This window comes from Benincasa hispida, chromosome 11, assembly GCF_009727055.1.
Source record: "Benincasa hispida cultivar B227 chromosome 11, ASM972705v1, whole genome shotgun sequence".
Classification (NCBI taxonomy): domain Eukaryota; kingdom Viridiplantae; phylum Streptophyta; class Magnoliopsida; order Cucurbitales; family Cucurbitaceae; genus Benincasa; species Benincasa hispida.
In genome coordinates, this window is record NC_052359.1 from 6739453 (window position 1) to 6810895 (window position 71443).

General features: G+C 33.7%; 6 protein-coding genes across 13 annotated transcripts; 3 read left to right on the plus strand and 3 right to left on the minus strand.

Moving 5' to 3' along the window:
* The first annotated feature begins 20043 nt into the window (after nucleotides 1-20043).
* LOC120090538 (protein IQ-DOMAIN 31) lies at nucleotides 20044-21103 on the plus strand. Its single transcript, XM_039048264.1, has 2 exons — nucleotides 20044-20322; nucleotides 20924-21103. Exons 1-2 carry the CDS (start codon nucleotides 20044-20046, stop codon nucleotides 21101-21103), a joined length of 459 nt encoding a protein of 152 aa, XP_038904192.1.
* LOC120092172 (serine/threonine-protein kinase STY8-like) lies at nucleotides 20885-29122 on the minus strand. 5 transcript variants are annotated; one of them, XM_039050404.1, is made up of 17 exons: nucleotides 28616-28818; nucleotides 27636-27750; nucleotides 27074-27174; nucleotides 26636-26755; nucleotides 26161-26215; nucleotides 25562-25672; nucleotides 25349-25399; nucleotides 25082-25257; nucleotides 24881-24988; nucleotides 24081-24154; nucleotides 23631-23806; nucleotides 23201-23296; nucleotides 22395-22475; nucleotides 22236-22289; nucleotides 22020-22154; nucleotides 21823-21945; nucleotides 20885-21070 (listed from the first exon to the last, which is right to left on the minus strand). In XM_039050404.1, the coding sequence occupies exons 1-16, from the start codon at nucleotides 28816-28818 to the stop codon at nucleotides 21862-21864; spliced, it is 1740 nt and encodes a 579-aa protein (XP_038906332.1). In that variant the 3' UTR covers nucleotides 20885-21070; nucleotides 21823-21861. The 5 variants fall into 5 exon arrangements, with proteins under 5 accessions (XP_038906332.1, XP_038906330.1, XP_038906333.1 ...); XM_039050402.1 differs by lacking the exon at nucleotides 20885-21070 and adding an exon at nucleotides 21588-21725; XM_039050405.1 differs by lacking the exon at nucleotides 20885-21070 and having other exon boundaries at nucleotides 21616-21945; nucleotides 25082-25251; nucleotides 28616-29122.
* A 6134-nt stretch (nucleotides 29123-35256) lies between these two features.
* On the minus strand, nucleotides 35257-38415 carry LOC120091837 (bifunctional nuclease 2). Of its 4 annotated transcripts, none has more exons than XM_039049978.1 (10): nucleotides 37886-38410; nucleotides 37565-37747; nucleotides 37421-37473; nucleotides 37279-37335; nucleotides 36510-36575; nucleotides 36341-36412; nucleotides 36015-36124; nucleotides 35847-35938; nucleotides 35637-35733; nucleotides 35257-35510 (listed from the first exon to the last, which is right to left on the minus strand). In XM_039049978.1, exons 1-9 carry the CDS (start codon nucleotides 38136-38138, stop codon nucleotides 35681-35683), a joined length of 939 nt encoding a protein of 312 aa, XP_038905906.1. In that variant the 5' UTR covers nucleotides 38139-38410; the 3' UTR covers nucleotides 35257-35510; nucleotides 35637-35680. The 4 variants fall into 4 exon arrangements, 3 of the variants coding, with proteins under 3 accessions (XP_038905906.1, XP_038905905.1, XP_038905904.1); XM_039049977.1 differs by having other exon boundaries at nucleotides 35257-35549; nucleotides 37886-38409; XM_039049976.1 differs by having other exon boundaries at nucleotides 35257-35733; nucleotides 37886-38409.
* Nucleotides 38416-45352: 6937 nt separating this feature from the next.
* On the plus strand, nucleotides 45353-47365 carry LOC120091266 (pentatricopeptide repeat-containing protein At3g46790, chloroplastic-like). Its single transcript, XM_039049218.1, has one exon. The coding sequence runs from the start codon at nucleotides 45579-45581 to the stop codon at nucleotides 47151-47153; it is 1575 nt and encodes a 524-aa protein (XP_038905146.1). The 5' UTR covers nucleotides 45353-45578; the 3' UTR covers nucleotides 47154-47365.
* Nucleotides 47366-48048: 683 nt separating this feature from the next.
* Nucleotides 48049-57391, minus strand: LOC120091027 (DNA-directed RNA polymerase II subunit RPB1). Its single transcript, XM_039048815.1, has 14 exons — nucleotides 57086-57391; nucleotides 56185-56448; nucleotides 55511-55810; nucleotides 55251-55409; nucleotides 54933-55094; nucleotides 54599-54819; nucleotides 54366-54507; nucleotides 53944-54279; nucleotides 53551-53837; nucleotides 49774-53115; nucleotides 49552-49623; nucleotides 49368-49421; nucleotides 49084-49287; nucleotides 48049-48366 (listed from the first exon to the last, which is right to left on the minus strand). The coding sequence occupies exons 1-13, from the start codon at nucleotides 57167-57169 to the stop codon at nucleotides 49167-49169; spliced, it is 5544 nt and encodes a 1847-aa protein (XP_038904743.1). The 5' UTR covers nucleotides 57170-57391; the 3' UTR covers nucleotides 48049-48366; nucleotides 49084-49166.
* Nucleotides 57392-62070: 4679 nt separating this feature from the next.
* Nucleotides 62071-62849, plus strand: LOC120089928. Its single transcript, XM_039047372.1, has one exon. The coding sequence runs from the start codon at nucleotides 62233-62235 to the stop codon at nucleotides 62611-62613; it is 381 nt and encodes a 126-aa protein (XP_038903300.1). The 5' UTR covers nucleotides 62071-62232; the 3' UTR covers nucleotides 62614-62849.
* Nucleotides 62850-71443: the final 8594 nt, after the last annotated feature.

Below are 71443 nucleotides of genomic sequence, written 5' to 3' on the forward strand. Positions count from 1 at the left end.
AGCGAGCACACTACTCTCTAAGCGTAGGTGGTATTGCACTGAACTAGATTACCAAACTCTATGTACTGTTCTTGTTGTATCTTTTGTGTTTATCTTTGATGTTCTTGGAATTGTTGCAATATCATGTGTAACGAATTTTATTGTGGGTTAGATAACCTTTATTTAAGTAATAAAATTTCTTTCTTAAATTAGAGTATAAAAAAATAGTAGAAAAAAAAAACTTAAACATTAACTATTTTAGGGATATTCCAAACACATACTATTATAATTTAAAGATTATTATAACCTACTAACTATAAAAAAATCAATTTAATGCCTAAAATAGCCCCGATAACTTCTATGAGTGAATCTTTTACTTTTAACTAAACTTCATCTCGAAGGAAAAAAAAAAAAAAAATCCAAATTGTTAAAGCAATATCTTGCAAATTTGCAGACAATATTGAAGCTCACAAAATGGCTATAAATGCCACACTATCTACCCATCAAAACACAAATCAAAAGGAGAGAGAGATTAATAATAAGGCACATCCATTGCAATTAGCTAACAAGGCTTCAAGATGTGCGTAATAATCCCACCTTGTATGTTTATCCAATAACTTTAATTTTGTTTAATAACCATTTTATTTTATTATTATTATTATTTTCTTTTAAATTTTCGAAGTTTTATTTTTCTTTTTGAAAGTTAAGTAATACTCTAATGTTTATCTAAGAAGATAATTAAATTTTAAAAACAAAAAAAAAAAATGAAATCATTATAAGTATAATCCCTAAAGTTTTTTACAATAATTTAGTCCATAAACTTTTAAAAGTGTTTAAAAGATCTCGAATAATCAACTTTCTTTAATTAATGTATTAGATGTAAAAATTTGAATTTAATGTGTGTGGAACACTAAAATTAAAAAAAAAAAAAAGAAAAAAAAATGGGCTTAGCAATTTGAGATGTTGATTCTTATGATGGTTAATGAAGACTGAAAATTATAAACGAAGTTGAGTTGATTCTTAAATTCTTTTTTTTTATCATAAATGGAGGATCGAACCTCCAACTTTTAACTTTGAAGGTCATACTAATTATTGTTGAGCTAAGCTCGTTTTGACAAAGTTAAGTTAGTTACAGTAAAGGAAATACCTTAGCCAGACATATTGTGTGGAAAGAAACTTTAATGGTGATAATGGACAATGGAGTCCCAATCTTTTGAGATCGTGTAAGGATCAACAACCTTGATGGTTATGTGGTTGTTAATTGAACTCCTAGATGTGGAGAATAAATAATTCAAAATCTACATTTGTTAGAAACGGCAGGACCCTCATAACGACGAATAGCAAACGGTCAAGACACGACGATCAAGCAAAGAGCAAAAACCTGCAAAACAAAAACTCGTTATAGGCTGAGTTTTAGAGCTCGTTCTCTTTAAGACGTTTTGCAACTCTACCCAAGTGTACAAGCAAGTCTGAAAAATGCCACGTCGTCTCCAAGATAAAATAGCCAAAGAAACCTGATCGGAAATGCACCGTTACCAACCGGAACATACACCCTTTCTAACCCACTGCTCGAAAAACTAAAATGGAAGAGTTAGGAGAGAAAATGAGAACATTGGAATGGAGTGAATGAAAAGAATTGTGTTTTCAAACTGCTGAAGGCCACGCCTTTTATAGGCTTTTAGCGTGGAACGATAGGGAGCGAAATAGGAGGTAAGCCTCAAAACGTGCACGGACGAATCGCACTTGTGCAGATGAAGCAGACTTGTGCGAACGGGGAAGACTTTTTCTTTTGTTTTTTTTTTTCGATTTAAAAAAATAAAAAATAAAATAATATTTTTATTAAAATTAATAATCACACACACATACCTGTCTCTTATACACATCTAGATGTGTATAAGAGACAGCAACATCTCCATCCAAATGTCCAAAACTTCAATCTTATATATGAAAATTAACGATTATGATATGAAATAGGAATAAAATAACATATTATGTTTTTCAAAATCTTTCTCCATCTAAGTGTCCTTATTTTAGTCCTAATATGGAATATGAATAAGATAACCTATCATTTTTTCTCTTCTATTATTTTAATAATTGTTATCTCTTTACCTAATGAAAATGTCATTTAATATTATTGTAGGTAAATTTATATTTAGAAATGATTTTTTTTTTACAATATTTAAAGTTTGTTTGAATTAATTTTTAAGTATTTAAAAAGATATTTCTAACTGCAAAGAAAAAGAAAAGAAAAAGAAAGTATAGTACATGCTTAGAAAGTCGATCCAAACAAAGTCTTAATTGTATTATAAGTTTATGTTTATTAGCAAATTTAACACCAAATGTGTTTCTAAATAGGAAAAAATGCATGGCCAGAACTGGTTGGCGTAAAATATTTTGTTGCTACTGCGATCATAGAAAAGGAGAATCCTAATGTCAAAGCACACAAAATTTTAGCTGGGAGCGTAAGAATCATGAATCTCGATTATACACGAGTTTGGGTTGACGTCAACATTGAAGATGTCGTTGTTGAAATTCCTAGAGTCGGTTAATGAGTGCACATCACTACTAATCTCAGTTAAGGTTATATGGTTGATGTGGCACTATACTTGTATGAGTAATACGTATGTATTACCAGCATACATATAATTTGCATATGAAATTACTAATAAGATAGTACCTGCCTATCACTTCAATTGAAATGTTCCAATACTATACAGTCTATGATTAAAGGATTAATTTTAGTAGAATAAAGAATTTGAATTAATTTGCTTCAATTGAAAATAAATAATCATCGAGGGGTCATTTTGTATTAGAGACAATTGCAAGTAGAGCAATCATGTCTAAAAGTATTAGCAAATATAGCATAATATAAAACTGAATTTGAAAAAATGACCAAATAATTAAATTCGTTACTTTTTAAAATCTACAAATAGACAGATTTACCCATCAAGTCAAATCCATATGATTATGGTGTATTTTAAGAACAAATCTAAAAAACTAAAAACAATATATAATAAAATCTAAACTACCTAACTAAAAACCTAGAGAAACACATCTAAATTTAGTGTAACAAACTAATTTTTTTTTTTTTTTAGAAAAGAATACATGGAAGATTCAAGTCAAAAGATGCATAGTACAAGTATGAGAAGTAACAAGCATCTTAAAATTCTTAAAATATTTGTTTAAATCATGCAAATACAATCTACTAAAAAAGAAACTCTACGGATACCTTGAGCTTAATTGTTAAAATCTTTGTTTGAGTCATGGAATTCAACATACTAAAAAAGAAATCCTATGGATACCTTCAACTTAATTACCAAAAAAAAAAAAAAAAAAAAAAAAAAAAAAGGTGAAGCATGGAAGAAATGGAAGAAATGGACACGTGATGTATATGTGGCATGAAGAATATGGAGTAAATGAAGTTGGTGGAAGCATGCATGGCTGACACGTGGCAAAGAAAGATGAAATGGAAAATTATGATGATAGAATGGAATGAGTATGTTGGTATTGATGAGGCAAAGGTTTAATATAATATGTGTTTGAAATGATGATGAAAACTTTGTGTAAATTGAAAGTTAATAAAAGAAGATTAAATTAATTGTTGAAATTATAAAAATTGATAAAGAAAAGTTGGTGTAAATAAAGAAAAATTGATGTAAATAAAGCAGGTATTGGAAATATGAACTTACTTGAATTGTTTAGGAGAAATGAAAAACTTTTTTATTTTATAACACAAGGTACAAGTTCTCTTGATTTTCTATCTCAAGGCAAAAACTAAAAAGATGCATAAGGAAAAACTTGTCCGAAGGAAAAACTTGTGTCCCTAGATTCATATTAAGCCTCAGATAAGAAGTTTACCATGCATTACATTGGGTGGACACGTTATAGGACACATAACACCTAAAGTCTAAAAACCAAACATTTGTACAATATATTGAAACTTAAGTTTGACACGCATATAACGTTTTGTCTTCAATTGGATTATGTCATCTACTTATTTGATGAGTTGGCGTGTGGATGTGACGCATAAAATTTGCAAATTCGTTGTCATCCTCTTCTTTTTAAATGTTTGATGTATTTTCTTCTTGGCTGGTAGTGGATGGAGACAAAATTTGTTGAAGATTAATATTGAGCTCTTCTTCATTTGATACTTGTGTCATTGTAGCCATCAATCTTGATTTTTGAGTAAAAAAATTGTTGATTCTTTTGTAGGTTTGGCTTCATGTTGTGGGGATAGATGGAAAACCATTTTTCCACCACATTTTTTTAAGCAACAGTTGTGTTGAATTTGTCCCACTATTTGATTCGATATGATCGAGATAGGTGGGAGATGCCATTTAATTCTATAATAGAATAATTCCAGCAAAAGATCCATGCTAGATGAAAGTCAAAAGAATTTGAGAAAATATTGTTTGAAAAGTATTTAAAATTTTCAAGAATTAGGTATGGTAGGATGCCTCATTAAGACCAAGTATATCCCACCAATCATTAAACCATAATGGAAAATTTTAAATACATGTTTTGTCAAACATTATGAACCAATAATGATTAAAATGTTTAATCAAAATATATTGTACCAAGCATTTTGATAATCAATGTATGAATAAGTTTGTGGAGAAAATTGATGAGAAAATCTTTTTTCAATATAAATACTTTGATTGCATTTTGTTGGAGTTAGAACACGAAGAATTCTAACTTTTGAAAAGACAATTCTATTGGAGTCGTCTTTATTCTTGTTATGGGTGATTTCAATTGAGTCGGTATCAACAAGAATAAATTCATAGAATAAACGAGTTTTTTTTGGATGGTTTGGAATAAAATGGAAATTTGACGGAAATGTTTTTTGAATTGTTTCAAGCATAGATTTACCTATGAATTCTGGCTCAAGAATTGTAATACTAGATTTTATTATGGTAAGAAGTAGATGAAGATGATCGATAATTAAAAGTTTTTGTTTGAGGGTATAATTTTTGAATTTTGAGAGTTTGAGTTTGTAATGGCTTGGATGTAACTGGTTGGAGGAGTGGATGACTCCTCAATTTTGATAGGGAAGAGTTGATTGTTAAGGCAAAAGGCCTTGAAGGGATGGAAGATCCAAAAATTTGAAATTTATTTGATAACGGCAGTACTTGAGGAGTTTTCCCTTTTCGATCCTCCATTACTGGTGATGATTCTCCTTACGATGTTTTGGTTTGTGGAGGTGTTGATCGTTGTTGTTCTTGATCACGATCATGCTTTTCTTCTTTCTTGCAAGTGGAATTCATTCGTTCTTTTCTTTCCCTCTTTCACTCTCTTCTTTAGTCTTGCCTTGAAGAAATTCTCGAGTGAGGTAATCAGGAAGGGAGTTTGCACTTCTTTTTGTAGTTTCCATTTTGAAATCAAAACAAGAAAGTATTGCCGCCATCTGGCAAAAATTTGTCGAGAAACCAGATTTTTAATATCCTTTTGTAAAACAATTGTAGTTGTTTTGCAATCCACGCATATTAAAAAAACTTTTGTTGATTAAATCACTTTGGAATTTTCTGGTACATAAAACGATGGATAAAATCTCTTTTTTTATGGTTGAATAATTTTTTTGAGATCCTAGCCAGATATCGTTATCATTGATGGACTGTTTAAGCATGCCCTATATCTAATGCATCTGTTTCTACATGATTGCATGTGGATTGATGATGGATAAACATGGAAGACTCTTAACTAGACCTTTGATGGTTTTAATGATGCATGTATGTTGATGATTCCATGGAGGGGAATTTTTTCTAAGTCTTTGATATAGTAGTTTACATGTTTATCTTAAATTTGGAATAAAGTCTGATATATAATTTAAGCAACTTAAGAATCTTTGTAATTGATTTTTATTGGTGATTTCATCTGAAAATTTGTTAGCAAATTCTATTAATCTTTGAATTGGTTTTATGGTGAAAAGATTAAAATATCATCAATATAGATAATTGTGAATTCTTGATATTGGTTAAAAATGTCATTCATAATATTTTGAAATTAGGCATTTTTCAGTCCAAATGGAACATTGAATGTCGTTTTATATTTATCTTTCTCAACAATTTGTATTTGCCAAAATCCAGATTTCATATCAAATCTTTATCTTTTTTGTTTGGTATGGGGTAACGTTTCCATTTTAGAACAGTTTAAGGGTTTGTAATTGATTACAAGACGAGGTACTCCTCGTTCAATTTCTGTTTGATTATTTACATAAAAAGCAACACGACTCTACAGTGATTTGCTGAGTCGTATGAGTCCCTTTTCTAGGAGTTCTTGAATTTCTTTATGGCAATATTTTAATAATTCAGCATTCATTGGTATAAGTCTTGATTTTGTAGGAATTTTTTATTCATGAAAATTTTTAATATATGGTAGACTAACGATATGTTGCTTTATTTCCCAAAAAGCATTAGAAATTGTAGCACATAGATCTTTTTCAATTAATTCTTTAAAGTGATTAATTTGATTTTGAATATAAGGGTCATCTAATTGTTTTTCGATTATGTTAGGACCTATTTCTTCTTTTAGAAATTGTGTTTGTTAGTTAATAGTTTTAAATATTGAGGAATTTTGAATTGAATTTATTAATTTAGTAGATGTTGGATTTACAAATTTGAAAGTAATGTTTTGATTTAAGATTTTTGAATTTATTTCTTTCTCATTTACTGAGAATGGATAAAGTTGAGATATAGGAATGGGGTTCCTAATATTATTTCTTCATCTAAGTCTTTAACTAATATGAAGGTATTTTTTAAACAATATCCTTGATTGTAGATATTGCATTTGAAAACTTGTAACGAATTTTTAATCGTCGACCATTGGCACCATGTAATTTTTTGAAGGTTTTTTCAAAGTATTTGGTAGGTATTAAGCCTTCTCTATACAGTTTTGATTCGAGTCAATTAAAACCTTAGAAGTTAAATGGTATTCCTTATTTATAACAAGATCAATAATAAAGTACCATTTCTGTATTTGAACTTTATTAATAAGATTGATAAACGATTCATGTAAAAATTTATCGACTTTGTTATCAATTTCTATATTTTCAGGATTTTCAGAAGTGGAAGGTTGATCAATTATTTGTTGAGTTTGAAGTGATAAGAGTTCAAATTTTATTTGAGAATTTTCTTTTTTAATGTTAAAAATTTCTTCCTTTTGTATTTATTTCTCTTTGAATATCAGGAATAGTTACTAGTTTTGTTTTTGGTTCGAAGCGGGAAATTATCTAGATTGTAATGTTGGAAACTTTGTTTTTAAGGTTCTGCTATAATAAGATAAGTTTTTTAAAATATTCTCTTTTAATTTTGGGATCTTCAATTTGGCTAATGGCTTTAAAAAGAATCTCTTGGTCTCTTGAAATAACATTTATAGTTTGCTTGCATGCACATGTCTCGATTTGATTATCACTAGAGGATATTGATATTTCAGAATCAGAATTATCAATATTTTCTTGAATTTCAAAAATTTGATCATAGAAGGATTCTTCTTTGTCATGAGGAGTCTGAATGTGTTAACAAGTTTAATAATTGAATTTTTAAAACTTCATCTATTTCTAAACTATTAATTTTTCCTTTCATAGGACAATTTGGAGTCATGTATCCCTTTTGTCTACATTTATAACAAGTAATTTCTTTTCTTTTAGTAGTTTTGTAATTTTTAAATCTTCTTTTTGGTTTATAAGTTTGTTTGTTTTAGTTATTTTGAAAATGTCCTTTAAGTTCTATAAGGTTTTCTGTATCTTTTAAATTGCTTGGGTTGTTTTCGTGCTGGGGGAGCTTGTATTTTCTCATAACCATATTGAGCACAAAAGGATCCAAGTTCATGTTTTTGCTTATGAAATTCATTTTTCATATTTGCTCTCAATGTAAGTTCTGTGCATAAAGCTAAACCCTCATTGTTATAAAGTTAATTAATTCACCATAGGTTAGATTATCAAAAAGAATTGTACCGTGATAAGTTTGTCTTATTGTTTGGCATACTTTTTCAGCAAATAATTTTGGCAATCCTGAGAGGAATCTTTCTTTCCAAAATTGATTATTGTAATCTATGCGGATGTAAATTTTGCTCAGGAAAACATCTTTATACCATTTAAAATCTTGAAGTTTTGGACAGATAAGATTGGAAAGAATTTTAAAACTTCGTTCTTGGAATTGAACGGATTCTCCTATAAAGTTTTTTGTAATAGTGTAAATCAAAGTTGCAATGGCGTCTTGTGTTAGACTTATTCCCGAATCACTTGGTCCAACTTTAATGGTACTTAGTATTCTTGTTTTGTCATTTGAAGATACACAATTATCCCACCATCCTTTTAAATTGCCAGTGAAATCGGAAATTAGCATTTGAGCAATTTGGTGGTCTGTATTTTGGTGTATTTTGTAAGCAGTAGCTGCTAAGGTCATTTCATACATTAAATTTAGAATTTGATGTTCAGTCATGCCATCTATATTCCATTCATAGATGTCATTTCCTGTATATTGAGTTTGGGTTAATTGATGTCTCTTTTCGTATTGCATGTCAGGGAGAGATGGTCTGGAATAATAGTTTCTTAATTTTGGATACTTAGAATTTGTTATCTTTTGAAGAGTGAGGTTATGAAATTGTTCTTCCAGGTTATTTTGTAAGTCATCAGGATTATCTTTTATTTCATGTATGTCAGAATGATTTTGACCAGAAGTTTCATTTATAGTATTAATTTTTTATGTTGAGGTTGATGTATTAAATTCTTTTGTGGAATTTAAATTCAGATTTTGTAATTGAAGGTTAATTTTATCTAAAATATTATTAGATTCTTTACTTGAAAAATTAATTAATTTTAAATCTTTATCTTGCAAAAGGTTTAAACAATGATTTTGATCGATTTGTTGAGGTTGTGATTTTATAGGATAATGTTGAGATTCAAGTTTGGATTCTATTCTTTCTACTTGGTTTGATATTGTATGTGAAATTTTATTAATTAGAATAATTATTCTGTAATTGTATATTTTCAATATCTTTTAATGTTGGTACTTCTGTTCCAATTTCAGGTACATTTATCATCTTGAAAGGTGAAGTTATTACTTCTTGATCATTATTATTTTGAAATTTAATTTCTTTTAAGGGAGGATGTGGAGAAGTTATGCATCTTTTAAGATTTGTAGTTTCCTATGTGGGGAAGAGGTATTAGTATTAATAGTTTGATAGGAAGGAGATGTAAGGTTTTGATAATAGGTGTTATATTTCATCCAATGGAAGAAATATATATTTAATTTAAGTTTTTCCATTGTTTCGTAATATTCATCACGTCTCACTTTGTTTAATTTTGGTCAAGGATTCAAAATATTTATTCCTTAAGAGTTTGTTTTTTTTTCGACCAAAACTCTTTATCTAATTCTATTTTGTTAATTATAAAGGGTTTGAAAATAACATTTAACTGGTTAATATTTTGTGGTATTGTATTATCAAACCATACTCCTTGAAGATTTATAGAAGTATTGGGTTGAGGAGGTTCACACGTAGTAGAAAATCTAGGAGGTTCATATCTTGAAGATTAAAACTGCATTTCTACACGTCCGTCTTCATTTTCAATAATACAGGTTAATTTTGGATCTTCAATTGAAGGTTTAAAAGTGTCTTCTAAATTCCATCTGAGATTATGAGTAATTTGATTCCAAGATAACATTTTTGGAGTAAAAGTATTTGAATATTCCGTATTGGCTTCCATTATGAGGGTTTGGTCCTTGGGAGAAGTCTTAAGAGCTTTGGGGGATAAATTTGTATGCATTAGTTTATAATGTATCTGAAATATTCCTACAATAGATTCTATTTGTGGTTCCCAAACCATGTTTTAATTTTAATGTCAAGCATTAAAGATCTAAGTATATTTTGATTACTTAGTGAAACTGAAAAGTTTGGATAACAATTGAAATAGACTGGTCCTCGTTCTAAATTTGATTCGACTATAGAAAGTATTGAGTTTGAAAAGTTTCTATGTCTTTTATCACGTAACAGTAATAGAATTGGAGATCTAATCCTATTCTATAAAGTGGTTTTATGGCAATTTAACTAATCCTATATGAAGAAATTTATATTTTTCTTGGTGTTGAATAATTGATTGTCTTGAAAATAAACAAAGAGTTTCTGAGAGTTTATTGATTGAGACTAATTGTTCTGTGGTTTTGATTCTATAATCTTGAAGAAAATCAAATTTTCCTATTTGATAGATTGTTTTAATATCTACTTTTGGTATATTCCAATTATGGAGGTTTTTCTCTATTTTTGCTATTTGAAGCTCTTGACTATTCACTATGGAGGGTTGAGAATCATTTGAATAATCTTCAATTAAATTTGAGTTTTTTGTAATATAGGCTTTAGAGAGCATTGTTCCAATGATCTTAGACATTAAAAATTTTAAGACTTAAAGTCCTATTAGAATTCGAATTATCTATTATGACAAATAATCAGGATGCTAAAAATTCTACAACACTGGAACACTAAGCTTACCAACGGTCTTATGATTCTATTGCTGGGAACACAAGGCTTACCATGCTTCATGCTAATTCTATTGATTTTTTTAATATAAAGGTCATCTAATTGTTTTTCGATTCTTTTATAACGTATTTCTTCTTTTATAAATTGTATTTATTGTGTCTTTCTTTTAATGGAATTAATAATTTTAAATATTGAGGAATTTTGAATTGAATTTATTAATTTAGTAGATATTGGATTTACAAATTTGAAAGTAATGTTTTGATTTAAGATTTTTGAATTTATTCCTTTCTCATTTACTGAGAGTGGATAAAGTTGAGATAGGAATGGGGTTCTTAATATTATTTCTTCATCTAAGTCGTTAATTAATATGAGGCTATTTTTAAAACAATATCTTTGATTACATATATTTTCATTTGAAAGTTTGTAACGAATTTTAAGATATTTGTGGAAAGCTTTAAAAACTTGGGGGATAAACACTTGTGGAAAGCTTTAAAAACTTGAGAACTTTTAAGATATTTCAACCAATAACTTTTCTAGGTAATCTCTATCTTATCATTAATTGACCCAAAAACTTAATTTCATGGGTGACAATAAATTTAATTATAACATCTAACACTCTAATTACGAATATTCATTAAATTTCACACTCAAACTCTAGGTAAGTGTTAATAGATACTTTCTACTTGTAAACAGTTAAAATATTTGTCATATTTTGACACACACATACTAAAATTAATTTAAATGTCCATTAGATTAAGCCATGTAAATACCTTGCAATACCTATAATCTTCATTATCAAGCAATGCCCCTTCAGAGAACACTTGCATAACCTATCAAAAAAATACAATATATATATAAATAAATCACATAATCCCCTCTACCTGGATAACTTAATTTCCTTTACCGGGGTAATGTTCTTAGTAAAATATAACTGAAAAAATATTTAGGATGACTCAGCACTCGAAATTCAAATGTTAAACAAAAAGCACTAACAAGTATTGTAACAACATAATTCGAACAACAATAAAGATAAATGAACACAGGAGATAAACTACCTACATCTGGGGGGTTGTGTACCCAGGAGAGATAATCCACTAATAATGTTGAGTTAAGAAATTTACAGCATAGTATTTATCTGTAATACACCAATTACTACAATGGCTCACGTAGAGCTCAACTCTCAAATCACCTAGGCTCCCCCTAGATATGAACTCCCTCTCAAATGTATTGGGAACCTACCTAGAAAGATGAATTAGATAGATTTTTTACGTGCATGCAAATTTGATGAAAGTCTGCTAAAGAGTTTAATAAGATTTGAATCAAAGTTGTTTATTCATCAAAGACAAGAGTTGTTGTTTAGCAAATTAAACAAATACTTAGATAAAATCAGTAGTCGAATTTTCTAAATTAATGAACCCTAGGTAGAACACTCAGTGGGAGAAAAATGAGGTATATGTTAATTCGTTTATCCTCTACACATTTCTCCCTAAAAGTTCACACCGTGAGATCTACTCTCGACCTCGAGGTACCATGGGTATCCCCTACGAGTGGTGTTTGGGTAGGTCAATACCAAGGTGAATGGAGAGAATGTTTATAGTAAGTGAGAGCAGGACGTGTAACAACATATCCCTCGTTCTCTCTCATTAGGTTGGATAAAGTTTCATGCATCGCCTCGAGGCATCGTGGGTGTCCCCTTAAAGAAAGGTAGTATTGCATGACGCTTTATTTGATCTCCAGAGATGGATAGGGTTATTTTAGTCTCTTATTTCAATCGGCTTTTCTCTAGGGTTGGCTCAATGGAGCAGGACTCTAAAACCTAAAATGAGGGGTTACACTTACACAGAATTGGATGTTCACAAATTCTAGACCAAACAATTGTGACTATTAGTTACAGTTACAAATAGTTGTTTCTGTCTAATGGTTGAGAATGTCTCATTTCAGTGAAAGGGCACTTGATCACCTTACGATGACTTTTGTTCTGCCTCACTAAAGCATCATTGCAAAATAGATGTCACTTAGGGTACACTAGACTATTTTGTTAAAACTTGATTGGTTTTCTAAAAGTGGTTTAATGCAAGTAGACTAAATTAAGTTTATTCTTTTTCAGCAATTTAATATGGCTACCGCTACACTTATTTTTTTTTCGCTAAAAAATTAACTGGTGAAAATTACACTAGTTGGAAAAATACGATAAACATGATTTTAATCATCGATTACTTATGTTTTGTCCTAATGGAGGAGTGTCCTCCCATTCAACCTCCTAATGCTCCTCGAAATGTTCGGAAAGCATACGAGCATTGGACAAGGGCAAACGAGAAGGCTCAAACGTATATCTTGGCAAGCATTAATGAAGTCTTGGCCAAGAAGCATGAGCCCATGGTCATTGTACATGAGATCATGGAGTCCCTGAAGGGAATGTTTGGATAACCGTCCGCACAGCTCAAGCACGACGCTCTCAAATACATCTTCAATGCTCATATGCAAAAGGAGGCATCTGTTCGAGAATATGTTCTCAACATGATGATCCATTTCAACGTGGCAGAGATGAATGGGTCAAGCATCGATGAGGCCAGCCAGGTTAGCATCATAGTGGAATCTTTACTAGAAAGCTTCTTACACTTCCGTAGCAATGTTGTTCTGAACAGGATTGACTACAACCTGACTACTCTACTCAATGAGCTACAGACCTTCCAATTCTTATTGAACAGCAAAGAGGGGAAGGATAAAGCAAATGTTGCTTCATCTTCCAAAAAGTTCCATAAAGGTTCGACCTCAGGAACTAAGTCTGTACCTTCTTCCTCCGGCACTAAAATGTGGAAAAAGAAAAAGGATGGAAAAGGGAAGGCTGTTGCTAACCCAAAAGTTGTTGCTCTAAGGGGTAGACAACCAGTGAGGGTTGATAAGGGAAAATGTTTCCATTGCAACCAGGATGGACACTGGAAGAGGAACTAACCCAGATATTTGGAAGAAAAGAATAAGGTTAAACAAGGTAAATATGATTTGCTTGTTTTGAAAGCTTGTTTAGTGGAGAATGATGATTCTGCCTGGATTATTGACTCTAGGGCCACTAACCATATTTGTTCTTCATTTCAAGGAATTAGTTCCTAGCATCAACTTGATGCTGGTGAGATGACAATGCGATTTGGAATTGGACACGTCATCTTAACTATAGTAGTGGGAGGTCTCCAGTTAACTTTACAGAACAAATTTCTCTTTTTGAATGATGTATTTGTAGTTCCTAATTTAAAAAGAAACTTAGTTTCTGTAAAGTGTCTTTTAGAACACAATTATCAATTGAACTTTTCTTATAATAAAGTATTTATTACTAAGAATGGTGTTGATATATGTTCTGCTAAATTGGAAAAAAAAAATTAGAATGTACCAGGTGTTGAGAGTTGGGATATATTCTGAACTGTGTTCCCTCCAAGAGTGTTGCCAAAACACCTCTGGAGTTATGGAATGATCATAAAGCTAGTTTACGTCATTTCAGAATCTAGGGTTGCCCAACACATGTACTTGAGGCCAATCCTAAGAAATTAGAACCACGTTCAAGGTTATGCCTATTTGTAGGCTACCCCAAGAGAATGAGAGGTGGTTATTTCTTTGATCCTAAAGAAAACAAAGTATTTGTATCAACAAATGCTACTTTTCTTAAGGAATACCACATAAGGGAGCACAAACCCAAAAGTAAAATCGTGTTGAATGAGATTTCCAAAGAAACTACTGAATCTTCAACAAGAGTTGTTGAAGAGCCTATTACCTCAACAAGAGTTGTTGAAGTAGGTCCATCTAGTAGGTCAAATCCACCTCAAGTGTTAAGGAAACCTCGACGTAGTGGGAGGGTTGCGAACCCACCTATTCACTATATGAGTTTAACTGAAATCCTAGTTATGGTAGTTGATAGCAAGGTTGAGGATCCATTGTCTTACAAGAAGGCAATGGGGGATGTTGACAGAGATGAACTTATCATATTATATTTATATTAAATTATATGTTATATCAAATATAACATATAACCTATAGTTTTAATATTGTATCATATACAATATAAATTATAGTTTCTTTTCTCTATTTTATGGCATTTAATATAAATCATATTTATATTAAATTTAACAACTATGAATCACATTCATAGTGTTGGATTTTATGTCTTAAAACTCGTAGTATGCAAACAATGGAACTTATTCTGATAATTCAATAAAGGTGTTATTGAATAGATCTATTGCTTGAATAGAAATCCAATGAACCTAAAAGTCCTTTGACTATTGGATGAGTACTTGAACTTTATGTGGAGACATAAAGGTGGATCAGGTTCAAGTAAATAGTCAAATGATCTATAGTACATGGATAAGGTTGGGTACCTTATTCTGGTAACACTATTGGATATGGCCTGCTCTATAGTTGTTACAAGGAATTGTAAAGTGCTACAAACGAAGTGATCCTAATTCGTTCATGTTGGACATGAGTGGAGGTGTTCTTGTGAAAAAGATTTTGTACAAGATCGAACTACGAAATGAGTCACTCTTACTTTATAACGTTGTTTACTGTTTAAGACTGACTATTTCAAAACGATAACCTAGGTAACTTGACCTTAATTCTGAGCTAACTATGAACTCCTGTTTATTGGGGATTGCCCTTATATTTGCATAGGTGAGGGTTGGCTCAACGACTCCGGCTCAATATGATTTCCATTTCAGGGATAAGACCGGATAGATAATTGGGGACATAGGGTGCAAGAGGGAATTCACTCCTACCCGCTTTAGGGATAGTAGATTGTTTCCCTTAAGTGCTGATTTTGGGGCTTGAACAAGGGGATTTCGCGCTCTCATTTGGCATGAAAGGGATCGATTTTGTGATTGGATCACAAAACAATTGTTCATTTAGGGGATCAGTGGGAACTTAAGGAACAAGAGGTAATTTCGGAGGTAAAATAGAGATTTCACCAGCCGTTATTTACAAACAATCTGTGAAGGGTTAACCTACTAATCATGGTTATATCGAGTGGACATATATATATATATAGTGAGGGAGTTCAACTATGGCTTTAGTGGAGTGACCCATTAGTTAACGAATGGGGGTTAGATCGGTCTAATGAGTTTAGCCGATTAATCTCGGATCGTTGGAGCCCATGATTTGTAGGTCCATGAGGTCCCCCTACTAGCTCGGAAATGGATTAGCTCTAGTGTGATAAGTTAATTTGAAACGTTCAAATTAGAATCAAACGAAATTGGAAAGAAATATATTTAAATATGATTTAAATATGTGAAGATAATTTGTGTAAAAATTAATTAATATTAGATATTAAATTAATTAGAATTATTTAAATTATTTAGATAATTATTTATTAATTTTATTAGAAAATTAATTTGTAAAATTAATAAATTTTTATTTTAGAAATAAAAATATGTTTTTAAAATCAAAATAGATTTTTGGAAATTGAAAAAATTACACAAAAACTTGAAAATGGGTTTTTCAAAGTTCATCTTTCAACTAGCTGACAAGAAACCCACCACCTCCTCCTTTGGTTTACTCCAAACATGAGTTGCATCTCATGCAGCACTTCTCTTTGCATGATAGTCTGCAATATATTGAAGATATTGGAATGAAGAAAGGTGATGATAAACCGATTGGATTTTTGCTGAAAAATTCGGATGAAGAAGGTGTTCTTCAATGGGTTGGTTCAGTGAGCTTTCTCCATAATTTCCTTTGATTCCAGCTTATTTTGAGTCCCACAACTCAATCTAGAGCACCAGAGGATAGTAGGGAAGATCTTGTGTTGGTCTACACAAGGACTCGGAGGATTTTGCATCTGGAAATAGAGATTTCGAAGGTTCGACCAAGGTATATTCTTGAAACCCATTATACTCTGTTTTTAGCATGTTTCTTTTATGCCAAAATAACAACATAGAATATATATTTGAATCTTATTCAAATATTTATTTCCTCCATTAAACTATAATATGTATCAAATACATTATAACAATTATATTATATATAATTAAATCCCTCTTATTAATTTGAACAATTCAAATTAATCAAAAACTTATTCTCAACTAAAATCCTTTTGAGAATACCAAGGGGATTTTATTGGACCTGTAGCTTGAAGCTCCAACATATACATGAATAATTAATTAAACTCTTTAATTACATTATCCACCATTCGTTAACTTTTTGGGCACTCCACTAAAGACCAACAGTTTTCACTCTTCGCACTATAGATATATTTCTATGTCCATTGGATAGAACCAATCAACAGTACGATGAACCTTCACAAATTTCTTGTAAAGTACAATAGCCCAAATTACCGGTTTGCCCCTGTAGTTATATGTAACTCCTTAAGTACCAACTGATCCCCTCTAATGAACAATAGATTCATAGTCCCACTATGACTAAACCCCTCTCGGGCCAGGAAAGGGTGTGGCGCCACATTGTTCAAGACCCGGAATCAGCCCTTAAGGGAGCAATTTATCTACTTACCCCTGCTTCAAGGAAGTAGTGAATTCCATCTTGTGTAACTGTATTCCCAGCTACCCAATCAGATAAATCCCCAAAATGGTAGGCTTGTTGAGTCAGCGATCTAGCCACTCTCACCCATACAAATCAAAGGACCGCCCTCATAGGCAAGAGTTCACAACTCATTTAGGATTCAAGTCATGTTACCTATGGTCATCCTGGTGAAATGTAAGTCTCCATTATGAACGGTGTTATATAATGAAACCAAACATTTCATGGTCCGGTCTTATACAAACTCTTTTATATAGAATATCCCCGCTCGCATGTCTAATACATGAATGATCAGGATCAGGTCATTTGTAGTACTTTACAACAATTGTAACACCTACAAAGCAAGCCATACTCGTAGTGTCACCAGGATAAGGCTGATAAGGTACCCAGCCTTATCCATATACTACAGACCATTTAGGTTATCACTTAAACATGGTCCACCTGATGTCTCCACATACATGTTTAAATTACAACGATAACCTTAGATGTTAGTTTATTGGTTTATGGTTAATGCAACTAAAATATCATATATTTTATAGACAAAATGAATAAAATATCATATATTATTAATCACATAAGAGTTTGTTCATACAATGTTTACAAACTATAGAACCCTACGAGATTTAGGGCTAACCCCAACACATTGATAATAGATACTTACATTTCATCAGGATGACTATAGGTGACATGACCTGAATCCTGAGTGAGTTGTGAACTCCTGCCTATAAAGGCGGTCCTTTGATTTGTGTAGGTGAGAGTGGCCAAATTGTCAACTCAATATTCCTACCATTTTAGGGATTTATGAGCTAGGAACACGGCTACACAAAATAGAATTCACTCATTTCCTAATGTCGAGGTACATAGATAAATTGCTCCCTTAAGAACTGATTCCAAGGCTTGAACATTGTGGCCACACCCTCTCTTGGCCCGAGAGGGACTTGGTCATAATTGGACTATGACTTATTGTTCATTAGAGGGATCAATGGTACTTAAGGAGTTAGATGTAACTACAGGGGCAAACGATAATTTTGGCCCAATTGTACTTACGAGCAATTTATGAAGGATCATCGCATTGTTGACTGATTATATCCAATGAATACATAAATTTATCTATAGCGCGAAGAGTGCAGCTTTCGATCTTTAGTGGAATAACCGGCAGCTAATGGATGTTGGGTAACTTAATTATAGAGTTTAGTTAATTATCCAAATACCATTGAAGCTTCAGTTTACAGGTCCATAAGGTCCCTTCTGTAGCTCAATTACAGGTCCAAATACCATTAGGTTAATTTGAAATGTTCAAATTAATTGAGGGAATTAATTATATATGATATAATTAATTAAATTAATTATATGTGATATAATTAATATAATGTATTTGATATATTATAGTATAAAGTTTATTTGAGAGGAATTAAATAATTGAATATGATTGAAATATTAATTATATAGATGAGATTCATATAATTGAATTTAGTATAAATGTGATTTATATTAAAAAAAATCATAAGTAATTGAGAGAATTAAAACTATAGGTTAAATTGTATTTGATACATTATAAAAACTATAGGTTATATGTTATATTTGATAACAATGTATAGTAATATATATATATATATATATATATATATATATATATATAATATATATATATATATATATATATATATATATATATTATAATATATATAATATATTATTATATAATTAATTTTAATTTTAATTTAATTAAAAGGAGGGAGTTGTAATTCTCTCATTTCAGTCGTGCATAGCGGGGAAGTTGTTTTTTGACGTTTCCATTTGTCTTCTTCCTTTGATTTTACAGAGAGAGTTTTCTCTGGCTTTTCTTGAAGAAAAATACAGAGAAGAAAAAAGTTTCTTCTTCCACTCATCCTCTCCTCCCTCCTCCCACCTCCCAAAAGAGAGTCCACTACTCCTGTCAAATCTCAATCCCAAGAGAATACAGAAGGTTCTCAAGTGGTAGTGTCTTTATTTGGGATCTCATTTCTTGGAGATCGAATTGGAAGATCGAAACGTTCGTGACCAGAACGAAGGACTACGCAAAGATTATTGGGCTTAAAGGGTAAGTCATTTTACTTACCTAATTCTTTTATGTAAAAGCATGTTGTTAAATTTTTTATTGTAATGCATAATTTTTTCTTGATCTGTAAATTGGGATTCTGTATTTAAAAAAAAAAAAAGATAATAAATTAAATTAAATTAAAATCAAAATTAAAATTAAAATTGGGATCGATCCTCTTCCGCTGCGAACCTTCACGATTCCTTCATGGTAGATGAAGAGAAAATGAGAGAGGAAAGATTTTCTCCTTGATCTCTAAAAAACATTTAGACCTTATTCTATAATCATTTAGTTTTTTTTCCTTATTTTTAGTTTTTGAAAATTGTACTTGTTTTCTCACAAGTTCTTTATAATAATCTACATCTTTCTTATAAAATACTTTTGAATTCCTAAACAAATTAAAAAATAAAAAAATAAAAAAAATGAGATTTTATAAATTATTTTTATAGTTTTCAGAACACAGTACGAATTTCAATATCATTGTCAGAAAGTAGATAACAAAGCAAAAAAACACAAAATAGAATTAATTAATTATCAAAGGAGACCTTAAAGGTGAGCAAACTAGAAATGTTTCCTCCTCCTATAAGTAGGTAAATACGTTCTACCCAAAGACCTATTAAACATGATTGTCACAATATGACTACTTTCGACAATTATATGCACGATCATAATACCGTTTTTAATTCTTTTCTCTTATCCTCAATATAAAACCGTCAACCACATTATTCTATTCAACTAAACAACCAAAGTCAACTCACAATATCCTTGTCATAGCAGAGAGAGAAAGAAAGACATCCCTCCACGTTGTTAGATTTGTGACAAAGCAACAACATAAAACACAAATTCAAAATTTGGTCATTTGAATCCAAAATCTTGTCATCCAAAACAAACATGTTGCGCACATCTCCCATTTTCATGCAAATGCAACCTTTGAGTTTCCATTAAAGTCATAAGAAATTAGATTAAGTAAAGCATTTTATCAAAGCTTTGAAGAGAAGAAGAAAAAGCTAAGTAAAATGGGGATTGCAAGAAACTGGTTTAGAAGAGCTAGAAGGAAGCTGAGTAGAAATGGCAACAACAGAGACATTGTTTTTCTGCAGACAAATGCCAGCCCAATTCATGATGAAGAACAAACCAAACTTACATTACCACAACAACAAGATGAAGAAGAAGAAGAAGAAGAAGAAGAAGAAGAAATTGATTATGATTCAATGACACCCAGATTTCAAAACAAAGTTTTGTCTGTAGAGGAAGTGGCAGCCATCAAAATCCAAGCTTGTTTCAGAGGCCATCTTGTATTATATCTTACCATGACACTTTTTCCCTTTCTTTTCACTCTTTGCATCCCAAAATATTTCACCTCCCAACAATGATTTTTTAGTTTTGGGCGATGCAAAGTACTTTTTGCCTATTGAAATAGAATTTATCAATCATTTTCATGATTATGGTTGGGTTAGATCATAAAATGTGGTTTTTAAATTAGTATTAGAAAAACTGCTTTCAAGAGAAGTACTTTGACTTTTTCTAATGCAACTTCGAATACAAATACATGTTGATTATCATTGAGCCATGCTCATTTCTAACTCTAACAAGACATCTTTTCAATTTCTTCAAATTTTATACCTGCCTTTTTAATTCTAGTTAGATATTTTTTTATTCACCAAACAACATAAGATAAGATGAGAAGATGGTGAGTATTTGAATTCAGGTATTTTACTAGATGACTAGAAGACTCATAAGTGTTCATTAACAATTTGGAGTTAGAAAAAAGGAAATTTTGAATTCTAGATAAGTTTTTTCACACCAAGTAGTATTTTCAAATTGAATGATTGTCTCCCTAAAGTAGAGTACATTTAATCCTTTCATATATCACCAGCACTTATGCTTGTTGTTTAGGCAAGACGAGCATTTCAAGCGCTAAGGAGCTTGGTGAAGCTGCAAGCGCTAGCTCGAGGAGTGTGCGCGAGGAGGCAAGCACGCATAGCTCTTCAATTCATGCATGCATTGGTCCGATTGCAGGTTCGGGTTCGTGCTCGCCAGCTTCTGAACAGATACAGTGAAGAGTCAGACTGTTGAAGATTGTTCCTCCAAAGCTGAAGAGAAAGGTATCATATATACTAGCAGCTAGTTTGGTGAACAATCCTATCTATCTGTTTGCCAATACTGTGTCTAATTCTATTCTTTTGTGTTTATAGCCCCTGTTTGATTGTTGTTTGGTGATCTTTGGACTTATCTTTCTCCTTGTTCTTTCTTGTGCTCTCAATTTTTCTTTTTTTTTTTTCCTCCTTGAGAAATTTGCAGCTAGTTTTTGAAGATTTTTGCTCTAGTACGATTCTCTTGAGATTCAGAAGTAGAATCCAATTGCTAAATTCTTTTTGTTAATGGTTGATTATCAGCTCTCTTCTCTTTTGATCGTCCCAATTACGACATAATCGTCGTAGTCAGTTTTCAAAACTGCGTAGGACAACAATAACTCGACCAACAAAATCTAATTAATTTAAGATTCAAAATTCATAAAAGTCGATTGCATTTACTAATGTAAGAGAAAAGAAAGAAGATAGAGAGAGAAGAGAGAATCACACTGGTAATATCAAAGAAAGAAGCCGAATTCTACATTCAGATGTATCAGTTTTAAATAACATATTATACAACATGCTGCGGGTTAGGCCATGGACATTGAAGGGTTCTTCAAATATAGCTGTAAGGTAAAAGAAGGAAACATGAACACAAAAAAGTGATAAAAAAGGAAGGTTCAAACATTTTCCTTCTTTTTGTGGGACGGTTTTATTGATTACCAGCATCATTGCAGCTCTGGCTAAGCTCCCTCTGCGCATTCACTGGTGCCCCCTCTTGAAGGCTGAGAAGAACGCACCAGATAATTTATCCTTCTTGCGTCGATTTTCCCCGTTGTTTTCGACCTGCTTCAATTGAATCTCACTGAGAAACTTTTTCATAATTCAACAAGTCAGAAATTGCTAATGAGTTTACCTACCTGCTCAGCTATCTGCTTGAGGATCTCCAAAATTTCAGAGAAGTTTGGTCGTTCGGTTGGATCATGCCTCCAGCATCTTTCAAGCAGGTCAGCAAGAACGGGATGGACATTCTTGGGTATTGTAGGCCGCAATATCTGTCAAACCACGTTGGATACTAAATTAAAGCATTTTAGTTGCAGTAATGGTAATATTGATCAAGAAATAGATGTCGATACCTTCTGGACCACGCCAACCGCTGCTTGTAGTGGGGTCATGGATGAGTAAGGAATCTAGTCATACAACAAAATAGCAAAAGGGTAATCATATGTACACTAAAATGGACAGGGCATAATAACATCCATAAAGTGAATACTCAAATCAAAGCAGCGGCTTACTTCTCCGGTTAAAAGCTCCCATAAGGCAATTCCAAAGCTGAAAACGTCTGCCTTATGGTCATATGGTTTATGCTCAATAACCTTCACATCAAAAAGAAAAATATATCATCATAAGGCAAAACCATGGCGCATCCTTTAGAATCTAGAGCAACAGACATTGGCAGACTAGTTGATAAAATGCTACTGACCAAACTGCATTTAAGTAAAACTCGTGTAGTAAACAAGTAATAAATTGAAAAAGGTAGTGCTGTTATGGATTCAAGGAAGACAAATCGGTGCTGAAGTGTTGGGTCAGTGAGTGTCAAGAACAAAAGTAGGACATTTAATGTCATCAAGATTAGATATACCCTTTCTAACTACTATGCTCCATCTAAAGCCGTGCTATCAATGGAACCGTGCAGTCCTTCGGTGTCTTAAATTCATCACTGTTATCACTCTTGAAAATGTTGGTAAGATCAAGATGCAAATTCTAGGTTATAATTTAATTAATCACAGAAGTGAGAGAAAGCAAGATATGATAGAAAATGCGTCAGACTGCCAGCTAAGCATGACTCGGTCCTCATATACCAGAATAGTAAACATATGAAAGTCTTAAAGAGGCATAATAATCAAGCTAGGCTGAACCAAATAGCACACAGCAATCTGGCACAAGCATATGACGTATATAATACTAAATTTTTCTTTTTTGATAATGATCTCACTAAATTTTAATCGTTGATTCGTTCTTGTATTTACAGTAAGGTATATTTAATTTGGAATAATTAAGAAGGTATTTAAGGTATGAGAAATTAAAGGAAAACACATACTTCAGGAGCCATCCACCGGTATGTTCCAGTTTCAGCAGTCATTACTCCAGACTGAGTTTGAACTCTGGCAACTCCAAAATCAGCAACCTTGACAACCTGAATCGAAGGATTTAGGACTCAACGTCGTCAATGCCAAATATTCTTTTGCAATCTTGTCTTTTTTCTAAATCATAAGATACTATGTCATGCTTAATACTAATAGGCACACTCATGCATGTTCGTGCACATAAGTGCACAAAACATGAGTATAAATGCTTATTATAAAAAGACAAACAAGAACAGACGCATTGATAAATAGGACTTCAAACAAGTGAGTGCAACAGCGAGGTAATTTTCAAGAGAAAATTAAGAGAAGGATTAATGGAGGAGCATAAATGGTTGTAGATTGAGGAACATTTCACATTTTTGCAGTTTTATGAATTCCTCTCACCATGTTTTCATCCATCAGAAGATTGGCAGTCTTGAGGTCTCGATGGATTATATTATTTTGATGCAAATAGTTCATCCCTCTTGAAATATTAATGGCTACTTTAAGTAAAGATGGAAGGTTAAATACGCCTCTTTGCTTATGAAGGAAGTCATATACACTTCCTCTCGACATAAACTCTGTAAAAGATGAAACATGAGCAATAATCAATTGGATGAGAAATAAAGTAAAACCTATATCGTGAAAATCTGTGTGTGAAAGAATTTTCGAAAACACAAAAATATTTGAAAGGAACATATCACAATATACAATTATAAACGTATTGTTTCAGCTAATGCCCCCATTTGCTACTCCATAGAGGACTTTTTATAAAGTTAAGAAACATAATTTCTATAAGTGACAGATAGCGACCTTATGTATGAAGCCATTTATTTATCAATTATCAAAGCTTACCCGTCACGATGCAGAGGTTTGGAGGTTTAGTACAAGCACCAATGAATTGAACAACATTTTTGTGCCGAATTTTCCTGCAAAATAGGTACCAGACTTTAGTATGATAGTAACAGGCTTCACCCTGCAATACTTGTCCCAAGTAGTTGTATCTCGTAAGTAAGAAACATTTGAATCTATTAATTAATATAAATCGTTTAGAGTGCTTTTATGGGATTTTTTCTGAAACCATCTATCTTCAAGATCAAGATGGGAATTTTAAGCAAAATTATCTGGAGAGTACTGTGGAATAGCGGTGGAAAATATGTTAAAAATTGAGTTTCTTGAAACATATTTAAAGATGCCACTCTAATTATGAAAGACCTAAAAGTTTTAGCTTTTCATCAGGCTTGCATTCCAGACACCTCTCATCATGTTCATTCCTTTGAACAATCCTTTAAGACAGTAAGAGTATGATTGTCCTCCATTGTACAATCCTCTTTTGAATTAGTATGCTGTTTTGTCTATTATCAAATATGACATCTGGGGCATGCCAGTATTTAACCTCGACCGCAGCGAGAATTAGAATTTTAAGACCAGAAGCACCTCTTCCCAAGTAGAAGCATTATTTTCAAGACTAAAGACTAGAAAGTAACAGATGATCTTAGATTCAATCAAAACTTGTAAGGAGTAAAATATCTAAGCCCTTCCTTTTCTGATTGCTACATTTTTAGCCTAAAACCCATTGCACCCCATGTTGTCCTTTAAGGGTATACCATATGTTCTTCTAAAGCACAATGGTGTTAATAACAATGTAAACAAACCTCATTATATAAACTTCTTGAGAGAATTCTTTGAGCATCTCTTCATTAATACGCTCAGGCCTCAGTACTTTAATAGCTACTTCCTGACTACAATACGTGCCCCGATACCTTGAGAGGAGAGGGATGGAAGATTAGGATGAGGATATGTTAACAAGTTTTTTATCAGTTAACAATCATATGTCATAATTAGATAAAACTTACAGGTCCCCAAATGACCCGGATCCAACTTTATTCTCAAATTTTAGTTGTCTGGTGTCAATTTCCCAGACATCAGCACCATCAGTAGGTATTTCAACACAACTAGGAAAAGATTCAACTCTATTCTGGTTATGCTTACCCAAAGCAGGACTGGGCTGCTTTTCTGACCAACACTGCTCCTGCATCCCATTCAGGTACGTTAAAAGATTAAAGAAAAAAAAAAACTCTTAAGATTGTATCAGTAAAAATTATGGATTGAAAACAAGATACCTTAAAGTTTAAAATTTCTTTTTCTAATACCCTTTTCAGCTCCTCAGTTTCCTAGATGTTCCAATATTCAAGTAGTAAAATATGAAGATGACTAATATAAAAGAGGAATGAAACAAAATAGTAAACTGCTCTCATGAACTTCCGAATATTGATCAGATAGTAAATGGAGAAGAAGATCCACAAAGTTTTAAATGCCTAAAAATCAGATCTTACCTCATAAGGCCAACCATCGATGACAAAAACATCCAGAGAGAAACCATCAACAGAGGAGAAAGCATGAGCTTCTTGTATGTTAAGTCCAACATCAGCTAGTAAGGAAGTTAACTGACCAGAACCAACACTTTCTATCATCCAGTGAAGAGTGGGATAATTAAAGGGAAAAAGTAACCCTAGCAACTTAAATATCTCGTTCAAATTGAGTTTTTGCCATAAATACTTATAGCTTATCAAGAATGCCTTGGACACAATGAAACCAAATTTTTTAAAGGACAGGACCAATGCTTGAGGAAAAGTTAGATCATATTAGATACTATAATGCAGAAAGTCCTAATAAACAGCAACTGTAGGCCCACCAAATTATTAAGTCTCAATTGCCCAAATTATTACTGCAGCATGAGTTTAAATTCTACCTCGTTTTTTCACATGCTCGTGCAATAGTAAAATTTGTTAACAGGTAGAAAATCTAGGTCATCTTCTAACAAACTGGTTGCAGCATAGAGAAAATACGATTGTTTCATGTAGGTGAATGTATTGCAATTCTATTTAACAAACTTCAGACACTATGACTCTGAATTATTAAATAGGCCAAATACCTGACTAAGGACCTTAGGCTTGTCACTTGTTGCAAATGTGATCTCATGCATCGGCCTACAGATTGTCAATGGCAGAATGAAACACTAGGTAACGAAAACATTAATGTGACAAAAGCAGATAACTAACATTATATACAGTAAAAAAAGTTTGTTTTTGTTGTGCATGGCATTAGCTTTATACTCAGTTATATATCTCACTGCCACTTGAGGAATATATTGAATCAGATGGATAATAAATTGAAAATAATAAAGAATTAAACAGCCAAAGGTTCAATCGAAGCATGAAGAAACTGGCCAAGAAAAAGGGTCATGCATTAGAGAATATATTGGTATATCTGAAACGAGAATATGTCTCTCCTCTCTTGAATGTTCTAGGGAGATATGCGGTTGAAAATGAATAACTAGATGGTAGTTCTTATCTTTTTACTATTTTATTGAGCTGCTCTTCTGTATAGAAAAATTATCTTTTCCTCACCGAGAAAAGCAGGGTGTCACATTTGGGGCACTGTCCCTATCTTCAACACCGTACTTGCTGCCCTGAAATGCAAGGGCTTCAAGATTAGGTGAAGAGCCAAAGGTTGGAGGTGGATGGTTCCTAGAGAGAGAGAGTAGATCAGTGAGCACAAAAACAAAAATCAGAATCAGAACATATACATAGATCCAAATATATATATATCATCGGAACCAGAAGCTTTGCTTCCATATAACCAGGGGCACCCATGCCTGCCCAAAGGCCTGGACCTAAGAGACATCAAGGGTTTTTGTGCTTGCTGAAGGCTCAAATTTGGGACCTCTTAGCCAGTATGACCAAGAGACCCCAAGCTCTTGGCAACGGGGCCACCCCTTGGGAGCCTAGAATCAGAATATAAATGAAAAAAAAAGACTTGTACAGAAGAACATTATTGAGCCGCACCCCTGTCTGTTAGAATAGTTCAAAGAGCTCTGTGCATCTTCCATCATTGACGAATCCAAACAAGAAGAGTTGATGAAGTTTTCATTAGCAGAAGGATAAACCTGCATGACAAAATTTTAATTAATTAAAAAATTAAAAAAATAATTTTAAAAAAAATCTAGATAAATATTCTATGCTATATAAAATCTAATATCAAGATCCTTCAAACTCAATTCTCAAACATTCTATGTTAAGAAGTTTAAGGTAATTTCACGAAGTAACCATGAGCCTCTAATAGAACTAGAACAAATTCTGAGAAAAACGCATAGAACCTAGTGATACAATGTCATGACTTCCTACTCTCTGAAACCACATACTCTCTCAAGTCTCAATTTCTATTCATAAGATTTGTGAGGATAGTAAATGTTCATCTATAAATATCATGTTCAAATCAGATCACTAGAATTTAAAATTATTTAAAAAAACAACAGAGAGAGAGAGAGAAATAGGGAGAGAAACTGGCAGTTGAATTGATACAGTCAGTGTAATGATTCAAGCAATTGGATTCACTTTTAAGTTTTACCTGCACAGAACGAATTTCAAATACAGGTCGGTTAGCAGGGTCCACAGCCAATTGAAGCAATCTCTTATGCATGAGAACATCTTCTGCCCTGTCGACATTCACATCCAATGCGTATCTATACAGCAATAATCAGGAACTTAACAAAAACGGAAGGAGTGCTCTGGAAATCCAATAAAAACGTGATTATAAATACTGAACAACAAACAAAAATAACAGATGAATTCCAAACTAAATACTCAACATTGATCCTTTAAACAATCTGCAACCACACAAATCCTCGTACTACCAACTGTCACACTTGATAAATCATTGAAAAATAACATAATTAAACAAAAGGCTAAATATACCAAAAAAATGATCTCTAATCTCCCAAATAATTCTGAATCTCACCCATGATCTTTCAAAATATTCTAATTTATTCCTAATGTATTGAAATTGCTCAGTTAGGTTCTTCGATGAACATGTGAAAATTTGTTAACGAAAAAGTCTTACATATCGTTAAATAATTGTATACTGGCCATTAATCCCAACCTACTTATAAGGAAAATTCGAGCATTCCCCTTCCAAGTGGCATGCCCACATCTCTGAAAATGATTACTAAAGTGTAAGTTTGGAGAAAAAAAAATCTAGTACCGAGTAGTTTCAACTCCCTTGATGTTTGGGAGTGATTTTGAAATTGTGAAAAACAAAAACTCACTTGAAATCACATTTAATCACTCAAAACTAATCTAATATTTAATTTTATACTTTTAAATGTCATTTTCATATCATAGAAATTATGTTTTGAAGTGATATTGAAAATGACAGAAGTAATTTAAATTATTTCAGAATCAGTGTTACCAAATTTTAATAGATTCCTCCAAGGACGAGATAGAGAATTAGTAAACATATTAGAGACCAGACCATTTACCATAAAGAACAATGAACTAGAAGCAATTAGCACATAATCGAAAAGGCAAGGACTAGGACAAGGTTGATACCGAGCAGGGAGGCGATTGAAATGAAGCCAAAGCTGATCATCAAACCCAGGTAGATTGGCCTCATGGGAATTGGATTGTTGGATTCGTCGGAGCACTTCGTTGTAGACTTCAAGCTTCTGGCGATGATGCCTCGGGTTGGCATGGGACGAGGAGGAGTCGGTGGGTCTGCTACCGCAGCTCTCAACATCATCTTCAATCGGCATTGATAAGAAGACCGAAAAGGAAGAAGCGATCAATGGAATCTGAGAAAAAACTTCGGAGGAAAATCAAAAGGGGGACAAGGAAAGTAGAAGAAAGAGAGTGAAACAAGGAATGATTGAAGAATCGCACATGGAAATTGGGAATTGGGATGAACTAGAGAGAGAAGAAGAAGAAGAAGAAGACGAAGAAGAAGAAGAAGAAGAAGGTTGGTGTGAGCAGTGGAAATGGCTGACAGAGTGGAAGGAGAGAGAAAAATAGAGAGGAAATGTTCAGGTTTCACTTTCAGTGAGAAAAATAAAGTGGGGTCTTTGGGTTTCAGACTCACTGAAGGAACTAAGTGGAGAAATTAAAAGATACTCTTTTTTCTCCCTTTTTTTTAAAAAAAAATAATAATAATAAGATTTTGGTATTTTATTTCAGATTTAAAATGTGATGGAAGTGTGGAGCTCTAAGGTAGAAGTATTTTCTACATATTTCTGAAAAATTTATGATGATACATATTTCTGAAAAATTTATAAAAGCAAATATTTTTTTAAAAAAAATTATTTAAATTAGTAAATAAACATTTTAGGCTATTTAAATAAGTAGGGATAGATAATAACAGTCTATTATCCACTAATTTTTATGACATTTGGGGTAAGAAATTGATCATTATAGTCCTTGTTTATTATAGTTGGGTTATAATAATTTATGTTTATGGTGTTGATTATTTTAGTTTGGATTATGATAATATGTGTTTAAGATGTAAACTACTTTAGTTTGAGAAGAAACTAGTAAACACTTTAACAAATAATAAAAAAAACCAATGAATGTAAAATAGTAACAAATAGAAAATATTGTAGACATTTTGTTATATTTTAAAATACTTTCAACAGCTTTGCTATTTAAAATAGTTTCCTCTATATTATACCTATTCCAATATAATATTTTGTCATTTATTTGTATATTTCATAGATCTTTTTGTGATATATATATTATATAATTAAAATGAAATGTGGATAAAACTATGAAAATATCACGTCGAAGCCATGAAGAAATAGAAATATGGACATCTATAAAAAGTTAATATTATGTTTATTTTTCAGATTCATTTTTTTTTTTTAAGCTTTGTTTCAAATATTTAATTCTAGTCATGTAGAAGCCTGAAATTAGTCCATCTTTTGCGGTTTTAGTTTATTGGTAAGTTATTTTAAAAAAAAATTGAAAATATAGAAAGTTATTATTATTTTTATTTAAAGAACTTCAATAAAAATTAAAGTGATTAAATTTTATTGAAAATATAAATGTTAAATATGCTTTAAAATATTAAATTTAAGTTTTATTAAAATAATATTTAATTTATGAATATACTATCATACTCGAAGTTCGAACTTCCTCCACCTGAAAAAAATAATATTTATTTTTTTTTAAAAAAAAATAAACATATCTGATGTACAGTCGGCGTCGAGTCATATGGGGCCCACAGAAACTATATAAAATTGCCATATTGGATATTGCGAATTATTTTTTTAAAACAGCAAAATTAAAAGGAGAGAGAAAGTTTCCGACCACCGAATCAATTTTGTTTTTATCAATTTTTAATGCCTTAAAATATCTTCCCACCACACTTTTTTCTAATAAAAAAATCTTTTTTTTTAACATGTAGAAGGGTGAATCCAACATTAATAAAACGGGTACTATATCACTTGAAACTATGTTATTTTATCATTTTAACCAAGAAAAAAGGGTTTTGTAATTTGAATTAATTAAAACTCTAAATTTTATTTAATTTAAGCACAGTTTACTTATTGATAATTATAATCAAAATCTTATTTTTTTCGAACACTTTAATAGGAATTATTTGAAATCGGATTCGCTACATTCAAATTTGACAAAAACTAAAATCTAAATCTTACAATAATACACTTAAGATATTTCTTTAGCTTTTAGAAGACGTAAGGTGTGACTTATTAAGAGTGTAACCAAAAATCGAAAAACTAAATCAATTCAAATTGATTCCAATAGTTTGATTTGGTTTTTTAGTATAGAATTCAATATATTGATTTGTATTTTGAAAAAACTAAAAAGTGTTGATTCGAATAAGTTTTATATTTGAAAAACCAGTCAAAATGGAGAGATATATCATTAAAAATAAACTCTAGCATTAGGGTCTTTTATTATTTTAAGTATTATGGTATATATATATATTTGTTGTTTAAAAAAAAGTTGATTATTACGACACTTGTATTTTTTTATTTTATTAAAAAAAAAAGAAATAGACCCCATTTTAATTTCAAATTCACAAAAAGAACAAATTCAAAATTAAAGTGGAAATAAAAAAAAACAAATATTTTTTTAAAAAAAAAAATCCAAAAATCGAGAACCAAATCGATAATAAATCAAACCAAATATTGGTTTGTTCTTTATATGACATTGATTTTGATCACTTATTCGTAAAACCACAAATTTTAACCTAATTTTGACCGATTTATACAAATATCCTCAATTTAAAAGGTCAAAGTTTCTAACCATTTGAAATTCAACTATATTATTTAACCAAAAAAGAATGATGTCTTAGTGACAATGTTGATCATGCTCAATCAATATCAACCCTTTATGAATGGGGCAAAAAAACTTTTTGACCAAGACAACTGATAAAATAAATAAGCCACATCTAATCCACTAAAATTGTTGCAAGAATCAAGTTGGTTTGCAATAATAGTCAACTACTTATCCTATAGAAGCCAAGATTTTTGCCAATTTGATTTTTGCATTTTGAAAACCAATCAAAGTGGGAGAGATATGAATTATGTTAATGGAGAGCTACAAATCAAGACTAACAATTTCAAAATCTACTATATACCAATGTAATCTATAAAAAGTTTGAATCTTTTTCATAATGTAAGATCACTATGATCATTAATAATCTATAGGTTAATTATTAGTATTTGTATATAAAAATTTGACATATCTAACTTAATAAGGTAAGTACTATTTTTAGTTAATTACTCTGTCTCAAAAAGAAAAAAAAAATGCTTAAAATCCTTATTGATTTATATGAAATCTTATTTTATTCTAATCGTGAATAACTTAGACATTTTAGAGTATTGTTTGACAAACACAACATTGTTGGAGTGTTCATCGAAAAATCTGATCAATTCAACTTAACTTACGAACACCTGTACCACATTGATGTTTATTAATTTAACATTTATCAATATAGTATTGATACCCGTTTTGAAATTGAATCGGTAATTTTATTTTATTTTATTTACTTGATAGAATTTTTTACCCTTACTTGAAAAGAGATTAATGGAGATAAAATGAGTAAATGAGTTGTGATATCCTCATCTTCTGAATATTTGAAGTCTCAAGGGAATCTTGTGATTGAAAGTTTGGAAGCAACAAAGTTATAAAATAATGTGATTGTATAAGCTTATCAAAGCTAGTTTGTATTGTATTGAACTACCACATATAAATTTGGATACATAGTACATGCACCATTATTAATCTCAATCATCATAGAGATAGACAGAATATATATTGAATAACACAAATTAAATAATATATGCCTCACAAACTTGTTTCAGTTCATATAATATAGTTTCATTTATACTTCTATAGGTGCCATATGGAATGAGTTGTCAACACAAGTAGTTGGAAAGAAACCTCATTTTTATCTTTAGGTTATTAATATAAAAGTTTGCCCAAAAACTTTCAAATTTATCTCAACTTTAATAACATCAACAATATTGTGTCTAATAAATCTTTAACATAGTCGAAATTTATAAATTTAACCAATCTATTAGATATAGAATTGAACTTTATGTTTAATGGAACCCAATTTTCAATTTTATCCAATAGATCTAAGAAACTTTAGAAAATAATTAATAGGTCAATGATGGCTACAAAGTACAAAATTAAAAATTTAGGGACGTGCTAGTAGATACAAATAGAAAGTTTAAAGATCATTTGACTCTTTTAAAATTCAAGAATCTATTAAATACAGTCCTATTGACACTTTTTAAAATTCATTAACCAAATACACATAAACCTAATTACTCATCTTTCAAAATTTTATGTTTATAATTTGATTAGTCAATTTTAATGTTGCTCGTGAACCTTATATTAAACCATGCAAAATCTAAATAAACATAAATGGTTACATTTATACAATAAGTGTCCAAACCAACCATAAAATATTTAAACTCTTCCACAAAATCAAACATACAAATAAATAGACGTCATCTTTCACAAATAACCTCCTGTTCGATTAATTTATTTTTGGCTGAGATCGTGACCGAGATCAAAAGAAAAGGTTACCATTTCTTATAAGACAAGTTTGATGTGCGTTTTTTAATGAAAAATATTCAAAGTTTATTAAAAATCTCAAAACTAGTCATTAGAAGAAAAGATATTGTTGGAACTACAACTAAGAAAAACAAAAGAAAAATCATTAAAATGTTGAGCCAAAGTCATAATAATATCTTGGAGTTGATTTTTGAATTTTGATAAGATAAAATTGGTATCTTTTGCTTGTCGGAAACAAATTTGGAGAATCTTTCTAATGAATGTAATTAATAAAACTAAATCGATTTTTATTCTTTTCTGCTAAGATAAATGCTGCTTAGAAGAGTTGGAGCCTTTACTTCTACTTTTTTTCTTTAATTGTGTGTGATTAAATTAAAATAAGAATAAGTTGGAAGGCCAATCAGTGGTTGCCAACGCATAATAGTATGAAAAAAATGATTAAGAAGATCCAGCTATAATCCAAAGGTTTTTGGTGGAGATTAAGAAGAGATGAAAAATGTAATGGCTTAAAGCAATTGGCTAAGTGGCAACGTGGATGGATGAACGGTTGTGATTTTTTCAGTGGTGGAGGCCCACAATTTTGATGATGGACCAATCATGATCACCAAAAGCCAATCAAGCTAAATGGGAACAATCAATTGCTTCAATTAAACACTCTCTGTCTCTTATTTCTACTTTGAAGAACATGAAACATCAAAACGAGGTGGAGGAAGAAGAAACAAAGAAAGAGAGAGAGAGAGAGATTAATATTAGAACATGAAGAGGAAGCAATACTAGGAGGACAACAATAAGCTACTCAAGTATAGTTTAATTGGTTGAGGTATATATCTTCGACTAAGAGATTACAGGTTTGATTCCCGCCCTAAACGTTGTTGATCTAAAATAATAAGAATAAGCTACTTGAATATAGCTTATCTGGCTAAGCATATATTTTCGACTAAGAAATCAGAGGTTTGATTCTCATCCTCACCTCCACATGTTGTTGATTTGAAAGAAGAAGAAACGATATCGTACGAAGAAGACGAGCTTGAAGAAAGAGGAGATGACAGCTAGAAGAAGAATGGATATCACAAGAGGAAGAAGCGCCTGAAGAAGAAAGAAGAAACACTGTCAAAAGCGCGAAGAAGGCAAGCACGGGTTCGGGTTCGGGTAGCCAGATGGTGGTGAAGTGTGAATTGTGAATGGGGCAGTGTCAATCCAAGAAAGAAAATGGGAGAGAAGAGATGGAAATTTCAGAACCACACAAGTTTGGATGTATGGAGATGATCAAAGAGAGAAAGTCCAGATTCTATATCGCAAGGAGATGTCTCATCATGCTCATTTGCTGGCACAAATATGGTAACAACTACATACACTAAACTACCAAAAAAAAAAAATCTAGGTTTTACATCGACATTTCATAAATGTTTCAAAACCATTTCGGCATAGAAATCTGTTAGAATGTTGGATGAAAACAATCTTTGAAACGACGTAGCGAAGACTCAACGTGTAAATTAAGACTCACACACCATCACATTATTCCAATTTATTATCATACTCATTCCATGTACTAACTTACATAAAAAAAATTCTAACGAATCTCTATTCCAGTGATAATTTTGAAACATCTATAAAAGGTCAAAGATATTATAATTTTTGAAATAATAAAGTACCTTTTAAACAAACGACAAAGCTTGAAAGCTTTGTATATATATATACACACATAATTTAGCCATAGTCAACTAACAACAAGAAGTTCATATTCTTTTCCCTTTCTTCTTATTTAAGTTTTGATGTTTGGAATTGGCCTTGTAGATGGGAGCTGGTAATGTTGGAGAATGGCACCTTCCTTGGAGTTTTAGTTACAACAGATGTTATATTTCCTTATGTTTGTATTTGCTTTGTAAATTCCCTTTTGGATTCTCTCTTTTCCATGATAACCCCATTGTATAATCTCTTCAAAGCTACAATTAAAAATAAAATCCCTCTATTCCTTTCTTTTTTGTGCAAATCTTCCATTATATGAGACAATTCTCTTCACTAACCTTTAATCATCCTTTCTATCATTACCTTCTAAATCCAGAACTCGATTTCAATATCCAAACTGGACGAACTATCATTTACTTTCTCACTTAATTCGTAATAGCCAAAGGATCAAAGGAAAGTATATGTGAGAGGAACGAGACGACTTTGTTAGAATATACAAAAGCTTCCTTTTCATGTTAGCATTCTCTGCAAACTTAAAGCTGAAAAGAATATCAGCCATCTCATTCAAATCTTAGAGATACAACACATTGACTACCCGAACGTAATATTTACATACTCTTAACTGTAACTGTACACTATCAATAATTTCTGCAACGATGCATAACAGTCCGCTCAGTGTTAATCCATCCAATGCTGAATTGAATGTTCAAAGAGATGCCTGCGAGCGAAACAATTCCCACCCAACAGAAGAGTCGCCCTGTTAGGATGCAGTATTAAATTCAAACACAATTTCGCCATATGGTACTTCTCCCCGTACAGCAGTTGATTACTGAGAGTTACTTACAGGAACAAGTCCAAGTGTAGATAAATGTAGTTGGAATGTCGAAGTTACGCCTCATGTACCGACTTGCGGAGCTTTGTTAACTTATCCCTCCACATGGCTGAAGGGAACAAATAGCAATTATAAATACCCTCATTCGCATGAAACACAACGTTCTTCATAAATAGCTATTTGTGCAATTGGAATAAATTGGTTAGCCCTCTCTGCTTATACCTGCATCTTTGTACCGTTCTTCATAAATAGCCATTTTCATATTCTTCAGCATATCAAGTTCCTCGGACAAGAAATCTGGGCCATCTGCAGCACTGAACAAGAAATTATCATTTTTAGATATCAAGAAAAGATGTCTATCAAATAAGCCGAGGATGATTGCACTTATACCAGTCAAGTAAAACATCAAAACATGACTTCCTCTCGTGCACTCTTCCAAACCCGTAACTAACTCTTATCCCATCCTCAAAGACAATCTGCTTACTAACAAGAACCGGTATCTGCACATTTGTTAAACAGGAAAATTGTGTGGCGCTGAAGTTTCAGTGAAATAAGAAATTATTAGTTCTGTCATGAAAGAGTGAGAGGGTGCACAGTAAAGCATCCAAATTAGCATATATACTAGTACTACTGTACTTCATTTTAAAGGAAACTAAGTCATTCCAGCAACTTGCATGTTCTGCAATGATCTTGGAAGTTAATGGTAGAATATCTACCTTACACCGATATGCAATATTTAGGGCATCTGAGGGGCGTGCATCCACACTTAACATCTCATTTTCCCCTTCCTGCAGGTGATAATAGTTGTGATAAGGTTAAAAAATTATCATTGTTGAAAACTTCTAAACATGTATTCTAATTGTGAATGAATGTATAAGAGCCAACCTTTCTTAAGAAGAGCCGGGCAAAGTAAGTGTTCACCACTCTTTCAGTAATTCTCGCTGTGGTGGCCTATACTCGTAACAACATAAAGTGGTATTAGATTATTGTTCTAAACCCCTTTTCCATGGTTAGCGGTTAAAAAAAAAAAAGGGAAGAAGTAATGGAAGTACAAATGATATATTCAGAAGCCGTAAAATGCTTCTAGATTTTACTACACAATTATATTAAAAGAAACAAGTCAAGGAAGGCAGGAAGATTCCTAGCGCTAATCACTGACTACCCATAATCTTAGCTTACAGGAAATAATTTATTAACCATGACTAGATGAAGAATTATGTCTCAAATTATATAATATTGGGATGTAAGGGACAGAGAGACTGATATCCTTGGCATAACCTTGTCCCATCAGGTATACATACATTTGAGTTATCAAACAAAACTAGCAGATTTTCTCAGCCTATCGGTTCTTGTATAGAGAAAAAGCAAAAAGTTTATGTACATATTTCTTGGTTCTTCCATGCAGTAGGAAGCAACAATTTACTTTTCAAGCTAGTGCATAATCAAAAGCTGAAAACTTCATCCTAGTGTCCTTCACATTCATGTCATGAACTCTCTCCAAGAAAACATAGAACCAAATATAAAATCTACGGCCCAGTAGACAAAGCACCGATTACCATCTCAAAGTTTGATGGTTTGATCACCACATTGAACTCAAAATAATAATAAAGGTTGAACATGTATTTATTTGGTAAGTTAGAAGGTAGTTCCATACCTCATAGCCAACTTTCACAATGAGATCTTGTATAAACTGAAAGATATCCGGGGCCTCCTGTAACATAGTCACTTGGCGATTAATACCAACATCAAAGTATAAGAAACCAAAGATATGAATAACAAAGCCAAAGAAAACCAACCCCATTTTCAATCCCAAGCTGACAATCAATAAGTTTCTCGATAGCATATTCTCCTGCAGACCAAGTCCAAAATTTACAGCTTATTTTCAACAAAATCATAAGAAAACGCAATCCCAATCACGAAAAAGTTATCAACCAATATACCTACGACAATTGGCAGTAGAAAGTCTCCATTGCAAGAAATTTTGAGAAACACAGTTGGGCTTCGAAAACGTCTAAAAAACCCCAGTCCAAGTGAATGAGAATTGACACGCGATGATTCTCTCTGGTTGAAAGTCGCGTCCTCTTGGAACCTCTTCTTCCACATTCGATAGTGATAGATAGTCTCTAATAGTAAAAAAAAAAAAAAATTCAAAAAAAAAAAAATACAGGAATCAGAAACACCACAACCCCAATCGATTGAATCAGCGATTATAACAATCATCAAAGCTCAAAAAAGAAAACCCAGAAAGTAAAACCAAGAACCTGAAACAAGAAACGAAGCTTCGAAATAATCCTGATGAGAATCATCATCATGACTGTGGGTGGATCTATCACGAGAAGAGTGGCAAGAAATGAGGATCGACTTGGGGCGGCGAGAGCGAACCGGAATGGGACGCGATCGGAGAACAGAGAAGTGAAGGGAAGAGGAGGGGCGAGAAGCAGAGGGATGATCCATGGCTATGGCGGATCCGGGGAAAATGGTGGGAAAACAGAAGTGAGGGGCTAAACCCAGCATTGTAATGAGGGAATTACAGAGAAAAAGAAATGGAGAAAGAAGAAGAAGAAGATGGAGATTGAAGGGGAAAGGGGAAAGTTTGGAAGCTGGGGATGAAGTGGGGTTGGCCTGAAAGCGCTTTCTTTTTCGCTGTTACAGAAAAGAGTTTGTTTTTCAATCCGCTGAATCGATTTTGAGAGAGAATAGATTTGGAGGAAAGGGACAAAGTAGATCAAAGGAAGATGAGGCAAAATACAAAACCCCCTTAACTTGAACATTAACAAAAAAAAAATTCCAACTTTTTTTCCCTTTTGGACATTGAATTATGAGTTTTATTTGATCCAAACTTTTAAATTTATCACCTTTTACTCTTTTTTTTTTCTTCTTCTTTAATTTCAAAGTTTTACTACAATGCATATACACTTTGAAAGGAGGTTTGGATTGGGAGAATTAGAATGGATATGATAAGGACAAGTTTTATAGTTTTGACATGAGAATAAGAAATTAGCTTCCTTTCTTCTCCACTCTCACATCTTATAATACGTTTCTTTATTCTTTTATTTTATATATTATTTAAATTATTTATTATATGAAAATTAAATTTATATTTTATAAAAGTATATTAAATTTTAAATTATAGTGTATGAATTTACCTACCCCTATTTAATAAATTAATTAATTTATACATACATACATACAAACAATTTAATATATAATTATAGTTAGTTAATGATCATTATGATTAATATAATATGAATTTTTTTAATAATTATAATTAGTTTATCTTTGATCAGGTTCCACTGGAGTTGTAGACGGATAGGGGGATAGTTGTTTTGGCTAGTGCAGTGGGTAGACATGTAACACTTGATACTGCAACTAGAGAGGGACGTTGTTTATCATATGCCAAAGTTTGTGTGGAGGTGGATGATGATTCGTTGATGCCCCCTACAGTTATTGTTAGAATGTTGGGTCAGGAATTTATAGATACGGTATCGTATGAGTGGAAACCTCGTAAGTGTGGCTGTTGTAGTTCATTTAGACATACTACTAGTATGTGTAAGAAGCAGAGTATGTCTAAGGTTCAGGACTCGAGTATTATGGTGGCTAAGGGTGGTTTTGGGGAGAAGGGTGGACATGTGGGTGGACTTGCTCCTGATGGTGGTAGAGTTGGTAGTAGGTCTCCAGGATCTACGCCTCCAGATAGACTAGTCTGTGGATCCCCTGGGATTAAGAGGTTTGTGCAACATGTCGATGAGCATAACCTGTTCGGTATTCTGCTAGAGAAGGGGGGTGACTCGTTTGCACTGGTTTTAGTGTAATCTGATCTTGATCCGTTGCTTGTTCTGGATGGTAATACTAGAAGTACAGGCAATCAACCTGTGGGAGGTAGCAGTGGGGAGGTTTTGTCAATATTATTTCTGGTGCTCATGGAAAGTTAGGGGGTTGAACCCAATTAAATGTATGGCGGTGATGGATTTTCTTTATTCGTCTTCAGTTAGCTTTTGTTGTCTGCTTGAGACTAGGGTTCAGGTGTAGAACTTTGATACAGTGTTTGGCAGATTTAGGGGTTCCTGGAAGTGTGTGTGTAGTTATAGCCCTGGAGGTGTAGGCCATATTTGGGTGATGTGGAAAAAGAATATGTTTGACTTCTCTCCTTCGATTATTAATGAGCAGTGCATTGTATGGTGTCTTGGGGAGCTGAGCTTGTCGGATACTATAAATGTAGTTGTTATATATGTTTCTAATAATATGACTGAGAGGCATGCCCTCTGGAGGTTGGTGGTGGGTAGTTGCTCTTCTTGGCAAATCAGGGGGCGGTTACGAGTGATTTTAATGACATTCACAACCTTTCGAAGGCCTTTGGGGGTAATCCTTGTAGGGGCGAGATGGAAGAGTTTGATGCGGCTATTCGTGAGGCTGACCTGGTGGAGTTGGGTGTACAGAGTAACTGGTTTACATGGATGAGTAAAGTTAAGGGTACTGATATTCTACGCAGATTGGATAGATTCCTTGTGAATGAGTTGTGGTTGGAGTTGAGTCCTCTTATTGAGGTTAGGGTATGGTCATGGGAAATTTCTTATCATAGCCCCATTCTGGTCACCATTGATGGTTGTGTTACTCGTTCAATTCCCACGTTTCGTTATTTTAATCATTGGGCTGATTCTGCTGATTTTTTTACTGTTGTGGATCCTATTTGGAAACTGCATCCTGGATTGTCCCCTTTGGTTAGTTTGATGAGGAACTTGAAGGTCTTAAAACCCGTTATGCGTAGTACTTTTGGGAGGAAGATAGAGGGATTGAGTAGATTGACTCGGGAGGCTAGAGGTAGGATGAAGGTTGCTTAGGCTACTGTGGAGTAACCCATCTTCTAATATTTTGATTGGGGAGGCTACCATGGAAACCGAAGAGTTCTGGAGACTAGCAAGACTGAAGAGGGCTTCTCTTTATCAAAAGTCTCGTGTTCAGTGGTTGGATTTGGGGGACCAGAACACATCGTTTTTTCACCGTACTATTCGGACGCGTTTGGTAAGGAATGGTTTATTATCGATGTATGATTCTGATGGGATTTGTCAGTCTTCTCATGGCAGGGTGGTGGATTTGGCTGTTAAATATTTTAGTGGGAGTTTGGGGTCATAAAGGGTGGGTTATAGAGATCTTACGTCCCAAATTGATGCGATTTGCAGTTTCAGTGGCCTGGTGATTGTATTCGAGAGATGTGCAAACCGGTTACAAGGGAGGAAATGCGTAATGTCTTGTTCTCAATGAAATTGGGAAAGGCTCTAGTCCGGATGGTTTTCCTATGGAGTTCTATAAATCTGCATGGAATATAGTAGAGGATGATTTTTGCTTAACTGTTTGACATTTCTTTGCTACGTGTTATCTTCCCGGTGGGGTGAATGTCACGGCTCTTGCTGTTGGATTTTATGTCCTAAAACTCGTAGTTTGTAAATTGATAAGCATATTCTGTTTTGTTTTTCGATAAAATTATTATTGAAATTGTAATCTTGAATCCAATAAACTAAGGTCTTAAGGCTATTTAATGTAGACTTGAACTTTATGAAATGACATAAAACATGGATCAAGTTCGAGTATATAGCCTAAAATGGTCTATAGTATAGGGATAAGATTGGGCGCCTTATTCTGGGGACACTATGGATGCGGCCCACTTTGTAGTTAGAACAAACGATGTGATCCTGAATCGTTCATATAGAGATATGTGAGTGGGGGCATCCTATGTAATGAGTTTGTATAAGACTGGACCATAACTTAGTCACTTTTATTTTATAACACTGTTTACTGTTTAAAACTGACTAATTCAAATTTGATGACCTAAGTAACTCGATCTCAATCCTGAGCTAACTAAGAACTCCTATTTATTCGAGATTATCCTTAGATCTACATGGGTGAGAGCAGTTTAACAGCGCTAGCTCAATAAGCCTCCCATTTCAGGGGTAAGACCGGATAAATAATTGGGGACATAGGGTGCAAGACGGGCTTCACTCCTACCCTTCTCTAAGGGTAATAGATAGGTTGTTCCCTTGAGTGCTAACTTCGGAATAAGAACAAGGGGCCCCACCCTCTCACTAGGCTGAGAGGGACTAGATTTATTGGTTGGACCACAAATCAATTGTTCTTTAGAGGTTCAGTGGTACTGAAGGAACAAAAAGTGTTCTCGGGGGCAAAACGATATTTTGACCCAGCCAAGACCATGAACAACCTGTGAAATATTGACTTACTGATTATGGTTATATCAGATGGACAGAAACATATCTACAGTGAGGGGAGTGCAACTACGAGACTTTAGTGGAATGACCAGTTAGTTAACAAATGTTGATTAATTAGGTTAAAGAGTTTTACCGGTTAATCTCGAATTGTTGAAGCCCATGATCTGTAGGTCCATTAGGTCCCTTACTAGCTCATATGGATTAAACTTAGAACAATATGTTGGATTAATTCAAATTGTTCGAATTAGGAAAAGGGATTAAAATCGACAAGTACATGCGATATCGGTTTTTTGTATGGCGCTTTATATTCAAATGTGATTTGAATTTTGAAAATATGAATGCGGATTCATGTTCAGGAGGTTAAAATTAGTCAAGAGGGTCAAAACTATAAAAAGTCAAAGGGTTGACTTTTTCACTAGGGAAAGTCCAAATTTGAATTTGACCAAATTGAAAAAATACCATTTTACCCTTGACTAAGAGTTAGTGGAATTATCCAACATTTTTATTGGATAATCCCACTAACTTAAATGAACTATGTGTAAACATTATAGAATGACACATAGCTCACTTTGGTTTAGTGCTTTGTGAGGTGTTGAATTTTGGTGAGTTTTTACATGCATTAGATGTATGTAATTGTTTAATAAAAATAGTTTTTTGAAATCTTTTTCACTCCTTGGAAAAGTTTCCTATTTTTGGTTTTCCAAAATTCTCACAAAAAATTCTCCTATCTTTCTCACATTAACCTTGAATCACCATTTCTTCCCCTTTTCATTCCTTCATTTATCGGGTCCCACAACCCGATTTTTGAGTCCATAGAATAGCGGGTAAACTCTAGTGGTGGATTGGAAGATTTCAGTTCGAGATTCAGCGAGGAAAATCTTTTTTCGGGAGCTACAAAAGTTGTACTCTACTCACTTTTAATTTACTGTTTTTCCTATTTTTGCATACTATTTTCCTTTTAATTAAAAGCAATAGAGTGTTATTAGATCCTTATTATGTTGCGTATGTCTCGTGTTCCAACACTTACCCTCATCCTTAAGAGACATGGGGCTGATCGTATAGAGGATTTTCGCCCCATTGCATGTTGTAATGTGATATATAAGTGCATCTTTAGGATGATTGCTAACAAACTACGTGTATGTTTGCCTCAGTTTATTAGTGGGAACCAATTGGCATTTGTTCAAGGGCAAATTATCATTGATAATATTCTTCTATGCCAAAAGCTTGTTAGGGGTTATTCAAGGGCAAATTATCATTCATGTTCTTCTGGCTATTGAAACACCTTTAAAGTTTGTGAGTTGGATTCACACTTGTGTTACCTCCCCGTTTTTCTCCGTGGTGATTAATGAAGCTCTAGAGGGTTACTTTCCTGGTAAGAAACGGTTACAACAGGGAGATCCTTTGTCTCTGTTTTTGTTTGTAGTGGTTATGGAGGTCTTATCACGTATGTTGAATAATCCTCCTCCCTCCTTTATATTTCATCATAGGTGTGAGAAGGTGAGGCTGACTCACTTGTTGTTTGCGGATGACCTCAAGATTTTTTGTGCAACTGATTATTCCTCGTTGAGTTTTGTGAATCAGATGTTAAATCAGTTTGCAGGATTTTCTGGGTTGGTGGCTAATGTTGGGAACAGCTCTATGTTTGTGGCTGGTATTTCTGGTGATGTTGTGAAGGACCTGGCTAGGAGTATGGGATTTGTTCTAGGGTCTTTACCTGTACGCTCTCTTGGGTTGTCTTTGTTGTCAGGTAGGTTAAAGGTTGAAAATTGTGCCTTGTTGATTCAGAAGATTATTGGGAGGGTTAAGAGTTGGGCTGCGAGATCTCTCTCTTTTGCGAAGTGCATGCAGTTAGTTTGGTCAGTGTTGCAGAGTTTCCAGGTTTACTGGTCTAGTGTTTTTGTGTTTCTTGTTTCTGTTGGCCAGAAGGTGGATCGTATCTTTCAGACATACTTATGGTGTGGGCCGACTGATGGTAGAGGGGGTGTGTGTGTTGCTTGGGATGAGGTTTGTTTACCGAAATCTGAAGGCGGTTTGGGTATTCACCACACATCTTCCTGGAATGTGGCAGCTATCATGAAATTTTTATGGTTATTGTTGGTGCAATCTAGGTCCTTGTGAGTTGCTTGGATGGAGGCATATGTGCTTCGGGGCGATCTTTATGGGCAATTTGCTTGGAGGTGGGGCAGTCGTGGTGTCTGAGGGCGATATTACATTGTCAAGATAGGTTTAAGCCGCTGGTCAGGATGCAGGTTGGTAATGGGAGGAGATGTTTTGTTTGGTGGAATCTGTGGTTGCTTATGGGGTCTATCTTGGAGAATTATGAGGAGGGGGTGGTCTATGATGCTGTGAACTGTCGTGAGGCTAGACTTTCAGATTTCTTATCTGATGATGGTTGTTGGCATTGGCCTTTGTTATCTTGGGAATTGCATGATTTGTGGGGTTCGGTTCAAGATATGGTTCCGAAGGTGGGTGAGGTGGATAGTTGGGTTTGGGTTCCGAGTGGTAATGATCATTTCACTGTTGCCATTGCGTGGGAGAGTTTGCATCCTAGGCGTCCTAGGGTGGCTTGGGCTTGCCTGTTTTGGTATGGGGGTAATATTCCAAGGCATTCATTTTGTGCCTGGTTGGCAGAGAAAGATAGGTCGGGTATTCAAGATTGGTTGAGGAGATGGAATCAGTCAGTGGATAATGCTTGTTTGCTCTGTTTGGGTGAGATTGAGTCCAGGAATCATCTGTTCTTTGACTGTGTGTTTGGGCGTGAAATTTGGGAGGGTTTGGTACGCTTGTTGGGTTCATCTCATCGTGTTGCTGGGTGGGATGTGGAGTTGAGTTGTGTGTGTCAGATAGGGACTGGGAAGGGTGTGAGGAGTAAGTTATTTAGAGTCTTCTGGTGTGCGTCGATTTACTATATTTGATAGGAGAAGAACTGTCGGTTACACAGTGGTCAATCGAGATTGGCGTCTACTGTGTTTTAGCTTATTGTATCTATGATTCATACGCGTGCTGCTTCGTGGCAGATTGGTCTTCATGGACTTATCTAGTTTGTCTAATTTCTTCATTCTTTATTTGGATACTTTAACCCTATTTATCTAGTTTCTGAGGTCCTGGATTGTGGGGTGTTTTTTGTTTTTCTAGATGTTTAGTTATTTGTTCGTATGGGCCTTTTTGTTGGTTATGTTTTGTCGCCACTGTGCATCTTTGTAGGTGCTCTTTTTACATTGGTGCCTTGATTCCGTGCTGTGTGATCCCTCTTGTTGTTGTATAATAATATTACCTATTTAAAAAAAATCTCACAATTTTGCAGGGTATTAAAAACCCATGTCATAAGGGTTTTAAAGTTATCTGTACAAGTTTTAAAAAATGAAATTCTATGAAATAAACAAAGATATTAAATATCTGTCAAACCTGTAAAACAAACGGGACCTAAATGAAAAGAAATGTATTAAATTTAAAGAGAAATCCATATCACCAATAAATCAAATTCAACATAGTTCAATTGTCATACAAACATGTTAAAAAATATCTGGAGTGGGTCCCACAAACTGTTAAATATTTGTCTTCCTTTATGGAAAAAAATAAATGTATATGCTGATAAGCTTTTATTTCTTAAAAAAGTATTTAGATGGTATCTGTCACCATCAACACATCATCATCAACCATCAGATCCACGATGGACACGTCGTCCGGTACCGGATAATCGATCGCCGTTTGTCCACTGCCGCAACAACAGTAACAAATGAATGAGCTCTGCCGGCGCACTCCACAAGCTCTGGCGTCAAGAAATCAACCATGCTTCAGATTGCTAAGATCCTTCTTCAGCGATCGGAGTTCTGGGAAGTATCATCGCGATTCATACGATTACACGAAATTATTGGATCATTGCAGAACCATCAGAAGCGTTCAAGGATTACATGCCCAGATCATCGTTGAGGGTCAAGACCAAAATGGATTCTTAGCCACGAAGCTAATCGGCAAATACGTCGAGCATGGTGAATCGAAAATGGGAATTGCACGGAAGGTGTTTGATAAATTGCTTCAAAGAGATGTGTTCGTGTGGAACGTGGTAATACAAGGGTATGCGAATTTGGGTCCTTTTGTTGAAGCCCTCAACCTGTTTGATGAAATGCGAGTCAGTGGCGCACCCACCAATCGCTATACATTTCCTTTCGTATTGAAGGCATGTGGCGCAATGAAGAACAGTGACAAGGGCAAGATTGTTCATGGGCATGTTTTGAAATGTGGGTTGGACTTGGATTTGTTTGTGAGCAATGCTCTGATAGCGTTTTATGCCAAGTGCCAGGACGTTGAAACTGCTCGTAAAGTGTTCGATGAAATGTCTCTGAGAGACATTGTGAGTTGGAACTCCATGATTGCTGGGTATACTTTGAATGAGAAAGTGGAGGATGCTATTATGCTTTTCCATGCCATGCTGCATAACCAATCTGCTTGCTCACCTGATAGTGCAACTCTCCTTGGAATTCTTCCTGCTTGTGTTACAAAATCTGCGTCCCAAGTTGGTTTCTGGGTTCATTCCTATGTTATAAAGACAGGAATGGAAGTTGGGGCTCAGCTGGGCAGTTGCCTTATTTCAGTGTATGCTAACTGTGGTCATGTGAATATTGCAAGAGATGTTTTCAACCGAATCGACGACAAAAATGTTATCGTATGGAGTGCAATCATAAGGTGTTATGGAATGCATGGCTTTGCAGATGAGGCATTAAACATGTTCACAAGATTGGAAGAAGCAGGTCTTAAACCAGATGGTGTACTCTTCCTGAATTTGTTGTCAACATGTAGTCATGCGGGGTTGATTGCAAAAGGGCACGAGATATACGAAAAAATGGAGGGTTATGGTGTGGAGAGGAAAGAAGAACATTATGCGTGCATGGTGGATCTCTTAGGGAGAGCTGGTTTCTTAGAACAAGCAGTTGAGTTCATCGAAGGCATGCCAGTGCAGGCAGGGAAAGATGTGTATGGTGCATTGCTTGGTGCTTGTAGGATACATAAAAACATAGAGCTAGCTAAAGAAATTGGAGAGAAGTTGTTCATCTTAGATTCCCAAAACGCCGGTCGGTACATGATCTTAGCTAGTATGTATGAAGATGCAGGACAGTGGGAAGATGCTGCTAAACTAAGGAAGTTGTTGAGAGATAGGAATGTTAGGAAGCCAGTTGGTTGCAGTTCAATAGAGGTAGATAGGATCCATCATGTGTTTGGGAAGGAGGATGAAACGCATCCCTTCACAGAACAGATTTTTGACACATTGGAGAAGCTAGAAAGCATAATGGAGGCAGATTTTGAACCTATTTAATGGAGTTTTGATTTCCCACACATTTGAATTAATGCAGTTTGAGGACAATTTATCCTTGACTATGCTTTTATTTTTCTACAGAATTCAAAACAAAACAGTGGTTCAAACATAATTTGAAGACAAGTATACTTAACCATCATTTTGTTTACCTCATGTTAACAATTGTTAACAATTTTAACTCAGACAATAATGAAAACAAACAGTTTATTGAATGCTAGTGATATTAACAAAGAAAAATTCAGTTTGACTACTATTTCTGATGTCGTCATTATTTTTTTTTAAATACATATTTTAGTTATGTTGTTCCAGAAAGGCAAAAGCCTTGAAAAAAGTCGGACCACATTTACTTCCTAGTAAAAACAATCAATCAATTATAATATAAAAAGTGGAATCCATCTAAATACATTCTAGAAGACTAGTTAACAATATTGTATGAATTATGAATAATGAAAATGACCAAAGTTCAATTAGCTTTGAATGTAAAACTCGATCCTTAAAGAGGAGAACTCCAAAAATGTTAAAAGGGACTCAAAAAACCCACTAAAATAAAATTGAGCTTTTGATTGCACACCTTAAACAACTTCAAAAGACATGCAACAAATTTTCAAGATTTCTTCTTGCTGCTAGAGAGGAAAAAGATTCGACAAATTCAACATTTATAAGTTTGGTTAAAGATATGTCCTCCTAGGGTCAATTGCACTCACCATGAAGATGCAACATTTGATTCTTCTCCAAAAAAACTGCATCCTTAAACATTTCAGGAACTAAATAAACAAAGGTTCTAAGTCAAAACTAAAAGGAACATATTTTAAGGTAAAAGGATCAAAATGTAGCTAAAAATGCAAGGATGAAAATCGAATTAAAATTTATAGTTAGTAGTTGAGAGAGATTATAATTTAGCTTAAAAAAGGGAATACTGTTATAGAAGAGTTCCAGGCTTCCAATATCATCACACAAATTACAGGGTTCTTCAAATAATGATCTACTATTTGGCAAGGTACAAAATTACATGGAAAGTGTGGCACTAATTGTAAGGGAACAAGTTTTTGCTTCTTAATATGTTCGACAAATTCTTCAAAGCAAAAGTAAGCACGCTTGCGAAAGCCTAGTTAATGATATAATGTTGTCCATTCCGAGCAACATCCCTCAGTGTTTGGTCATTTATTCACCTCTTCCCATCCGGAGATTTGAGGGTCTGACATTTACATATTACCTGCACAATCAGTTCAATTTTACAATGAAGCAACTACGTTCAAATCTCGAGATAAGAAACCACACTTCGATTAGGACAAATGAAAGAATATACAAGGACATCAAGCCTAGCAAAAGGAGAGGAATCCAGCACAAGCTTACTTCACTCAAATACTACAAATATTTCACCTTTTGTCTCGCAACTCTCTAAAAGAAACTCTAGGTAATTACATTAGAAAATTTGAATATGCTTTGAAACTTGACCGCCTAACTTACCACAAAGACTAGAACAGACTTCCATTTTTTTTTTTTTTTTCTCTTGAGGACAAGTTCCATATAAATCACTTGCACCATGCAAGTGGGGCGATGTTTCAATAACCAAAACAAGAGGAAAATAACTACATAACCCTGTGTTACGTTGTCTAGGCATCAATTATATAAAACACCAGCCATATGGGAACCAAAATCCGTGTTCTCTAAGTTTGTCTACTCCAGTATTCTTCATTATATTTCTTTCTGACTATATAAAGATACTTCATGTATACACTCTTGTCCTCAAAAAAGAGGCTTTCTAGTGGGATAATTCAGCCCTCCTAAATAGTATGTACCCAGCCCAATCTTTTTGACGAAATAGCTACTAAGAAGTAAGAACCGTTCATATCCAGAAATGATGGCAGGCATCAGAGAGAAATCCACATAAACATCCTGAAGATCAATTATTCAGGAAAATTAAACGAACCAGTTAGCCTCCTTTTTATCATCAGCGATATCAGGGCTTCAAGAACTTCACCCTCCTCCTTCAAGGATATTTGCTATGAACCCTCATCGATTGTTCCTATCATCCTTTCTACTCCTATCATCCTTGTCACTTGTTTGTGGAGTGTACTGACTAGTAGATGATGGAGAATACCCAGGAGCAGTAGGTGAGTATCCTGCACTTGGACTGGAAGGAGAATAAACAATCAGATTCTCACTGGGAGAAAAGATGTAAATGGTTCGACTAGTAAGTTTATCTCAGCTAACCTGTATTGTGGAGAACTGGGGCTGTAGTCTGGGCTGGGTCCTGTATTATATGGACTGAGGAGAGAAAAGACAAATAATGGGTTAAGAATATGCGAAGACAAAAATGTGCATCATAATTCATCGCTTTAGCTCAAAGTATAGATGTTACGGACAGACCTCCAGAAAAGGGAAAGTAAAAGTTTACCTGCTGGGACTGTAGGTCGGGCTTGATGGAGAATATGCTGGAGAAGTAGGTGAATATGATGGTGATGTTGGGCTGCAAGGTAAGACGATGTTCAAACTTGTTAGATTCAAGGCATTCAGAAACAAACCAGAAAAACAAGCATGAATGCAAGGGGGTTTCCATTCAGAAACTTGAACGGTACCCAAGATATTTTATCTCAAAAATACTTCAACAATCCACTACCTGTAGTTCGGTGAAGTCGGGCTATATGGACTTGAAGGAGACAACCGAGGACTACTGGGTGAGTATGCCTGTGATGGACTGTATTTAGCTGATTGAGGATTATAACTAGGTGATGTGGGACTATAGCTAGGAGAAGTGGGGCTATAGCTCGGAGATGTGGGACTATAGCCAGGGGAGGTGGGGCTATATGCTGGAGAGGTGGGGCTGTACGAAGGTGATGTAGGACTGTAAGACGGAGATGTTGGGCTGTAGGAAGGAGATGTGGGACTATAAGAAGGTGATGTAGGGCTGTAGGAAGGTGAAGTTGGGCTATATGCAGGGGAAGTGGGACTGTAAGCAGGTGAAGTGGGACTGTAAGCAGGCGAAGTGGGGCTGTAGCTTGGGGAAGTGGGACTGTAGCTTGGTGACGTGGGGCTGTAACTAGGAGAGGTGGGGCTGTAGCTTGGAGAGGTAGGGCTGTAACTGGGAGAGGTGGGCGAATAAGATGGACTCGTAGGAGAATATGCAGGACTAGTTGGGCTATAACCCGGCGAACTAGGACTGTAAGTGGGAGATGTTGGGCTGTAGCCCGGAGAGGTAGGGCTGTATCCCGGAGAAGTAGGACTATAACCAGGAGATGTGGGACTATAGCCAGGGGATGATGGACTGTAGCCCGGAGATGATGGGCTATAACCTGGAGATGAAGTAGGAGAGAAAGCCATTCCACCTACATAGGGTGAAAATTGAGCATCACTGATAGGTGAAAGGCGGAGATTTGGGCTCAACAAATAATTAGGAGACATCATCCCTTCATGATAAGGAGTTCCTGAGATAGGAGAACGGGAAGGTGTCATGCCAAAATCCAGACCGTCAATGTAACTAGGCAACTGGAGTTCAATAGCATTCTTCAACATCTCATCGTTGAGATACAGAGCACAACCTCCTGTTCCTATGGGGGCCAGCTGACCCAACATTATATTTTCAGTTACACCCCTCAAGTGATCAGTTTCAGCATACACTGCAGCATCAAGTAAGATATCCACAGTTTCTTCAAATGAGCATCTCATCATTGGTCCAGTATCATTTCGGTTAATACCATGACGAGTAATCGCCATCAAGTGGCCACGATAAGTCATGGTGTCACAAAGGATGGCAAGATGTCGGTAATTAACATAAGATCCATCAAAGGATATAACAACACGCAATTCATCTAGGAGAGAACGTCGAACTGCTTCAATCCCAAGAACTTCAATAACTTCAATCAAATGGTTGCTTGTGGTCCTCCTCGCATCAACATCTTCATGACACATAACGGCCAAAAGATTGACACCTTCTGTATCCAACATCCACTCCATCTCTGGCTTAAAACCTTCATTCTCATCGAACTTGTTCACTTTACCACATTTAATGAAAACTTTGTTGATGTCTGGTATTCCTCGAAGAGCCATTTCAGTTAGCATATTGCTCTCGATTTTCTTCAAGAACACATCGTCTTCAGCTGATTCATCAGTCAACTCCCCCTTTGGGGCTTCATCGTTCATGATACGGATACGAAGTATCAACTTCTCAGCATTATCATCATTAAATATGCAAGTCAAATCATCATCAAATTCAAGGTTGATCTTCTCAGCAATATTCGCCATGCTTAGTTTCTTATCCACCATCATTTCACGATTCAACTCTATTCGAAGCAACCATGGGGAGATTTTCTCAGGAGCAATTTCTTCATCTGGCATCTCATAGTAGGATTTTACAAAATCAATATCCTCTTCAATAATCGTGCTCATGGGGTCAGGATCATACCATACTTCCGTAGCTTGCGTAACGCTTCTAAGAGTAGTATATTCCAAAGCACATTGAACAGTCTTTGCTCTCTCCTTAGTTTTATTAGCTTCAGGTTTCAGATAGACTGAAAGAGAAGGTGTTTTGATTCTCTTGGCTACATTGATGATTTCCCTCAATCTGGGAACACCAAGAGTGACATTTTTGGCACTGACACCAGCATAATGGAAGGTATTAAGAGTCATCTGAGTTGCTGGCTCTCCAATGGACTGTGCAGCAACACAGCCAATCATTTCACCAGGTGCAACTAGTGACTGAAGGAAGCGTGATTCTATTTCTCCAATAACCCACTCAAATGCTTCACGTGTAAGCCTGTATTCATCCAAAACCCTTTTGCTAGCAAAAGTGCTTCGGAGTAATATATTGAAGAAAAGGGTGGCGTTCTTCTGAGCCTCCACACTTAGAGGATCTTCCCCAGGAACGACCTTCAGCCTCTCTTGAAGTTTGTCAATAGCTTCAACAATTTCCATAGGATGCATATCAGAAGCCCTTCGAAAGTCAATCTTGAAGGTCTTTTGTGCATTCTGAATAAGCCTTTTGAGGTTAACTGGCATTGGCCAAGAGTTTTCACCTGTAGTTGCAATTTCTGTTCCCAATTGATACCTGTCCGCTTCAAGCTTTTGAACCTCAGCCTCAAACACATTCCGGAATTCTCTGATGGTTTTCAAATCTTCTACATGCTCTGGCAACATGTAATTTGGCTTCCAGTTTTCATCTTCAAACTCATACCTGAAGATCCTCTCAAATTCCTTTTTCTTCATTTTCAAAGAATCTAGTTTCTGAGATTCTATCCAAACAGCATCCATACCATCTTCACCATAAAGGAACTGAATAACATCACCCAATGAGTTTCTAACAGTCCCATCATATTTAACCATGATATCCTCCATGGCCTTCACCAGCCTCCTCTGAATGTACCCTGTTTCAGAGGTCTTGACTGCAGTATCAATAAGACCTTCCCTACCACCCATAGCATGAAAAAAGAACTCCTGTGGAGTCAATCCTCGAAGATACGAGTTCTCAACAAAGCCACGACTTTCGGGCCCATAATCATCTTTAGTGAAATGGGGCAATGTTCGATCAATGAAACCAAATGGTATTCGCTTCCCTTCAACATTCTGCTGCCCCACACAAGCAGTCATCTGGGAGATATTGATAAAACTGCCCTTGGATCCTGCAGTAACCATAGCTTTCAGATTGTTACTCTCTGACAAACTTTTTTGTGCACTACTACCAGCATCATCACGAGCCTTATTCAGGACCTGATTCACTTTGTTTTCAAATGAATCCATCATCGTTCGTCCAGGTTCGGGTTCTAAACTCCGTTCTTGGGCTTTCTTGATGAGGTTTTTCACTTCATTTTTAGCTGCAGAGATAGTTTCATTAATTTTCTCCATGGTTGCTGCATCAGCAATTGTATCCCCAATCCCAATGCTAAAAGCATTCTGCAAAAGCCAGTAATTGACGAGCCATTGAGTATGACCCAGAAATTTTCGGGCTGCATCCGGACCAACCTCCTCCCTGAAAACATTTATATGATTGGAAAGGAGACAAAAAGAAAATGAACATTACACAATACAGAAGGCAACTTAAAAGCTACATTAAGCTGGTTAAACAAAAGAAAAGTACAAAGAGCAAGTATTATTATACAAACCACAAAGAAGAGAAGGGAATGGTAGGACTTATAAAAGCTAGTTTGGGAAGTTTTGGAAAAGCATGACACTTGAAACCCTAACCTCAATCTCTAAGTGGCATACCACCTCAAAGCTGCATCCCAACAGCAGATTTTTTTTTTTTTTTAATTTTAATGTGATAAAGACATCCAATTAGCCAAGCAACGAGTCAAGAACAGTTATTTTAAATTTTTTAATGAGTTTAAAAAATGAGCAAAACAACTTTAAGAGAAGATTATGATGATGATTACAGACCACATAGGCACCTATAGCTAATGCATACCAAATAACATGTATAAGACTTCCAGTTGATGTTCCAAGTGCCTTCTTGCAAAGAGTTCCAGAAAGTAGCTCCCCCTTCTCAATCCTAACAAAAGTATCCCCAGGAGTTATGAATCCAGTTTCAGACTCAGAATGCCAGGCAGAAGTTCTCGTGAGATTAATCTGCTTTGGTATAATAAGATTAAAAACTTGTTTTCCCGTCCAAAGAGGTTGTGGCTTTAAAATTGCAGGGGCAGGAATTTTCCCATCAAAATCTTCCCACCACATCAAGATATTCATAAAAACATCCTGCAAATTTACCAATGCAAATTCATGATCCCAACTTACAAGTTATAACAGACAAAAATGCTTTGAAGACTAAAAGGGCAAGAGATAACAATCATATTGCTCTCACCTTCGTTATAAAGGTGTCCCTTTTTGTAATTTTCCGGCACCCTAGCAGAGTATCTTGCACAATACCCATTACAGGACGGTTTGACTGAGGCGACACAATGCATTTGGGAACCATCATGAGTTCCAATACTTCTGCCCTTGTCTCAAATGACTGAGGAACATGCATATTCATTTCATCGCCATCAAAATCAGCATTGTAAGGTGACGTGACAGATAAATTTAGGCGGAAAGTTGAGTAGGGCATAATCTTGATTCTGTGTCCCATTATAGACATTTTATGGAGACTAGGCTGACGATTAAAAAGTACAAAATCACCATCGTTTAAATGACGCTCCACCTAGGATCACAGCAGCAAAAGAATTAGGAAGGAACTATAGAACGCCTAAAAAATATTAAATTGCATGCATGATCAGAAAATCTTGCCTTGTACCCAAGCTCCAAATGATGATCACTACTTTTTTTAAGATATCGAAGATCAAGCCTCTGCCCATCATCTCGTATGATGTACTTGGCACCGGTTTTACCAGGGGGAGGATGGGGACCATATTCAACAAGTTCCTTTAACCTGATTTTCAAAAGAAGAAACCAATTGCAAACAATAAATATTGTGAAAGGGAAAGAATCAAGAAGCAAGCTAATGATTTCAAAACATGAACCTCTCTATATTATATGGTGTCACGGTCTCCGGATACGTAAGGTTCAAAGCAATGCTCCACGGTACTCCCAGTTCATCAATATTAATTGTTGGATCAGGTGTTATCACAGTTCGAGCTGAAAAATCTACACGTTTTCCCATCAAGTTTCCTCTTATCCGGCCTTCTTTTGCCTTGAGCCTACTACAAATAGATTTAATGGGCCTCCCAGATCTCTGTGTGGCCTATATTAAAGCAGCATTCTAATGTAAGAAAATAAATAGTTGGAAAAAAAAAAAACAAAAACAAAAACAAAAAACAAAACAAACATAATATAGCTTCAAAAGAGACTTAATACCCTGGGTAGTCCAGGTAATTCATTATCAAAATATGTGGCTATGTGAAACTGCAATAGTTGTGCAAACTCTGAAATGATATGTGCAGGAGAACCATTTCTCTCTTGTCTCCTGAGGTTTTCGTTGTGCCTTATAATCATCGCCAACTGATGAGTTAGATCATCCTGCATTAAGAAATGTCATGTTAAAATTAATCTGATAGAGCATCATATAACACTATCTCAGAAACTAACTAGAAAAACAAAATGAATTTTACTGGGAAGCAGTAAACTAAACAAGAAACAATTAGATATCAGAAAACAAAAGCAGAACGGGCATACCTCACTTCTAGATGAGGTGTCCATCATAACTGATGGTCTCACAGGAGGTGGTGGAATTGGAAGGACTTGCAGAATCATCCAGTCAGGCCGAGCATACTTTGGATTTAGGCCCAAGAGTTTGCAATCCTCATCAGTTATTCTTTTCAGAATGCCAAGAACCTACAACAATCCATCAAATTGTGGCCTCATGAAGAGGTAAACACAAAAAAGAAAAAAGTTAATTACAAAAAATAATGTTGATCAGCATTGAAAATGGTCACCCTTTCAGCAGTAAGTGTCTGTTTTCTTTCCACAGGTTCAGGCAGCTGCTCCTGATCGTCGTTTTTCTTCCTTTGAGGCTTGTACTCTGCAGTCATTTTCATACCCTCAATTGTGATCTTAGGCTGCTGAGCACCACAGCCACCCCGACCCTTTTTGGCCGGTTGATCTGATTCTTGACCTTGAACATCAATTTCATCTCCACCTTCACACTTGGTTTTGTTCTTGCAGGCATCCAAAATCTTTCTAAGCCTGTTCTTGGGATTCTTTATCCGCAATGCTTGTTTAAACTTGGGGTCATCCTGAAAGATGTTAAACAGATTTGCTGAGGGAAAGTGACTATTTCCATACAAAGTCTATAATAACTCAATTAGATAATATCACTTATACCAATTTCCCATTATCCCAACATCTTAAAAGATATATCCAATTATCTTTTCCACTTTACTCTTAAAAGCCGTAAAAAACTTATTACATGGTCTAACACCACAAAAGTCCTTTCCAATGTAATCCTATGCAGTCTTCCAGAATCCTTCATAATGAAACTGAATCATAGCAACTAGCAAGCAGAAAACGGAAGGAAAAATATATGTGCAGCGTGAATTTCTAATTGTCTGCACAATAGAATAAAAGAAGACAAATCCAGAAAACATAAAATATAATATTAAGAAAGAACCTCGCTAACTAGAATCTTTGAGCAATTGAAGCAAACAGAACGCATAATAGTGAGCACGGTCTTCATAAACCCAATATGAAACATTGGCTTGGCAAGCTCCAGGTGCCCAAAGTGCCCAGGGCACTCAGCCATATTTGCAGTGCAAGTTTCGCACTTCATTTTTCTGTCGATTGTACCAAGTCGCGGGTCACTCAAACCAGCTACTTTTGGCTTACCCCTCTCCGTAGTTTCACCATGCTCAATCTGTACCACGGACATTTGCCTCTGCAATCCAAAGAATATAGGATTTTAAACACCAAGGAGTGGTTGGTAAAAGATTTCATTTCTCATGTCCAGTTTCCATTTTTTAGAAACGTCTACATTTTGCAACAGATGCTATTTTCCATTTCTCATTTTAAAGAAACATTGGCATACAAAAAGAATCCAGTTTCTGATTTCCTATTTCCTATTTCCAATTATTCAAAAACGAAAAAAAATAAATCCTTTTGAACATGACATAATAATTTTGAACTTTTTACTTTAGAAAAAAATATACATTTTTCTCAAAAAATTACAACTCTCCAATTTACAATTTGGGAGAAGAAACCAAAAAGGACCACTAAAAGCAGCCTTTCAATGTAAAAGAAACAACAACCGATCAGTGAATAAAATACAAGAAACAAGAACTAGGAAACAGGAAACAGGAAACAGGAAAAAGAAGAGAGCATTGCCAAGGTTCCCATCTCTATATCCGAGTTATAAAAAACAAGCAGAGCGAGCTGCAGTTACCAAGTTGAACCACTTCCTAAACCATACCCAGTTCATACAAATGTAAAGCATTCCTGACCCTCGAACAACCCCTCGACATTAAAACAGAATTAAACAAAATGAAACAAAATTGAGGCGGTGGATAGAGAATTACAATCTCATCGGGGCTAAGAATGCCAAACTGAACCATTCGAACTTTGGCAACCTCTGCCGGGGAGTAAGGGAAGCGCAAATCCATGGCGATCGAAGTGCAGAAAGAAAGCCCTAAAGCAAGTTGAAGAGATTGAAAGCGAAGTTTCGGCTTGTTCAGATACAAAGATTTGGATTGGAACTTGGAATTTCAGAAATTTTCAGTTTGTTTTTCGTTTTTTTCTCTTTGCTGCTATACTCAGAGAGATCGACTGAATCTCTCTCCCCACTCTCTCTCTCGCAGAAACCCCTGTGAAGAGAGAGCTTCAAACGAACCGAGAAACGCAGCCCTAGAGGGGTATTTATAGACGAACACGTCCCTTGGGGCGGCCTGCGAAATTACTTTCTTAACCATCTGCCCTTTTTCTTTTCCTTTTTTTCTAAATATTATACCCTAAATTTGGGGTGTACAATGAAAATTAAAAAATAAATGACTGATAATTGTGATAGTATCTATTTACGCTAAAATACGGTATGAAACTTATAATTGTATTAACTAAATTTATAGTTTATCAATTTATAACTTTTGTTTAACTTACCATTAAAAATCGACCCAGCATCAATTTTTATACGTGTACCTTCCTCGTATGTCGGAGTTAATGAAAATCGTAATTGATAATCTGAATTGATTTTTTTTAGTATTGTAGGAATAGGAAAATTTGAACTACACACTTTTGGTCACTAATACATCCACATGTTAGTCTAAATGGATTTGCTCATTAAAGATTAGGGGTTTAATCCATAACATTACAAGTTTCATAGGAGTCAAAATGGGAATATAATGGGAGGTGAAAATTCGACACTCATGGAGATTCGGAATTTAAATTGATCAATTATTATATCAAGGTTTTAATTGATACAACCTCAAATATTTTGGAGTATAATTTGATATATCTTGTCTTATTTATCCCAATTCAATCATAAATCGTTTGGTTTCAAAATTTTCAAAATATCTATTTTAATCCATACACAATTTGAGTACAAACATTTTGATAATTTTCATGTTAAAATTTCAATTAATTTTCATTGACCCAAGTCTCGATACTCATTTTTAACTTGAAATCACTCTTTTATTATACATATTAATTATTATAAATACTCAAAGTTACTTTATTAACTAAATTTTCAACAAAAAGTAAAAGTAAATACCAAGATGAGTATTTTTCAATAAAACAAAATCGTGATAATAAAGACATTTTGATGTTAAGAGAGCGAATTGGCAAATGTGAGAGTGTCATTACCTAATTTTTTACCAAAAAGTAAAGGTAAAGGCCAAGATGAGTATTTTTAAAAAAGTTGTGATAATATGGATATTTTAGTGTTGAGAGAGCAAAGTAATATGTGAAAGTTGGAGGACCATAGTATATATTTTTAAAAGTTTTAAGGACAGAAAAATGACAAATTTGAAAATCATGGACCAAAATAGGATGTGGATCTACTAGATATATTTTAAAGTTTATGAATTTATTAGGCGATACACTAAGTGGGAGATTTAAATTCTAACTGCATGGCATCATATATAGTTGTGACAAACAATTGGACGATAGATTAAAAAAGTTATTATGGACATGTTCGAGAGTGATTTTGAGGTATTTAAAATCATTTTTGTTATTTTCAAGATTACTTTGAAATTACTTTTAGTCATTTAGACCCATTTGATAACTATTTAGTTTTTTGTTTTTGTTTTTTAAAATTAAGCTTATATCATTTTTTTTTATTATTATTATTTGCATCTTTTTAAGTATAATAGTCGAATTCTTGACTAAATTCTAAAAATAAAAGCAATTTTTAAAAAAAAAACGTTTTTTTTAGTTGTCAAATTTTGACTTATTTTTTAGACCAATGAAAAATAGATAATAAAGGAAAAAAATTTAGAGGTGGAAATAAATGTCCATAGGCTTAATTTTGAAAAACAAAACAACAAACCAAAATGATTACCAAACCGAACTTTAAAATCATTTTTTAATAATATAAATTTTATTTCATTGAATTAATTTTTAGAGATTACAAGTATGTTTTCGAATAAATTTGAACATAATATAAGTAATTCTAATCGTTTTAAAATCACTCACAAAACACATGCATTAATTTAATCAAATACAGTTGATCAAATTTATCAAAAATAAAATTCTAACATATTGGGGAATATAACATTACCTGTCCATTAATTTCTAATGAGTTGATGAAAAATATTTAGTTAAAAAAGAAATATTGGTGTCTAAACTCGGTAATCATTTAGTTCTTAAACTTCATTCCATAATAATTCAATATAGGTATACTTAAAATTATATCGATAAAGTATAAGAATTTTAATAAGTAACAATTTAGTCTATATGTTTTAAAATATATAATAATTTAGGGTCTGTTTGATAAGATTTTCGTTTTTGTTTTTCGTTTTTTAATAAACGAACTTATTTAACAACTGATTCCGTTTCATGTTTCTAAAATTTGAGGAATGTTCCTAAAAAATGGAAAATTTTGAAAAACTACCACCAAAAAAAAAGTTTTCTACAGTTCCATTTTTACCCTATATTAAATATTTATTTTATTTAACAAAATGGACAGTTTTGCATATCCACAATTTCCTTTATCTTTTTATTGTGGGTTGAGATGGACACTTTTATTTTGTTTTTTTATATATATATTTATTTTCATCTTTCATCTTTTATTTATTAATTTTATATTAAAGAAATCTGCTATATTTCTACTCTATTTTAATTTTGAATTTTAAAATGATTCAATAGTTAGATTTATATATTATTTACGAGGGCACTCTTATTTTTTATTTACTTTTTTATATTTATTTTCATCTTTTATATTTTATTTATTAATTTTGTTATTTACAAAAATAATTTTGCTATATTTATATTTTATCTTAATTTTGAATTTTAAAAGTCTTCAATATTTAGATTTTTATATATTATTTTAGTTTCCAATATGTATACTATTTTTTTTTGTATATATATTTCAACATTAAACTTTGCGATATGCATGTTTATATATTTTATTAATTCTAATATTTCAGTATATCTGAAATTAAGTAGATTTTTATTGTATATATAAATTTTGTCGATTAAAACATTCATTTAATTTAACTTTAATATTTTACAACTACGACATTTACACGATAAGAGGATTAAGTTAGATTTGACTTGACGTCGTTTAAGACATATGACTATGATAGGGTCAATCAAATTTGGACAACATATAAAGAATATGATACAATTTGTTATTATATTTAGTTTTCATTGGGACTTAATTGTATTAGATGACATCAACTTTTGATAATATATTTTTTTTATATTTAATGTACGACTTATCTTCTTATATATATATATATATATAAATAAAAGAAAAATATAAGGAAAAACAAAAAAAAAATAGTTATGAAACAAGTTTATTTATTTATTTATTTTTTTTTAAAAAGACAGTAATGATTATCAAATATATTCATATTTTTTGTTCTAAAAAAAAGGGAAAACTGGGAATGGAGAATGGAAAACAGGAAACAAAAACGTTATCAAACGGGTCCTTAATCCCCATCATGACAAACCCCATTAAAACTAAGTATCAATTGTATGACCGCAAATAGATTATGGCACGAGTAGATATTGAACGACAACCCAACGCGATGACCTCCTATCAACAACTATGCATCAAATATGACACTATCTTAAGAAATAAACAAGTTTGCACAAAGGAATTTGGGAAAGAACCATAAACAAATACATGCAACGATACAAATTGAGCAAGAATGCATGACTTCATTAGTTTTACCCGATTTAGCACGTTTGTGTGCATTCGTCCATCATCGTGGGTTGGGTGAATATCCGAGTCATTTTTTAAAACTTAGGTCACATTTACTAAACCATAATGAAAATGAATGTAATCGTAACAGAATTTGATCGATAGATCAATTGTAATAAACTTAAATCGCAAATGTAATTAGATTTATTTTGATTCCGTTTATTTATAATTATGAATTTTATCACATTTATTGTTATTATTACCATTACTATTACCTTTAAGGATGAAGTGATAACTGTAACGATAACAATAAAGATGTCAAAAATCATAATTTATTATTTATAACAGTAATAATAATGGTAACTGCAATAGTAACAAAAATACGACATAATTTTCATAAGTAATTGGATCGAGCACGCTCCGTTCGTCAACCGGTTTGCATTTTTTATTACAAATTTGGAAGTGGACCCTATGTATCGATGCAAAATACAAACAAACAACATTAAAAGTAATCAAATGTAACTCACTTTTTACATTGCCATTGATTTATTACGTTTTTAGTGAGATAAACTTCACTAAACTCCTACAAATGAATACAAAAAAAAACAACCTCATTAGCACATGAATACATTTATGAGATTTTAATTTTTATTTAAAAAAAAGGGACAAATTTTCAACTTAAAATCTTGGAGACTAAATTCCAATTCTCTGTCGACCCTCTTACCAAATTTGTAATTTAACCAAATGTAAGATTTTTTTAAACTAATTATGTAGAAAGAAAGGTCAAATTACAAAAATAACCCTCAAGTATAGTGATAGTTACAATTTCATTTTCAAACTTTTAATTGTAAAAATCGAGCTCTCAAATTTACCTAAGTGTTGAAATTGGACTCTTAAACATACGTATATAATTATAGAAATGGTAAATATCCACTCGAATTTTGTCATTTTGGAGGCCTTAATTATTTGTAACAAAAAATCCAAGTACATACGTGTCTAATTTCTACATTTATAAAATTTTTAGGGTCAAAATTCTAATAGTTGTTTGAGTTTAGAAAACTTATTTTTATTTAAATATATTTTTTTATAATAATCTATTAAAATACATTTTTAAAAACTATTTTGGTGATTTTCACCCTTCGTTGGGAAAAAAAAATCCAGCAAAGGATAAGAACAAGAGCTGTAATTTGCAGTACAAAAGTCCATTTCCCACGATGACGACGACTTTGTATCATAGAACCTTCCTTCAATCTTCGTTTCAAACATGGGGCATACGCTTGGCTTGAACAATCCCACTTCTCATTTTGAGCGCAATCGAGTTGCAAAACCTCTCTCTCCGGGAAGCTTCTGAATTTCTCGTCAACAATGGCTTCCATCTATTCCTGTATTGAATGCGGAACGAATCTGAATCTAAATTCCAGTCATCTCTTCCCACCGGATTTCTATTTCGAGGCCGGAAACAAGGGCACCCTTTCGTTTTCCTTCATCGACTCCACCAAGTTCAGGCTCGAGAAAGAGGACAAGCTCCGACCATTCTTCGAGACCGTCAACTATTGGGGAATCCAGCGGAAACGGACCAAGCTCAAGTGCAATTCCTGTGGGCATCTCGTCGGTTATCTTTACGACGATGGGCCTCCTCTGACCGACAGTCCAGGTCAGTACCACTTTGGACCTAGCCAGGTTATTCCCCGAGCTCCCAGGTACAGATTCAAGATCAAGGCTCTTCGGATTACCTCAGAGAGTTGAAACATTTTGATAATCGCACATTAGGGTTTCAAAGTTCTAAGATTTGAGTATGTTTTTCAACTCTTGCATAGTTGATTTGGGTCTGTTTTTGCTATGGGATCTGTGAATATTGTCTACATCGTCAATACACACTACTGTTACTGTACAAATATGTTGAACTTCAATAGAATGCTTGTGAAATGTTCTGTTCATTTTATTGCTTTTGATGTAGAAATAAAAAGCAGCCCTTTGAGTCCTTTAACATTCATATAAGCTGGAAAACAGGAAGGAAAATTTCTTCATATCCTGGATTTGGATGCTTGTAATTCGTGTAGAAACATGGAGAACCTGATTTTTATTATGTTCATTAAGAAGATAAATGCCCTGACCATCCAAACTGGTCTTGTTAATGACTCAGTCTTGTGTGTTGACCAAACTTCTTATCACATAGTGTAGAATTCCTCCATGATCAAAATAAGTGAGTTCAACCTGCACCCATTTTAACCAATATCATTACCCTCACTCTTGTATCTACGTTAATTCAGTATTGAGCCAAGAGTAAATATACTCAACAACTTAATTGACCGAAAGAGGATAAAAGGAAACAAACAACGGACTTCTTGCTGAAGATGAAGGAAAGGTATCTGTACCATGACAACATCAAAGATGGAAAGTTTCTCTCCAGTGGGAAGTGTATAGTTTTTGGTCCAACCTCTCCATCTAATAGTTTATTGAAATGTCTTATATTGGCAAAAGCACCAGGGATCATCACCTCATGGTTTCCCCGATGACTACCATAAGAGTTGAAGTCTTTGCGATTAGTCCTGTGGTCCATTAGGTATCTGGCGACTGGGCTCTCTTTGTGTAGGCTACCAGATGGTGAGATGTGGTCTGTTGTAATGCTGTTTTCTAAACTGAGCAAACAGCAAGCGTTCTTCACTCCATTAGGTCCAGGAGGAGTCATAGTCATGTCTTTGAAGAAAGGGGTTTTTGTACATAAGTTGATGATGGTCCCACCAATTGTACAAAGTTCCAAAAGGCAATTGATTCCAGGTCGAGTTTCCTTTGTTGATTTCTTTGTATACTTCTTGAAACATATTTGGCAAGACATTTGATTCCACAACCTATGGCGAAAAAGAAAAAGAAAAATTTGTGCAAGAATTCAAACCTGAGCAAGCAATTCAGCATTGTGGGTTTGCAAACTTACGTGTGTTGTTTCTTCACTTGATGGCCAAATATCCTTGAGAAATATCTTCTTCCCTTCCTTTCCAACTCCAATAGGTTCATTCTCAAAATCAAAGTTCACCTATTGCAGCAGTAGTTCAATATCAACTAGTTAGATACTATAATAATTCATCTAGTATTTTAGGACGAGAGTGCTCCTCTTTTCCATATCTTTCGGGGTCATTTTTAATGGTGCGGTCAACCTTAAAAAACAAAGCAAAGATCAGAAACTGAGTTGATAATATTTGATGTGCAATGTGAAATATTATTTTTTTCCTATGAAATGACTTGTTAATTTAGACCTTCTAAACTTTACCCGCAAGAGCATAGGCAACCAGAGAGACAAGATAATTTGCCCTTGTCAAAGGGTGTACACGACCCTCAAAGTTCCTGTTTCTAGACAGAACTACCGTTGCTGCAAGTGTATAAGTTACAACATCAGTGATTCACGTGCTTACCTGAGCTAGAGAGGCTAAAGGATACCAGTGGGAAAGATTAAACTTTTCTTTACCATTATCAGAAATTGCAGAGGCCACCTCTTCATCTAGATCGTCTTAATTACCAATGCATGTTGTGCATCCATACCCAACAGTATTGAACCTTAGCTTATCTAAATACTTCTACAATCCACTGCAGAAATGCAATTATTGACTTCAGAAATATAACCCTCCATACTACAACAACAAAAACAAGAAGAGGAACAGAAAAACTCCCAATCAGAAGAATAAATGAATTATAATAGTTCATTCTATGTTGAATTTCTTAATTCAATTTTTACTTCTCATTTAACAACAGAAGCATTTGAGAGTTTGATAATGACACCTCTTTTCCAAGTATTTGGTTACCACTCTTGAATCTAGAGCAAGACTGGTCTTTATCCAACAACAACCCAGCCCGAAAGACAAAGTCTATGGCCACCAACTAGACTTAAAGAGTGATTCAGTCGATACAGAGGTAAGAAAGAAGATAGATTCCCCTCCCGAAGATTGGCTTAACCTGTGCAGAGACCAAATATCAATGGTGTGTTTTGGAATAGATTTGATAAGATGTTTCATTTTGTTTGTCATTGTCCTCCTGAAAGGAATCATGGATACACAGGCCAGGCCATGCAAGGAGGTAGGAACGGGGAACAACTTGCACACGTCTAAACCAAGTTCACAAGCTTTCTTGGCAACCAAGGCAACACCAAGCATAGTGTTGGTGCAGCTAGTAATAGCTGCCATTACAAAAACACCATGCCCAAGCTCAGTTGTTGTTCCATGAAAACTGAATTCTACAACCTTAGTTTGTGATTCCTTTGGTATAGCAAAGCCCTGCACAACCAATTATTCCTGAAGCGTATGCAGGGCAGCTTTTTAGAAAGGAAAAACTTCCCATCTGAAAGATAAATGAAAACCGTTAAACCTTAAATCCAGCCCCGTTGTTTAGACATGACTTCCAATCTGCCTTCATTTCTTGCAAAGGGACCCGATCATGTGGTCTGTCAAGTATTACATCCCAGAAGAAGATCATGAATTATACCGATATCATACTGTCAGATTATGGGATATCTTTCCAACTGTCAGGGTTGAAATTTACTTGCCTTCGATATCTTATAAAGTATTGTAATTTTCAGAATTTAAAAGTAGATCATAATGTGAAGTAAAAGATATTTCATTTCGACATTAATGATATGTAGCCTCAGGAAATTGAGCTCAACTGGAAATGAGATCTGTTAGAGTCTAATACTTCCATTTTTGGGTTTGTCATGAAAACAAGTCTACATTGGGAAGAACCTAAAACGGTACCTTTTAGGACCAGAAACACATGGTTTGACGTCCTCAAGATTGAGCTCAAGATGAGACGAGTAAACTCTTTTTTCCAGTTGCTGCTTCAATCAGTAAACTTCTATAAGTTAAAATAAATCAATCCATTACCATTTGGATTCCAGAGATTACATCGTGTAAAGTTAGAAGTGAAGTTCTTAGCTTACCTCGTTATAGTCCACAAACATCTTATTAGCTCTCAAGTAAGACTCTATAATACAAATCTAAATAAAAACTTCTAACAATTTCATCAGTTCTGCCAGTGATCACTGCAAAGTGACATGATCAATAGGAAAGAAACTCATTATTGCACCATAGTCGGGAGCCATATTAGCCATGGTGGCTCTATCAGCTAAAGAAAGTTCACTCATGCCTTCTCCTGCATAGGAAAATAACAGGTTTCTTTTTTCCATTTTCTTTTATTGTTTTTTTGCTTTCTGATGCATTAGAATGCCTAATAATTTTGAAGAGCCAACAATGATGTAAAAAGATGAAGATTACCAAAGAACTCTACAAATTTTCCAACAATCCCATATTTTCTTAGCATTTGAGTTACAGTCAAGACCAAGTCATCGCACCATCTCTCATTTTTCCTTTCAACTTGAATCCAATTACCGCAGGCAAGACCATGCTCATGGGCTACACAAGTAATAAGACATTTCTATTTATTCAAGACCTATCGAATAACGCTTTTTTTTTTTTTTCTTTCTAAAAAATAAAATTCTTGATTTAGGATTTGTTTTGTTTTTTTTGTTTCAAGGAACAAAGAAAAAAAAGGGGGGAAATTGTGACTAAATGAAACCTATTTATTTATTTTGAGGTGTGGGTTGAACTTTGAAGTATTTGTTCTTAATTGACCAACCCAACTACCTCATCCATGTGAACCATTACTTAAGAACCAATATATTTGGAATTGCTTATTCAACCTACCCAAAATTTGTAATTAATGTTAAAAAATGGCTCACATCTAAGAAAAGGATCTTCATTCCGTCCAATCATCTGTACCATACCATTAATACATTTTCTTTGTAAAGAACAATTCAAATCTTAGTCTCTTTCTTTGACTTTTAGTAGAAAATTAGAAAACCAGATTCACATTCAAGTGAATCTTAATCAATAACACACGATATAGGTGAATCTTAATCAATAACACATGATATAAATGAATACAAGATTGCATACAAAACAAGAATTTAACTTTTTTAAAGAAAACCTGGCCAAGCATTGCAGCAACACCCAATCCATTAATCATGGTGGTGTGTGAATTTGTCCCAATAACACTGTCCGGGTAAAGCACGTTGAACACAACTCTCCCAAGATGTTCAAGAAATTCATGCCCAAAAGATTAACCTGCAAATTCATGCCCAAACAACCTTCGTTATGGATATTCATGGATTGGATCGAGTTGGATCAACAAAACTCCTAGCCTAACCCATGTACTTGGATTGAACCAATTCGATGAAATCATGAACCAACCAAACTTAAAAAGATTTGACAACTCAACCTAATTAATCTCGTTCAATCTGAGTTTTATTTATTTTTTTATTTGTTGGGTTCTTTGAATGCCTGTACCTACGGTTCTTAAGATCAAAGTAACGTTTCGCGTTTCAGTACGTGATGCCAGGAGGAACAATGAGCATGTCGTGGAATGCATTGGATCCCCATTTGAGAAAAGCAAATCTTTCTTTGTTTCTATGGAACTCAAGCTCCATATTGGCCTCCACAGCCTTTTCTGATCTTGCTATGTCAACCTCTACTGAATGGTCAATCACAAGATCTACCGGAATCTACATTATCCAAGGACAAGTTTACATATATAAATCAAAGTTTAGATTTATTTTGGTCACGTTTCGATATACCCTTAAAAAGGATTAAAACCAATTCTTACCTCTCATCTGTGTTTGAACTATAACTTAAAAATACAATTATTAAGAAAAGCAAAAAGTACCTGAGAGGTATAATTTATCCTAAATTTCATTCTCTGTATATACCTTTCTACTAATTAAGCTCTTCCTACCCACTTTCTTTTACTAATCTTTCTTTTTGCACTTACTTTTTCATTTTATATATGCATACACGTTTTAACTTTGCTTATTAAATATGAACATTATTCATTCACTAATGATTTTTCTTTTTAGAGGAACATATTGGGCTTATTAAATATGAACATGGTTCATTCACTAATGATTTTTCTTTTTAGATGAATACATTGGGGTCATTTGACTTCCTATTTGAGGGTATAAATCTTATCTAGTTGAGTTGTGCTTAAGTTTTTCACTCACTAATGGACTAATCTTGTTGGAGTCGTCACCCATGTTGTTGACTACATCTCTCATGCAAGCAAGATCAATCACTCCACTGAAATCCTGATCACCATTGATCAATTCAAATTCTTCACAACTTCATAAACTTACAATCTTAATCGATCTATTGGCTACACTATTAATACACCTGAAGCAGAACTACGACAGGCTTAAATGGGATTTCAATTTGTCTGGGACAAGTCTTTTCCCAATCAAGAATTTTCTCAACATCTTCGGACTTCACCTGAAATTCATCACAATTGCGTATTGCTGATTCCAGAAGCAGTCTAATTGAAAATGGCAACTTCTCTGCAATGCAACACAACATATCTAGGTTTAGACGTACATAGTTTGTCTATTGTAAGACTCTATTTAAAATGACTTTTCAAGCCCTTAAAAAAGTCATTTCAAATTGAACTCTTAACACAGGTGCACGTACGATAGTAGTACTATAAATTCTCTTGAAGCTTTCTTGTTTCCAAGGCTGGAAACGACTTAGTTTGTCTACATTGTAAGGCTCTATTTGAAATGACTTTTCAAGTGCTTCAAATACCATTTTAAATCGACAAAAATATAAATTCTTTTGAAGCTTTCTTGTATCTAAGGCTAGAAACGATAGTACTTGGTTAAGGTTCTGATATGACATGTAATGTGATGCAGGTGGATTTGATAGAAATGAAAAAGAAAGGAAGAAAAGCTGACCAATTTGAGGATCTTGGAGAAGAGGCAAAGAGAAATAGGAGGCCAAGTGACCACCTTCTGGCTTCTCGAGCTTCTTAATTAGCCTGTTGAATAGATTTTGCAGTCCTCTCATGATTTTAAGATTGAGAGGGAAAAAAAAACAGAGACAGAGACAGATTTCTCGGAAAAAGAGGCTGCTTCTGTCGGTTGTTTTGTATGTACATCCTGAGTAAGCTCCTACATGTCGATCCTTAACAGAACTACTGTTTTCTTTTTCTTTTTCTTTTTCTTTTTAGAGGCTATATATATATATATATATATTATTTTAATAACATACGGGTGGAAGTGATTCGAACTACAGATTTTTTGGTCGTTAACATACATTGGATATTAGTTGAGTTATGTTCACTTTGGCTAGAGGTTAAGTAATAGAAAAAATAGTCTAACATTTGAGATGGTCATTTGTAACTTATTTATTGAGCTATATTTAGACGTGAACTATTTCATATATGTTACTATATTGAATTATAATCGTGATATATAATCTACTACTTATTTAGAGAAAGATTCGATTTTTAACTCAAACTCATGAGGTTGTACTAATTTTCACCCTTAACTTTCAATTTCATCAATCAAGTGATTGAGGTCAGTAGTTACTCATATAAAAGTATTGACTTTTGAGATATAGTAATATGGAGAAGACTAAATTGTTTAAGCACTAACAGAATAAAAAATGTCTCTTGTTTCAAAGAGAGTAGAATGAGTTATTCACAATTCATTTGTAGATCTTAGATTTCAATATGTGTAGGTATTTCTATCTACCATTTAATTTTTACCAATTCACTCACTAATTTTAACCGAAAACAATTCAAAAATAGCAACAAAAATTCATTCATTTCAATAATAGCAAGTTTTGCACAAATTTTAGCTTAAGGTGCAAACAAAATTAACATCGAACAACTTTGTCAAAACTGTTGGGAAAAAAAAAAAAAAAAAAAAACCTCCAGAACAATTTTGTACCATACAAGTTGTTTAAATTAATTGAATGCATATATATATATATATATGTATGTATGTATGTATATATTAACAATATTTCGAAATCAAAATTTGTATCACTTTCTTAATTTTAGGTTTAGCATTGAAACACTTGTTTATATGAGATAAATTTTTATCATTGTCTCTGTGAGGAGAACAAAGCGATACATACGATTATCGCTTTGACATATTTTTTGGGATTTTTGTTTTTCTTTTATTTGAAAAGATGTGTTTTTCTTATAGCTTCTGATGCTTGATGATGACAATGTTAGAGACCAATTGGTCTTTGGGTTTGTATGGTTAATGCCTAAAAAAAATGGTCATAGGCCGTACGGATTAGCCAATGCGGAATATGTCCGGAAAGAGGGATAAAAACGACGTCGTCTGAATTAGTCAAAAGGAAGAACAAAAAAATGTCAAAAATTTTTTAAAATTGAAAATTCAAATTAATGCAACTAAATTCCTTAAATCTCTTTCATTGTCACTACTAGAAATATTCAAAACGGAAATATTAATAACATGTCTCCATTTCATATAGTTTTTTTTTCTCATGCATTTCACAACTACCCTAAGCTACGTCGAAATTAATACAAATTATTTTAGTTTTCTCCTTCAATGTATTTCTATGGTTCTCAAATAATTGAAAAAGATTCGAGAGACCTCCAATAAGTTTCTTTATAGGCTAAATTACAAGTTTCGTTCTTCAACTTTTAAGTTTGTGTCTATTTAATCCCTAGACTTTAAAAAATGACTAATTTGTCCATTAAACTTTTAATTTTATGTTTAATATGTCCCTCGAGTTTTTGACCTATTCAACTTTTCTTTGAAATCTAGAGATTACTTAACACATAATTGAAAGTTTAGGGTCTTATTAAATAGTTGGAGTCAAGTTGATATCCAATAAATTAATGAGTTTTTCAAATTTTTCAATATGACAAGTTTAGCTTATTAGGCACAAATTTAACACTCTAGGGGTTAAATAGATAAAAACTTAAAAGTTCAAAGACTAAACTTGTGATTTAACTCAAAATTACGAGTGGTTCTTGAACTTTTAAACTTGTGTTTATTGGTCTTTTTTAATTATGTCTAATATTAGGTTCTTGAATTTTCAATTTCGTATCTAATAAATCTCAACTATATTTTAAAAAATTAATTGATCTACTATATAAAATTTGAAATTTGCATGTAATTGAATTGTAAGCTTCCATTTTTTTCTTTCTAGTGGAGTCTTGAATTTTAAAAAGATATTAAATAGGACAAAACGTATTAAACACATAATCGAAAATTTAATAATTTATTTGATACAAAACTAATCTATTATATACATCTTTTAATTTGTTAAGAACGTATTGAACACATAATTGAAAATTCATACATTTATTAAATATTATTGAAAATTTAAGAATTAAATAGATATGAACCTAAAAATTTAGGGATTAAATTTATAATTTAACATTTAAAAAATACGAGAATAGGGATGGATTTTTAAAATTGGGGACCAAATATAATTTTCAATCCTCATCTTAGAAATTAATTAGAAAGATCCTTTCCCATCCTAATCAAAACAAGAGATTTCTAGTACCATTAAATTTTGTTATAATAAAAGAAATGATTTTATTTTATTTTTTTTTTCAATTTCTATATACACCAAGAAAGAAAGCGTGTGGGAAGTAGAAAATACTGTTCTAATTGAAACTTTAATTTAATTTAATTTAATTTCCTCCAAAGTCAATTCCATACCTAATTTATAATCCTCAATAGGAACTATTATTAAATTTGAATATCACTTAAAAAAATCTA

Excerpts from the sequence above, each read along its gene's own strand:
- LOC120090538 (XM_039048264.1), top strand. The coding sequence starts at position 20,044 with ATGGGGATTGCAAGAAACTGGTTTAGAAGAGCTAGAAGGAAGCTGAGT. Across the intron at positions 20,323-20,923 it reads CTTGTTTCAGAGGCCATCTT|GCAAGACGAGCATTTCAAGC; the intron begins GTATTATATCTT and ends CTTGTTGTTTAG.
- LOC120092172 (XM_039050404.1), bottom strand. The coding sequence starts at position 28,818 with ATGCCGATTGAAGATGATGTTGAGAGCTGCGGTAGCAGACCCACCGAC. Across the intron at positions 24,989-25,081 it reads TCCGGGTCATTTGGGGACCT|GTATCGGGGCACGTATTGTA; the intron begins GTAAGTTTTATC and ends TCTCCTCTCAAG. Across the intron at positions 24,155-24,880 it reads CAAGAAGTTTATATAATGAG|GAAAATTCGGCACAAAAATG; the intron begins GTTTGTTTACAT and ends CCTATTTTGCAG.
- LOC120091837 (XM_039049978.1), bottom strand. The coding sequence starts at position 38,138 with ATGCTGGGTTTAGCCCCTCACTTCTGTTTTCCCACCATTTTCCCCGGA. Across the intron at positions 36,125-36,340 it reads ATATTGCATATCGGTGTAAG|ATACCGGTTCTTGTTAGTAA; the intron begins GTAGATATTCTA and ends ACAAATGTGCAG. Across the intron at positions 35,734-35,846 it reads AGAACGGTACAAAGATGCAG|CCATGTGGAGGGATAAGTTA; the intron begins GTATAAGCAGAG and ends TGTTCCCTTCAG.
- LOC120091266 (XM_039049218.1), top strand. The coding sequence starts at position 45,579 with ATGAATGAGCTCTGCCGGCGCACTCCACAAGCTCTGGCGTCAAGAAAT.
- LOC120091027 (XM_039048815.1), bottom strand. The coding sequence starts at position 57,169 with ATGGATTTGCGCTTCCCTTACTCCCCGGCAGAGGTTGCCAAAGTTCGA. Across the intron at positions 54,280-54,365 it reads ATTTGGAGCTTGGGTACAAG|GTGGAGCGTCATTTAAACGA; the intron begins GCAAGATTTTCT and ends CTGTGATCCTAG. Across the intron at positions 53,838-53,943 it reads GGGACACCTTTATAACGAAG|GATGTTTTTATGAATATCTT; the intron begins GTGAGAGCAATA and ends GTAAATTTGCAG.
- LOC120089928 (XM_039047372.1), top strand. The coding sequence starts at position 62,233 with ATGGCTTCCATCTATTCCTGTATTGAATGCGGAACGAATCTGAATCTA.